At 37.8% G+C, this 72,089-nt stretch overlaps 3 non-coding genes across 3 annotated transcripts; all 3 read left to right on the forward strand.

The window, feature by feature from the left end:
• The first annotated feature begins 42,127 nt into the window (after positions 1-42,127).
• On the forward strand, positions 42,128-42,200 carry TRNAV-CAC (transfer RNA valine (anticodon CAC)). The gene has a single exon. It is a non-coding gene; the product is annotated as a tRNA-Val (tRNA).
• Positions 42,201-42,265: 65 nt separating this feature from the next.
• Positions 42,266-42,338, forward strand: TRNAV-CAC (transfer RNA valine (anticodon CAC)). The gene has a single exon. It is a non-coding gene; the product is annotated as a tRNA-Val (tRNA).
• A 65-nt stretch (positions 42,339-42,403) lies between these two features.
• Positions 42,404-42,476, forward strand: TRNAV-CAC (transfer RNA valine (anticodon CAC)). Its single transcript has one exon. It is a non-coding gene; the product is annotated as a tRNA-Val (tRNA).
• Positions 42,477-72,089: the final 29,613 nt, after the last annotated feature.

The following is a 72,089-nucleotide window of genomic DNA, read 5'->3' on the forward strand; positions in this document are numbered from 1 at the left end:
CACACTAATTCCTTTAAGTGTAGAAATTGGAAATATCTTGGTGGTGTGCCTGCATAGAAATTCCGAATTAAAACAATTCAAAGGTTAAACTTTTATTAAATACATAACGTATACGTACATTTTTAATTCTTTACAAGTCCAGAGAATGAATTCCAGTTTCCATGCCATGTCTTTTTATACCCCCGTTTGTTTACTTTACACCCAAAGGGGTCATTAAGATTTTTCGCATACGTCTGCAATTTTACAGAGCCACATCGCAATATCAGAAAACCATTGTTCCACCCTTTACTGTATTAGTTCCATTTCAATAGATAAACAATCTATATCTATATAAATCAAAGTCCTGACTGACTGACAGACTGACTGATAATCAACGCCCAGCCCAAACCGCTTGCCCTAGAAGGCTGAAAATTTGCAGGAACGTTACTCATAAGTAGTAGGCGCGTACTAAGAAAGATTTTTCCAATCGGCCGCCATCTTAAAAAATGGCGCCCAGAAATGTAAAAAATATTCTCTATGCAATTAAGTACGCGCGTTTCAACCGATTTCACAAATATTTAGTACACTGGTTTGCTTTAGCCTTAAGACGGGCTGAATGGTCTTTCGGGTTCGATTTTTCGCCATCTTTTAAAATGGTGCCCAGAAATGTAAGAAAATATTCTCTATGCAATAAAGTCCGCGCGTTTCAACCGATTTTAGAAATATTTAGTACAATGGTTTCCTTTAACCTATAGACGGGCTGAATGGTATTTTGGGATCGATTTGTTGCCATCTTTTTAAATGGCGGCCAAAAACTTAAAAACCCTTCTATATGGAATAATGTCCGCGTGAAAAGTAATAAAAAATATCCCGACGGGCTGACGGGCGACGCCGAGTGCCTTCGCTCCTAGGGTGCTACAAAAATATTAGTCATCAGTAAAATCTACCCATTCTTCATGTCATTTTGATGGAAGTTCTTATTACACGCGAGCGACGCCGCGGGTAACGGCTAGTATCTATATTAATAAAAACTGTCATTGTAGACAAAGACGGGAAAGTGTAAAAGATAAGTTTAGAAAATTATTTGCCTGAAGAAACAGATATTCAAATTTTCACTTTTGAAGACATGATTATAAAACATCAATTATTTTTAAAAATTCTTATCTTACTTTTTTTCACCAAAATTGCTTCAGAACAATATTTTAACAAGAAACATGCTCATCATTTTAAAAATAGTACGTGTTACATTTTACTTTCTATTAATAATTTACGATTAGGTAGAAAATTCGGCCCTATAAAGAGTATAAAATGGACAGAAAATCGTTGAGAGCTGATAAAATAAAACCGTATGAAAACTTAACAAAACGTATTCTTCAATTGTAATGTTTTCAAAGTATTAAATATTAACGTGCTGTATAGCTCTCAAAGATCACGATCAATCTATAGATCTTTTCGACACAAATAACTAAATCACAATGAAAAGGCCTATGTTACTTTCCGCTTCGCAATATTTCCAATTTTAAAATAAAAAAATTTAAACTCTTCAAGAGAAATCATTTCAGATATCCAAGTATTTGAATATCCTATTAGCAAATGTTAGTCGAAGGTAAAACCTAGTATCAAGGTATTGAGCACAAAATACATGGGTAAATAATGTTTAGAAATATTTTGGGAAAATGAAATTTTGGTGTAAAAAAGTAAGATAAGAATTCTTTAAAATAATTGATGTTTTATAATCATGTCTTCAAAAGTGAAAATTTGAATATCTGTTTCTTCAGGCAAATAATTTTCTAAACTTATCTTTTACACTTTCCCGTCTTTGTCTACAATGACAGTTTTTATTAATATCTGTTACTTCAGTCTTCATATTAACTAAAATTGTTTAGAAAACACAGGATAGAAAAAGCTTTATAACCAGCCGTCGTTAATCCGGCTTAATTACCTGCCGTCGGTAATCTAACTTAATTACCTGCCGTCGGTAATCTAGCTTAATTACCTGCCGTCGGTAATCTAGCTTAATTACCAGTCGTCGGTAATCTAGCTTAATTACCAGTCGTCGGTAATCCGGCTTAATTACCAGCCGTCTTTAATCTAGCTTAATTACCAGTCCTCGGTAATCTAGCTTAAATACCAGTCGGCGGTATTCTAGCTTAATTACCAGTCGTCGGTAATCTAGCTTAGTTACCAGTCGTCGGTAATCTAGCTTAGATACCAGTCGGCGGTAATCTAGCTTAGTTACCAGTCGTCGGTAATCTAGCTTAGTTACCAGTCGTCGGTAATCTAGCTTAGTTACCAGTCGTCGGTAATCTAGCTTAATTACCTGCCGTCGGTAATCTAGCTTAATTACCAGTCGTCGGCAATCTAGCTTAATTACCTGCCGTCAGTAATCTAGCTTAATTACCTGCCGTCGGTAATCTACTTAATTACCAGTCGTCGGTAATCCGGCTTAATTACCAGTCGTCGGTAATCCGGCTTAATTACCAGCCGTCTTTAATCTAGCTTAATTACCAGTCCTCGGTAATCTAGCTTAAATACCAGTCGGCGGTAATCTAGCTTAATTACCAGTCGTCGGTAATCTAGCTTAGTTACCAGTCGGCGGTAATCTAGCTTAATTACCAGTCATCGGTAATCCGGCTTAATTACCAGTCGTCGGTAATCCGGCTTAATTACCAGTCGTCGGTAATCCGGCTTAATTACCAGTCGTCGGTAATCTAGCTTAGTTACCAGTCGTCGGTAATCTAGCTTAATTTCCTGCCGTCGGTAATCTAGCTTAATTACCAGTCGTCGGTAATCTAGCTTAATTACCAGTCATCGGTAATCCGGCATAATTACCAGCCGTCTTTAATCTAGCTTAATTACCAGTCGGCGGTAATCTAGCTTACTTACCAGTCGTCGGCAATCTAGCCTAGTTACCAGTCGTCGGTAATCTAGCTTAGTTACCAGTCGGCGGTAATCTAGCTTAGTTACCAGTCGTCGGTAATCTAGCTTAGTTACCAGTCGTCGGTAATCTAGCTTAGTTACCAGTCGTCGGTAATCTAGCTTAGTTACCAGTCGTCGGTAATCTAGCTTAGTTACCAGTCGTCGGTAATCTAGCTTAGTTACCAGTCGTCGGTAATCTAGCTTAATTACATGCCGTCGGTAATCTAGCTTAATTACATGCCGTCGGTAATCTAGCTTAATTACCAGTCGTCGGTAATCTAGCTTAATTACCAGTCATCGGTAATCCGGCTTAATTACCAGCCGTCTTTAATCTAGCTTAATTACCAGTCGTCGGTAATCTAGCTTAATTACCAGTCGGCGGTAATCTAGCTTAATTACCAGTCGTCGGTAATCTAGCTTAGTTACCAGTCGTCGGTAATCTAGCTTAGTTACCAGTCGGTGGTAATCTAGCTTAGTTACCAGTCGTCGTTAATCTAGCTTAGTTACCAGTCGTCGGTAATCTAGCTTAGTTACCAGTCGTCGGTAATCTAGCTTAGTTACCAGTCGTCGGTAATCTAGCTTAGTTACCAGTCGTCGGTAATCTAGCTTAGTTACCAGTCGTCGGTAATCTAGCTTAGTTACCAGTCGTCGGTAATCTAGCTTAATTACCAGTCGTCGGTAATCTAGCTTAATTACCAGTCGCCGGTAATCTAGCTTAATTACCAGTCGTCGGTAATCTAGCTTAATTACCAGTCGTCGGTAATCTAGCTTAATTACCAGTCGTCGGTAATCTAGCTTGCTTACCAGTCGTCGGTAATCTAGCTTAATTTCCAGTCGTAAGTAATCTAGCTTAATTTCCAGTCGTAAGTAATCTAGCTTAATTTCCAGTCGTAAGTAATCTAGCTTAATTTCCAGTCGTAAGTAATCTAGCTTAATTTCCAGTCGTAGGTAATCTAGCTTAATTTCCAGTCGTAGGTAATCTTGTTAACTTAATATATATGTGTGGGGTCTTTTTCCAACTTAACTTGTTAGCTAACACAAGCTTAGGTTCTCTTGTTTTTTAACCACTACGAAAATTGGACCAAATAGCCTTAACCGTGCTATTATCATAAACTGACTCTTATCCATGCTAAAATATCGCAGATTGGAATGGTTTTAAAAATTTTAAATTAAACACACTTAGACTTAATTATAATTAATGAAAATCGCTTAGCGCCAAGTAAAATGTTGTACCTTTCATTTAAAACCGTTTTCAAGTCTAACAAATGTATAGTTATGTCTATAAGTGCCTGGACAAAATGGCTGTTTTCGAAAAAAATCCCATGTTATTTCTATGGGAAATTTCCAGTTTTTCGTCAAAAGGGCTGATTAATTTTATGGAAATGAAAACCACCCTTAGCAACTTTATTTTTTATAAAATAAACTAATTAATGGATCTCTTTGAAATTTTAACCACTTATTCAGGGCCAGAATTGTAGTTCTGTGGATTTTTTTCAAAACAGTTAATACAATACAAAAAAAGTTACATCCAAACAAAAAACCCTCCTTATACATTAAGAGCAGTATGAAGTCTTATCTAAGAGAGCTACCGCTCTCATAGAATAAATCAAAGTCCTGACTGACTGACTGACAGACTGACTGATAATCAACGCCCAGCCCAAACCGCTTGCCCTAGAAGGCTGAAACTTTGCAGGAACGTTACTCATAAGTAGTAGGCGCGTACTAAGAAAGATTTTTCCAATCCGCCGCCATCTTAAAAAATGGCGCCCAGAAATGTAAAAAATATTCTCTTTGCAATAAAGTACGCGCGTTTCAGGCGATTTCGCAAATATTTAATACACTGGTTTACTTTAACCTTAAGACGGGCTAAATAGTCTTTCGGGTTCGATTTGTCGCCATCTTTTAAAATGGCGCCCAGAAATGTAAGAAAATATTCTCCTTGCAATAAAGTCCGCGCGTTTCAACCGATTTCACAAATATTTATTACAATGGTTTCCTTTAACCTATAGACGGGCTGAATGGTCTTTCGGGTTCGATTTGTTGCCATCTGTTTAAATGGTGGCCTAAAATTTAAAAACCCTTCTATATGGAATAATGTCCGCATGAAAAGTAATGAAAACTGTCCCGACGGGCTGACGGGCAACGTCGAGTTCTTATTACACGCGAGCGACGCCGCGGGTTAAAAGCTAGTCGATTTATAAATAATCTCGAGAAATAAACTTTTCACGCTACCGCTTGTGGATACACCAAATTTCCGGGAAACGTTTCGCTCTCTTGGGTTCCTCGTTCGAATTGGGGGTGATTTTATGTCGTTGGCTGATAAAATGCTATCGGTATTTGTGAAGAATTATCACGGCGTTGAAATTTTTGATTTTCCACATATAAAAGCACGGTTTGGGGTTCGACAGTATCGCCGTAAAAAGTCCACTGACACGCCGGTAGTCATTCTGGGCTCTCGGTAAACGGAGCTCAGAACCCCGTTATTTTGAACTCTCAATTTCATATTACTCACGTTGTTCTCGAACTACCTATCAGTAAGCCTCTAGCATTACGAAGTATAGGCAGTGTCATACTTATGGAACATATCTTATAAACTTATGCCAATATTAATATTATGTGCAGAGAAACCAACTTTCAAGGACACGCCTCCATGCTGTGCAATATTCCTCACGCCACGTGACACCACTAGAGGGAGCCCAAGCTCACTGCATGTGAGAAGCTAGCCAACTCTAGCGGTGTCTCTCTAGGCGTGAGGGTAATTATCCAGTATGGAGGCTCACCCCTGGTAGTTTGTTTTCCTGCATGTAATATGCGCATTCAGTACTATAATAAATAGCTTCTTTTAAAAAAATAGCAACATTTTAAATCTATTCTATGAGAGCGGTAGCTCTCTAAGATAAGAATTCATACTGCTCTTAATGTATAAGGAGGGTTTTTTGTTTGGATGTAGTTTTTTTCTATTGTATTAACTGTTTTGAAAAATTTCCACAGAACTACAATTTGGGCCCTCAATATGTGGTTAAAATTTCAAAGAGATCCATTAATTAGTTTATTTTATAAAAAATAAAGTTGCTAAGGGTGGTTTTTATTTCCATAAAATTAATCAGCCCTTTTGACGAAAAACTGGAAATTTCCCATAGAAATAACATGGGATTTTTTTTCGCAAACAGCCATTTTGTCCAGGCACTTAAAGGCATAAGTATACAATTGTTAGACTTGAAAATGGTTTTAAATGAAAGGTACAACATTTTACTTGGCGCTAAGCTATTTTCATTAAGTATGATTAAGTCTAAGTGTGTTTAATTTAAAATTTTTAAAACCATTCCAATCTGCAATATTTTAGAAGGGATAAAGAGTCAGTTTATGATGTTAGCACGTTTAAAGCTATTTGGTTCAATTTTCGCGGTGCTTGAAAAACAAGGGGACATTGCCTTGTGTGAGCTAACAAGTTGAGTTGCAAACTGCCTTTGGCACAGTAGCAAAAAAGGTGATTTGACAAGATTACCGACCGCTGGTAATTAAGCTAGATTACCGACCGCTGGCAATTAAGCCAGATTACCGACCTCTAAGGGCTCGTTTTCATAGGCGCGAGTTGCGTGAAAATTTCGAGCGAAAGCGGAAACGTTCGAAAAAAATACATTACCGCTCGTATTCAAGCTCGTGAAGCGTGAGCGTTTTTGAATTTTCTAGCTTCTATGAAAACGAGCCTTAACAATTAAGCTAGATTACCGACCTCTAACAAATAAGCTAGATTACCGGCCGCTGGTAATTAAACTAGATTACCTACCAACCGCTTGAAATAAGGCTAGATTACCAACTGCTGATAGTTAAGCTAGGTAACAATCTGCTGGTAATAAAGCTAGGTAACAATCTGCTGGTAATAAAGCTAGGTTACAGAATTCTGGTAATTATGCCAGGTGACCGACTGCTGGTAAATTAGCGAGGTTACCGACCGCTTAACAATGGTGAATTAAGTTACCAGCCGCTTACCAATGGTGAATTAAGTTACCAGCCGCCTACCAATGGTGAATTAAGTTACCAGCCGCGTACCAATGGTGAATTAAGTTACCAGCCGCCTACCAATGGTGAATTAAGTTACCAGCCGCCTACCAATGGTGAATTAAGTTACCAGCCGCCTACTATTCATGAATTAAGATACCAGCCAACTACTATTCATGAATTAAGATACCAGCCAACTACCAATGGTGAATTAAGTTACCAGCCGCCTACCAATGGTGAATTAAGTTACCAGCCGCCGACCAATGGTGAATTAAGTTACCAGCCGCCTACCAATGGTGAATTAAGTTACCAGCCGCCTACCAATGGTGAATTAAGTTACCAGCCGCCTACCAATGGTGAATTAAGTTACCAGCCGCCAACCAATGGTGAATTAAGTTACCAGCCGCCAACCAATGGTGAATTAAGTTACCAGCCGCCTACCAATGGTGAATTTAGCTACCAGCCGCCTTCCAATTATAAATTAAGCGGAGCAGGACAATTTGGTCTCGCCATTTTGGTCTCGCCGATTTGGTCGCGGGACTAATTGGTCTCACCGATTTGGTCTCGGTACTATTTGGTCTCGGGACTATTTGGTATCGTGATTATTTGGTCTCGGGACTATTTGGTATCGTGATTATTTGGTCTCGGGACTATTTGGTATCGTGATTATTTGGTCTCGGGACTATTTGGTATCGTGATTATTTGGCCTCGGGACTATTTGGTATCGTGATTATTTGGTCTCGGGACTATTTGGTATCGTGATTATTTGGTCTCGGGACTAATTGGTATCGTGATTATTTGGTCTCGGGACGGTTTGGTCTCGTGATTATTTGTTACCTAATTAGTTGCCTCCTTTTCCAAAGCAATGGTCCAAATAATTCGTCGCCACCTTTTCCAAAATATTCTCCTATTAATTAGTTGCCGCCTTTTCCTAAATATTCTCCTATAAATTAGCTGCCACCTTTTCCAAAACATTCTCCTACTAATTAGCTACCACCTTTTCTAAAACATTCTCCTATTAATTAGCTACCACCTTTTCCAAAACATTCTCCTACTAATTAGCTACCAACTTTTCTAAAACATTCTCCTACTAATTAGTTGCCACCTTTTCCAAAATATTCTCCTAATAGTTAGCTGCCACCTTTTCCAAAATATTCTCCTAATAGTTAGCTGCCACCTTTTCCAAAATATTCTCCAATTAATTAGCTGCCACATTTTCCTAAATATTCTCCTATTAATTAGCTGCCACCTTTTCCAAAATATTCTGCTATAAACTAGCTGCCACCTTTTCCAAAACATTCTCCTACTAATTAGCTACCACCTTTTCCAAAACATTCTCCTACTAATTAGCTGCCACCTTTTCTAAAATATTCTCCTAATAGTTAGCTGCCACCTTTTCCAAAATATTTTCCAATTAATTAGCTGCCACCTTTTCCAAAACATTCTCCAACTAATTAGCTACCACCTTTTCCAAAACATTCTCCTACTAATTAGCTGCCACCTTTTCCAAAATATTCTCCTAATAGTTAGCTACCACCTTTTCCAAAATATTCTCCAATTAATTAGCTGCCACCTTTTCCTAAATATTATCCTATTAATTAGCTGCCACCTTTTCCAAAATATTCTCCAATTAATTAGCTGCCACCTTTTCCAAAATATTCTATTAATTATCTGCCACCTTTTCCGAAACCTTCTGCTACTAATTAGCTGCCACCTTTTCCAAAATATGCTCCTAATAGTTAGCTGCCACCTTTTCCAAAATATTCTCCAATTAATTAGCCGCCACCTTTTCCTAAATATTCTCCTATTAATTAGCTGCCACCTTTTCCAAAATATTCTGCTATTAATTAGCTGCCACCTTTTCCAAAACATTCTCCTACTAATTAGCTACCACCTTTTCTAAAACATTCTCCTATTAATTAGCTACCACCTTTTCCAAAACATTCTCCTACTAATTAGCTACCAACTTTTCTAAAACATTCTCCTACTAATTAGTTGCCACCTTTTCCAAAATATTCTCCTAATAGTTAGCTGCCACCTTTTCCAAAATATTCTCCTAATAGTTAGCTGCCACCTTTTCCAAAATATTCTCCAATTAATTAGCTGCCACATTTTCCTAAATATTCTCCTATTAATTAGCTGCCACCTTTTCCAAAATATTCTGCTATAAATTAGCTGCCACCTTTTCCAAAACATTCTCCTACTAATTAGCTACCACCTTTTCCAAAACATTCTCCTACTAATTAGCTACCACCTTTTCCAAAACATTCTCCTACTAATTAGCTGCCACCTTTTCTAAAATATTCTCCTAATAGTTAGCTGCCACCTTTTCCAAAATATTTTCCAACTAATTAGCTACCACCTTTTCCAAAACATTCTCCTACTAATTAGCTGCCACCTTTTCCAAAATATTCTCCTAATAGTTAGCTACCACCTTTTCCAAAATATTCTCCAATTAATTAGCTGCCACCTTTTCCTAAATATTATCCTATTAATTAGCTGCCACCTTTTCCAAAATATTCTCCAATTAATTAGCTGCCACCTTTTCCAAAATATTCTATTAATTATCTGCCACCTTTTCCGAAACCTTCTGCTACTAATTAGCTGCCACCTTTTCCAAAATATGCTCCTAATAGTTAGCTGCCACCTTTTCCAAAATATTCTCCAATTAATTAGCCGCCACCTTTTCCTAAATATTCTCCTATTAATTAGCTGCCACCTTTTCCAAAATATTCTGCTATTAACTAGCTGCCAACTTTTGCAAAATATTCTCCTATTAAAAAGCTGCCACCTTTTCCAAAACCTTCTCCTACTAATTAGCTACCACCGTTTCCGAAATATTCTTCTAATAGTTAGCTGCCACATTTTCCAAAATATTCTCCAATTAATTAGCTGCCACCTTTCCAAAATATTCTATCAATTATCTGACACATTTTCCAAAATATTTCTATTATTGCTAATAAATTGTTCGTGGTAAGAGGCGGGCTTTGTCCCGAGACCCAATTGTCCCGAGACCCAATTGACCCGAGACCCAATTGTCCCGAGACCCATTTGTCCCGAGACCCATTTGTCCCGAGACCCATTTGTCCCGAGACCCAATTGTCCCGAGACCAATTTGTCCCGAGACCAATTTGTCCCGAGACCCATTTGTCCCGAGACCCATTTGTCCCGAGACCAAAACGGCGAGACCAAATTGTCGCGTACCGTAAATTAAGTTACCACCCGCCTACTAATGGTAAATTAAGTTACCACCCGCCTACCAATGGTAAATTAAGTTACCAGCCGCCTACCAATGGTAAATTAGGTTACCAGCCGCCTACCAATGGTGAATTAAGTTACCAGCCGCCTACCAATGGTGAATTAAGTTACCAGCCGCCTACCAATGGTGAATTAAGTTACCAGCCGCCTACCAATGGTGAATTAAGTTACCAGCCGCCTACCAATGGTGAACTAAGTTACCAGCCGCCTACCAATGGAAAGCAATTTGAGTTTGACTGGGCGTTCATTGTTAAGTCAAGCAGTCAGGACTGACAGTTTTATATTTGATTTTATTGGTTAGTTCAAAACGCGTTAACTAATAATGTCGTAAGACTTACTCTCCTAAAGTTTCTGAACAATTTTAATTAATATTAAGACTGAAGTTGCAGATATTAATAAAAACTGTCTTAGTAGACAAAGACTCGAAAAAGCAACAGATAAGTGTTGAAAATTAATGGCCTGAAGTAACAGATATTCAAATTTTCACTTTTGAAGACACGATCGTAAAAAATCGATTATTTGAAAAAATTCTTATCTTAGTTTTTTCCACCAAATTTAAATTTGCTCTAAATAATTTTCTACATTAATTATACAAGTATTTTGCTCTAAATAGTAGTTTTAGTAAAACTATCATCTTAAAGTATTTTGAAATAGTTACCTTGATAATAGGTTTTACTTTTCACTAACATTTGCTTTTAAAAGGTTGAAATACTCGAACTTTTATATACTGTGAAGCAGAAAATTACAAGGCCGTCGGACTGTGATGTAGTTTTTTGCGTCGAAAAGATCTTTTGATTGATAGTGATCTTTTGGGAGCTATTTATCACGTTAATTTTGATACTTATTAAACTTTAAAATTTACGAACACGATTTGTTAAGTTTTAAAACTGTTAGCTATCAACGATTTTCGGTCCATTTTATTCTTCTTAAAGGGCCGAATACTCAAACCTAATTGTAAATTTCTGATAGAAAATAAAATGTAAACGCGTACCATTTTTAAAATGACGCGCATGTTTCATGATAGAATATTTTTACTTAAGTAATTTTGGTAAAAAAAAACTAAGATAAGAATTTTTCAAATAATCGATGTTTTACGATCGTGTCTTCAAAAATGAAAATTTGAATATCTTTTACTTCAGGCCATTAATTTTCAAAACTTATCTTTTACTTTTTCGAGTCTTTGTCTACAAAGACAGTTTTTATTAATTTAAATTAGGAAGGGAACCAGGATTTTTTCCAATACCCTACGATATTCCAGTTAAAAAATACGAAAATACAGGTTAACGTTTACGAATTTTAATTAAATTCTAGTCCTTAAGAGGCTTGGCTTGGCTTGGAAAAATTGGGACAAGCCTTTTAAAAGGATATAGCTACCATCTTGGGGTAAATTTTTAATTTGTACGAATTCATTTAAGATGAGCCATGGACTTGGTATAGACCTCATACTAAAGCACCTGATAGAAATGGAAATACATGGTGTCCTTAAGAATTTAATTTCTTTCACAATAAACAAATATATTTCATACAGATATTGGACATTTTTGATTTGTACTTGCTGTAAAAGTGTAAATGGTGCTCGTGTGCTGGGTATGGCGGATACAGAAATTGTCTTGGGAAATGGGAAAGTTCCCGGAGAAATTCGAGTAGTGCTGTTCGGGTGTTGTCAAGCGTCTGAGGAGTCGTCGTTCAGCGTCTGAGCAGTCGTCGTGCCAGAAGGACTTAATTCATATTCATTTATGCCTATGTTTTTTCAAAGTCTTATCTTATAATAAGCAGACGCCGCTTAATTTTCTGAAAAATTCTGAGAGTTATGTCGGGTTAGCAAAATTCGGTAGCAAAAAAAAATTAGGTAAACTAGTTTACCTAATTTTTTTTAAATAATAATTTATAGTCAATATCTTGAGTTAATAATATGTTAGCTCCCTAACTCAATTATTAACTCATGTCAATATTTAATGGTTTCCAAGCGTTTTTACTCGTTTGCTCGCTTAATTATGAGCTGGAAAAAAGATTTTATTTTTGCTTTTAATCTTGGCTTTAATTTGATCAAACTATAGCTTATCGAAATGACCAAATTCATTTAAACATACTTTGCCATTTTCCAAATTTCAATTTCACATTTTTTATCTTTCAGCTTTTTGAATTAAATTAAGGCGCCAAAATCCTCTTTGCATTATATTTAGTAGCTTTTCATTCGTACGATGTGAAAGGTCATGCTCCCTAAAACATTTTTACCGCTTTTATCGGCTGAAGCTGTTTATTCAAGAAACGCGTAATAACGGAAGTTAGTAGACCTATTTCTAACCTATCTCGGCTGACTGTGGGCCACTATTGCCAATTTACTGAGATAAGTTGGCGTAAGTAGGCTAATATAATTTACAAATCTCCAACCGCTTCAATTATTAAACTTCATTTTTATGTAGATTTTTTTTCGCGTCATTGTAGACGTCTTCCTTTTTTAGACACTTTTGCGCTCTCGATTGGCCTACTTCGCACGCGCCCTCATACCTTCCCCGATATCACATATACGTTATCAAATTAGATAACGCAAACCCGCGAAACGTTTCTCTCAACCGTGAACTCTCGTCGGATTTGGACACTGTTTAATCCGTGTTTGACTTGAACTTGGCCCGTTTTTGGTTAACCAGATTTCCGATTTAAGTACGCGTCAGGTGAGTGCCCGTGGTCAACACTGGATTTTCTGGGGACTGGAGCTGATCGAGTCATCTGAATCCTTCTGAAACTGGTATTGCGTGAGTAGGGTTTATTATCTAAGCGTTAATTTCATCCCCAAATACGCGAGTCATATCCAAATGTAAAGCCACTAGAATTGCCACGGTCGTATATTTTACTGCTAGATTTATTAGGTTATCATTGTTTTAATGGATACCGGTTGAGTTTATTCTTGGCTATTAGTTGAGTCTAGCTAGCGACATGTCCGTGTTAATCCAATAGTTACCCTAATTGGAATTGTCCTCGGTTCTTTATATTAACTTTAGCGCGTATCAGGGTAAAATGTCGGGCGTTAGACTTGATGCAATTTTTACTCTTCTTCTTAGCCTAAACCTCTCCATCCCGTTTGGTTCTCATTTAGCTTTGTCATTCTTAGTTTTTTCCGTAATACCATACATTGATCATCTAAAATTAAAGTTTATGTCTGCCTATAATCGCACCCTAGTACTAAATTATACGAACCAATACCCCAGTGAAAGCCTTCCCTTTATCATACTCTAAGTATGACACGAAAGACTCGTTTAAAAACCTATCTCTATCAATAATTTATACACGTGTGCCTAAAAACCATGGTGGAGGTACTTGTTCGACTTTTGCCCCGCTTTGTTTCGAAACGTAAACAAGTCACGAAAATTCTTTCGAATTAGCTAGGTGTGGTTAGAGTGGCATATTTTTATCGTATTATTACCTATTATTTGCTAACGTAGTATTAGAGACTTCATAAATCAATAAGGTGATATATGAGAAGAACCACCGATATACCTTAAGTTCTTAGTAGTACGTTATTACAATCAGATGTCCATACCCCCCTCTCAGTATTTTCAATGAAGATTTAAAAACTAACAAATTTTGGACGTCGCTAATGAAACTAATTAACTACGGGAAAACAAACGCACCGCGGTTTATCGTTTCCGACAATAAGAGGGCAGAGAAAGACGCGGGCGCTCCTCGAAGGCACTCTTTTCACACCATTATATCATGCCTCTAAGTAGAGAAATGCCTGCTTCTCCTATGGCAATAGTGTTTGTCTGGCTCCCTTTAATGAAACCCTATACTCTCTTCGTATCATTTATCACCTCAATTTTAATACAATATTGTACTGCCTAGCCTTTCGTTTCTTTTAACCCTTTCAGAATGTTTCGGGACTGAAACCAGGGATTCTAGATGCTTTAAGAGGGATGTGTAGCTCTAGCCTTTTCACGTACATCCTTACTCGCCTGCGGCAGAGGGTTATTTTAACGGGAGTCTAAAACGCGCGCCGTCTTGTTTTTCGCCTTTCAAGGACAAATTGAATTAGTAGTCTGCTTATTTAGAAATGGCGCTCGGCTTCAAGGCAAGTTAGAATTTTATCCGTTGGTATGCCATTCCCTGGTTCAATAATATAAAATTAAGAAGTCATATTACTTTGTTATTGATAATTCAACCAAAAATCGGTAAAAATAAGCGTTGTATGTATTCATTATGCACAAATAGTGCCGAAAGTTATGATAGAGATAGGGGCGAGATTTTCTTCGTTTCGTTTCCAAGGCCTAGAAAAGACTTGCAAAAGTGCAAAAAATGGATAGCAGCTTGCGGACGTTACGATTCGGATTTATTGCTAAAAAAAATAGAAAGATGTACTTTGTGCATTTGTTCTTCACATTTTTTTGGAAGAAAGGGACCAACAGATATTCAACCAGACCCAATACCATTTAAAGAAACATCTGACTCGCTGAAGCTGATGGTTAGTAATATTTGGAATTTTGGATTTTAGGCGGCAACTTGACGGCCAGTTTATTGCTAATAAACTCTGATTTTAATCTAATAAATATTAACAGGGTTAAAATAGTTTTGACTCTATTTCAAACAGTGGAGAACAGTCGCTATGCCTGGTAAAGTAAAGTTAAATTGTTTATATATTATTTATAATGCTTTTGCCTCATATGCAGGAAAGCAGTTTTATGGAAACAGTCAATAATAACAGTTCTCACGCATCGAATTTTTGCGATTTATCGTCAATTGTAAGTGATATTCATGCAGAACAGCTACAAAATATTTATTTTCCTTCGTGTATAATAGGAAAATACTTTTTTCGAGACGACGAAGGAAGAATCAGCTGATTTTGAACCAACTAAGACTGATGCAGAGTCTAAATTTTCTCAAACTCTAAATCAAGTCTTTGATTTGGAAGACTTAAAATTAGCTTTTATTACCGCACAAATAACTCTGCCTAACAAGTGGAAGTTTTTAATAGAAAAGAATAATGTTACAGTTTTTACATGTGATTTGCAAACGTCTTCAATAATAATCTCCTTAACGGTTTCCCAAGATAGTTTAAAACCAGTGGTGAAGGTATATGGACAATCTCTTCCCGATAACCATCAAATTGTAAAGAGTTACCAGACTTTACTTGTGTCAACGCCATTCATGAAGCAGTTAAAACTTTTAATCATTGGTCCCTATGCCGTGGAATTGAAACTGTCCAACACAAAACCCTTTTTGAAGCCAAAGAGTTTAATAAAAAAATGGAAATATATCATTTTTCACACATAACGTTCACTCAACAAGATGTGATTTTATCAAGAAAAAGCTAAAACGAGGGAAACAAATATGTGGAAAATGTTACAGATTTAAAGTAGCACTTCAAAAACAAATATACCGAAGAACCAAATCCAAGATCAAGGAAAAAAGAAACCACTATTTGTCACGTGCCGAACTTCAAATGAAAATAAAATTGAGAAAATCTAAGTATCAAGACTTGACTAAGAAATTGAAACGGATGCGACTAAAGTTTTCAGCTGATTTGGTGAAAATGGGCCAAAATATGAGTGATGTAGATGGCGCATATCTGATGGACATTTTAAAGAAAAACAAGGATTGTCTGCCCAAAGAATCTTTCGCTAGTTTGTTTGTCGAGCAGCAGTTAGCGGCGCTTAAAGTGAAGAACAAATGCAATCGTAGATGGCATCCAAAAATAATTCAGTGGTGCCTGCATTTAAAACAGAAATCGACTGCAGCTTATGATATTTTACAAACATCAGGCGCATTTCATTTGCCGTCAAAGCGTACGTTGTACAACTACGCTTCACATATTGGCAGTACACCAGGATTCAGCCCCGAAGTTTTCAAGGATTTACGAGGAAAATTAGAAACTGCATGCAAACAGAATCATCAGAAATATTTTAGCCTAATGTTTGATGAGATGAAAATTAAGGAGGACATAGTATACAAAGCCAATACGGGGGAACTGGTAGGTTACATTAACTTAAACAACATAGGAAATGAAATAGAAGAAATGAGGATTCGTCAAAGTGAGGCTCGTGTGGCTACTCACGTACTGCAAGTAATGATAAGGAGTATAACAGGTGAAATGAAATACACCGTAGCATATTTTCCATGCCTTAACATGTCCAGTGATTCCCTACATAGTATAATTTCCGAATCAGTAAGCAAACTAGAAATGAATGGTATCAAAATATTATCTGTTGTATTCGATGGCGCCAGTACTAATAGAAAAGTTATGAAAAACTTTACTGGAGAAAATGGCTTTAAATGGAAAAACATTTACGCTATGGATGAAGAACGTTATGTGTATTTTGTGTGTGATCCACCACATCTAATCAAGACAGCGAGAAATTGCTTCTCAAATAGTAACATTCACTCAAAGACGCGGTACTTGTGGAAGAATGGTCACCATATTCTCTGGACTCAGCTAGTAACACTTTTTGAACGGGATTTCAACAGAGTGATAAAATTGATGCCAAAAATTCCCAGCGACCATATCAATCTCAATTCATTTTCACGAATGCGGGTTCGTCTGGCTTCCCAGATTTTTAGTTCCACTGTTGCTAATGCTCTTGAGGAAGAGTTTGGAAACGATTACCCAGAAACTGTGAAATTCATCAGGTTGATGAACAAATTCTTTGATTTGATGATCACACGAAATCTAAATGAGGGCATTTACAAACGCAACCCAAATCTGAATCCTTACAAATCTGTTGACGATCCAAGATTACAGGTAAAACTATTTTAAGATCTCTCCAACCTTAATATCACAATAAATTGTATTTAATAGTGGCTTGAGAAAGATTTTGTTAATTACTTTTTGGATTGGGAAGAAGAAGTAGCCAAGAAACCTGGAAATTTCACGACAGCCCAAAGAAATATGATGACGTTAAGCCGTGAAAAGGTAGAAGGCCTTTTAACGACCGCCAAATCTATACCTGATATACAGAGATTTTGGTAAAGGAGCTAAATTTGTTTTAACCAATCGTCTAAACCAAGACTGCCTTGAACAAGAATTTGGAAAGCAAAGACGGGCTTTTGGTAGCAATGAAGCTCCTAATTCTTTCCAATTTGGGTTAGGGGTGGACAAAATTAAAAGAATTGATTTCTTGATAAAAGCACCAAAAAATGGAAGTACCCTAGTAGATCAAACTGATCGACAATAAATATGCAAATTAAAAATAAATAAACAAATTGAAAATATCACATGGCTTTATTTCTTGGTAACAGAACAACGAAGTGGTTTGTGTTGAGATCTAATTTTCTTTTTTCAGATTTTTTTTTAATCCTTTCCTTAATCCAGGCTTAGATTTGTGCATTTTGTTCCCAAAATATTTTCTGACTAGATATAGTTTTAAGCCCTTCCCTCGTAACTTTAGGAAACTTTCTACCAATTTGTGAAAAATCTTTTTTCTAAACGCTCCATCTTTAGTAATATGACTGTTTTCATTCAAAATATCATTCCATAAATTCCATATTTCCTTATTATCGTCAATTTTTGTCTTAGTTAATATTTTACGCTGCGTATTTTCGTTGTGCGTTTGAAATGGCTTATCCTTTTTGTAAAAAACTTCTACTTCTTTGTCAATCATTTTGAATAAATCAAAGGCTCTAGTTTTTACAAACGTTAAACCTCCTCTATTCTGTTTAAGTATACAACTGACTACATTAGGAATTGTAGCACCTATATGGGTCTCTATATCTAAGGAACTTTTACCCGTTATTGCTAGAGCGCTAAGTATTGCACTTTCCTGAAAACTATTTTTTTTCCTTTTTCCACAGAGTGAATTGTTGAACCTACAACGTAGTAAAATATTGCTTCTGCTTTTTGATCAGTTACACTAGTTTTCGGGATTGGTATTGCAAGAGGAAGCACATCCTCAGTGTCAATTACAGTACGCTCAGTTTCTTTATAAAAATAGTTCAAAATTCCCCTAAGGAATTCAGTTACGCAACATTTCTTTTGAAAATAATTAAGGCTCAAAAAAATCTGAAAGTAAAAAATGTACCGTTTTAGCGATGTTTTTCTTTATTGACATTTAAAATTTTCCCAAGACTATTATCAACTCACAGGCGGGGCAAATTCAGAAAGATAATACATGGTATCCTTTATCAAATCATCATCATTTTGTACTTGTTGGGCATGAAACCAATAATTATTATTTATTGATGAGTTTTCTAAGAGTTTGAAATGCATTAATCCGTTCTGCCAAACTGGTGCCTCTGATGCATCTCCAATGTTTCCAAACTCCTCGAATATTGGGGATAAATCTTCTGGAACAAATTGAGCCAATTCGCGGAAGCTTTTTAAGCCATAATCAACAGCTGTTTTGAAGCTAATACTACAAATTTCTGAAAGCAAAACGTAAACAAAATATTAAGTGAAGCTAAAAATTATCAGATTATATTACCAAACATACCTTTCAATTTAACTTTAAGCTTAAGTGGTTTTTTATTCGCATCATCTTCGGTAATTTTTACTTTATTATCTTCAGGCGGAATTATTATGCCAGTTTCTTGCGAATTTTGGGTCCAGTTGATGTCGTTTTCAAATAATTCATTTATATGTAGGTCAATTCCTTCCTGAATTTCTATTAATTGCGGTATTAGATGGGGGTCTTTTCTGATTGGGCAATTTGGGCTAAATCAAAGAGTTTAAACCAAGGCTTAGTTCACTTTCAATGTTTACAATATATACATAATTAATAAAGCTTAGCAAACTTACTTGAAATATTTATGGTCAACATGTACCGTATTTTTTTGGAGTCTGACTTTTTTAACTTTTTCCGAATTTAAAACTCGAGCCATCTTAATCGAAATTCTCTCTCTGAAACATACTTTCAATCCTTTGGTTCGTGACTTAAGCACGTAAGCAGACGACTTAATATTTGGCCTTGAATGGAACTAAAAACTAAGAAATCCGGTAGACCGTATTGCGCATGACACGCCGATAACGCATCCACAATTTCCCTCTCCCTTCGAAAGTTCGAATCCCTCTAAAGCATCTAGAATCCCTGGTTCTCTCTAGTCTCTACGTTACGCAGCGATAAGTTCAGTGTTTCTACTTTTTACTTTTTAGCGCCATCTATCGATGGGATAAAAATTTATGCATTTATATGGAACATTTACTACCCCCACTTTTACCCCAATTCACCTCTTTTTTAGCGCTTTTCCCCCCTTATTCCCCCATTATAACCAATATCACGGCTGGCTGGGCGTCTTTACCCCGCCCTATCCCCGCCCATTTTCGCTTTAATTTATTGAAATTTATGAATATTTCACAAATAATGCTCTGACACGCGAACAGATGGAGCTAAATTTAGTTTAATTTTATTTGGTTAATTTTTAAATCTCATGTAATGAAAGAAATCGTTGAAACGAAAGTTTTGCACGCCACACTGAACATGATGAAAATAATAGTAATAATAGTAATGTTAGAATGGAAAAGAGTGCATGTGAAAATAAGTGAATGAAATATCTACAATGAGTACAATCTATAAATGACAAAGAATAATACAGTAATTGGAAAAAGGAAAAAATAGTTCATGCCAACGTGAACATATAAATAATAAAATAAATTAGGGAGACGTGGTTTTGAAGATCTAACACGGCATTAAGTAAATAAATATGTACAAGTGGATTATGCATGTCATAAAAAACAATCCTTATTTTTCACTGGCTGAGATTTTTCTCCCAACCTTCGCAAAGCTTCGGCCATGTTATTATCTTGAATTCTCTCAGTTTCTAGCCCGAACCTCTCATTTTCTAGCCTTAGCCGTTCATTATCATTTTTGGCCCTTTTATTTTCATTCCTGACCCTTTTATTTAAAAACCCGTTTTAGATTCTGGGCTTTTGCTGTTTAATTTTTTCGAGTTAGGGAGAGCTGGTTTTAAACTCCTAATTTACCGACTGAAAAATAAATATGGAGCTTGGTGTCGTAACATATTTTAGTAAAGAAAACATCGATTCAAATGACTAAGTTTTATTGGTTTATTTGATTGATTTATAGTTTAAAGTTTTCAATTTTATTTTTTGAGCGACGTCTGAACCCGAGGTCGAAAACGCTTCTGAATTTCTCTCTAGCATAAATCGTTTTCAAAAAAGGGGGGAGAAGGAAGGAATCACCCCCCGAAAAAGAGGGAACGGAAGTAAAGGAGATTGACGCCAGTGCTAGCATCCATACCTTTCACCCGAAATGGTAAAGAAACCCAGGGCGTCATGGAAAATTATTTTTTGAATAGCTTGGGTTTAACTGCCGTCCCAACTCCCTTTGAAAGGAAATTCACCTCTCCTCCTTTCTTTACACATTTTTACACATTTTAAATGACGTTTTATATTTTCGTACACACATTTTAGTTTTGTCTTAATTTTAATTTTAGGGATTTGTAACTTTTAACTTTAATGACAATTTTATTTTGAGTTATGCCAAATAAAAAGGTGGGATTGGGGTTTCATTAAAAAGATTCAACATCATTTTCATTTCTGACCTTTTCAATTTGGGTCATTTCCGTCGAAGCAGACGCGAACATGGGTAGGGCCTCTTGAGTTCTCTGGTCCGACTCCAAAAACGCGTCCGCCGAATCCAAAAGCCTATTGGCTGTTGGCAGGGGTCTTTTCCTGCTACGCAGTGACTCGGCTATATGAAAGTTTACCCGATTTATAAATCCAACAAAAACGGAAGGCCATGCATGCATAAACAATAGCAAGAAGTGATGAAATGAAGAACAACGAAATGGACAATTAAAGAAAGACATGAAGAAGATTGAAACAAAAAGGAAGCTCTAATTGGCACCAGACTTTGCAACAACCCTCCATATCAAAGTTTTTCTGAAATGTCAAGTGTCAAAAAGCGTACTACTATAGAGGTATCTCAGAAGCTTTTTGTGACGTCACCCATGCTATTTGCCCATAGAAAAATAGTTACCAAACATGGCCGACCACTGCCAAAGCTAAGCCCGTGACGTTTTACCAAGACACTGACTTCACAAATGAGATAGCTCTATACCTTAATTCGAATAAAGGGGTTGTGAATATTTACATATAACTTTTATAAACTGTTGTTATAACCATGTTTATGTCATACTAACAAGATGAAGGCGGATGACACGCTTCTTCATCCAAAACGGAAGGCGGAACTGTTTCTAAATGATCTTAAGTGAAATCTGTAGGAACGGTGTTTGAGCAGATTCCTGGTTCTGTAGAAATAATGTCAAGGACATGGTAAATACATAACTAATCATTAGTGAAATTTCATCTTACCATAATTTGCAAAAAAATCAGATATTTCTGATGACTGAGATTTTTCCCTATCTTCGCTAGAAACGGGAGGAGCGCTGTACGAGCAGCTTGCTCCTGGATCTAGTTCTGAAAGTTCAGAAAGAAATAATGATAATGACATGGTAAATACATTACGAAACCTTAGCAAAATTTAAACTTACCAAAATTTGCAAAACGCAAACCTATATCAGTTGCTGTTAAAGGGTCCTCACATTCTTGCATATCAGGTGGGGGATTATAGCCTTCAGAAGGTAGGCTGAAATTGTTTTAAATATAATTGCTCACGATACAGTTTAAAATAACACAAGGAGATAATCAACATCAAGGAGTTATCTCACCAGCTAAAGAATGAGGGTATGTTTGTCAGGTTCTCGCTGACGAACGTCTTATCTCGAGTGTTCATAAAAGTTATCATCCCAAGGCTAAGCCGAACGTATTTACTGTAGAGTAAAAGGCAGTTGAACACCCAAAGTTTTCTCTTCTTACATATTATCTCGGCCCAAACTAAAGTCTGCCACGGAAAGCTGGGTCTCCTTAAAAAGAAATTCACCCCCCCCCCCCTTAAAGAGACGAAAATTGAATTTTATTGGTGTGTTCCGAATTTCTTAAAGGGAGGGTGAAGTGGAAATTCCAGTGATTTTTTATCAGGAGCAGATGACAAAGGAGTCTCGGACGCTAGCTTCCATAATGTAGAGGGCAATGGGATCCGCGAACGTCACGGTTATTAACCAAAATCATTACGCCAGTGCCCCCTCTCGTAGGAAATTTGAGCTTTATTTTCCAACCAATAGCGTGGCTGCAAAGTCTCGAAAGGAGATCTGGGAAATCGCGTCTGGAGCCTCTCTTTAAAAATACGTATCGTCTGCTTATAATTAGCCTAGGCTTAACGAGTATTAGAGTTAAAAATGGATTTCAACGGCTTTTTAATCTTTTTTTTAGACTAAAATTGATAATGAAAAGCCCAGCGAGTAACGTATGTACACTATTAAAAAACTAAAATGTGTTTCAGTGCCAATTTTTTCTTAATTTCGTCTTGAATTAAATGATAGCTACAAGAGGTTGGGAAAAGAAATCACTCACGATCTTTTAAAACCCAAAAAGTAAGAGACAGTGATTTCGTTTCCAACCTCTTGTAGCAGTCAATTAATTCAAAAACATACGGAATATTTTGGCCCTAAAACACATATATAACATTGTGTTTCGGCATCTTTTAAAACCTTGCTTTATAATTTGAAAACCCGAGCACAATCATTCCAGTGGGCACAAATTGTTAATTAAGCCTTGGCTTACCTGGGTTTCTCTGCTAGTTTGGACTTAATTTACTATTTAGTAGGTTTAAAGTCACAAAATGTAGGCCTAGTCTTATCTTTTATCTTAATACCAACGGTTACAGCTGTTTGAATAAAGTATAATTATATTGTGTATATTTATGTCGCGATCGGATAAGACGAACCTCAGTAGCCACCGTTAGTCCGTTATTACAAAACAAATTCCCAGCAGACTTTGGTGCCAGATATAATCCACCAAAAGCATCGTCTGCTATAATGTCTGATAGCGCGTCTATGGCAAACGATACCGCTACAGCTGTGACGTACGCGGGTGCCATTGCCCTCTATATTGTGGAAGCTAGCGTCCGAGACTCCTTTGTCATCTGCTCCTGTTTTTATCGATTCTTCTAATTATAAGACCTGTCTCCATAGTGAAAAATTCAGGAAACACTTGTGAATGATTTTAAAATTCAGATTAGGTTTAGATTTTTAGGATAATTTGAAATTAGGACCTCCGACTAATCGCTTAACGCCATGCCTTTTTGTTGACAAAATTCTCGTGGCATGCTATTTAAGGAGCTCCACTTTCTTTTAATTTCTTCTGGAGTGCGGTTTTGACGGTGGACTTCATTAACCTGATTGGTTATTTCCAGCCACCTACTTCTCCTCTCTTCAGCGGCCGTATTCTGCAGAAACGTTAAGCTCCTCCTTCTGCCCTTGGCTCGCTGGTTGGACCGTCAACCATTGCCCTTGGCCTTTTAATTGGCTACATCTACCGATGACGTTACATGCCTTGGCTCAGTGATTGGTGCAAATTCCGCGCAGACTCAGATGTAAACTATCAAATTATACAACAAATTCAAAATGTTTTTTCATAAACTGGCAAATGAGTTACCGGTTAAACACCGGTTTTAATGGTTGCTTCGGTAACGCTATGTGCTGAACGCACTTACAGCAGACGACATTTCAACACTTTTTATCACTCTCCAGACGTTGATCAACGTGTCGAGTAAAGTGGTGAGTGTAATTTATGAAGTATTCAACTAAACTCTTTAATTTTCCCCTTTAAAAATCCGATTTAAATAAGAACACACCATTTAATTTATTTCTTTTATGATTTATTACTCGTTCAGATTGTGTGGCAACTGTCGATCGCAGTATAGAAATTAGAAATCACTGCAGTAAAAAAGTGAGAGGGCTGATCGCCCGTGGTAACTGAATGGTTAAAGCCTTGTTTGAGCACTAAGCATGACCAAAATCGCAAGAACAATTCCATGATTCGTTCATGCTCTTGTGGAACTAACAATTTCGCACTTATAATATTCTCATGGAATGGTGTGTTGATGAGCGAGATACACCCTTACCCTTTATGCAATAATAATTTATCCTTTCCTCTCTCAGACGAGGTATATCTTCCAACTGCTGACGAACAAGCTTATCCAGAGACTGAGTGTCAAGCCATTTGCGCCTCGCAACTAACACTGGAAGTCGCGGATCACCCGCTTAGCGCTTTACAACTGCAAATCGACATAACTTATAAATTATAACCAGTAACCATATTTACACCTTCCCAATGAACAGTTACTTGAAAAGTAAGCATTTCAGTATGCAACAATTGGTATAATCACCTCTTTGTTTCTCTTAATATGGATATGGTAAATCTGAAATAGGTCTAATGAATGACAATATAATAGTTAAGTTATATTTAAAATAGGTATGTGGTCATGAAGACTTCGGAGGATGTAAATTGCAATCATGCAACAGAAAAGAGCAATGAACTCTTGACAGTTAGAAATATGTAAAGTTTAATACATGTGGAAAATAAATTGCTGAATTTTTGGGTTTGAGAGCGTATCGGGATTGATTGGGTGCTAGCATACTGGTTATGTCATCTTGAGTAAAGGCTAGAAATCATCAACATAATTCTAATGTGAACAGATTAAAAACGTGCCATTAGCGGTTTTGAAGCATTAAAGGCGGTAACAGACTTTTTCTTCTTTTTTAAACCCCTCCCCGGCCCCTCTTAGCTCTATGAGGATGACAAGGACTATCCAAACAGGCTCACAACCCCTTTTAATAACAGTCAATGATAACAAAAATCCAAATAATTTAAAAAATGTTATAAAGTCTATCTAATAAATTATTCAATGCATGCATATGACCCATGCAATAAATTTAATTGTCTTATTAAATGAAGCGTCTACTAAATTACAATAGAAGTTAACAGTAACCTAACACGTATGTGAGAAATAAATCATAAAGTACACGCAAATATCGCGTGTAATAAATTAAATGGATGAAACGCGGAAAAATAACTATTTATAATGAGAGAATGAAAAAAAGTACGTGTCAAATTGGATATTAAAGAAACTTTGGTGAAAATGAATTAATAGAATATCTACTATGAGTACTATAAAATCACAAAGGAGAATACAATAATCAGAGAGAGTTCATGCCGTCATGAAGAAAGTGCATGCCAAATTGAGCATTGAAAATAATCGAAATACAGGGAGACGTTATTCAAACAACCTATCATGGCATTTAGAAAATTATCTACAGTAAAGTAGAACATGCTTCGCTTGAGCATGTCTTCAAAAAAACAAAACTAGTCATTATTTTCAGGCTGCAATTTTTCACTTCGGTCATGTTGGCTTGAATACTCTCAGTTTCCAGTCTAAACCTTTTATTTTCAAACCTTAGCTTTTCGAATTCATTCCTAGCCCTTTCATTTTCAGTCATTATTTGCCAAACAGACGCAAACATGAGTAGGGCATACAAACATGCATTAGCGGAAGCTATGAGCGTTTCTTGCTATTCTTACTAGGCAGTGACTAAGCTATAAGAAAGTTTAGCCCATTTAAAGGAGGAGCTTAACTTTTCTGCAGAATACGGCCGCCGGGCTGTAATAGTAGTAATAGTAGTAGTATTGGTGGCCGGAGTTTCGCTTCGTTCGTAATCGTGATACCAATATACAAAGGCTCCACATGGAGTGGAACTTAACATCTAGTCCTTGTTTTTCGCGAGATTGCAGCGCTAATTTCATGAAGTGGTAGTTTTCGAAATAAATCGAACTAAGCTTCTTTGAACCACGCCTCTCCTCAGTCACGTGCCTCTGACGTATTTCAAATAATTTTTACCCACCCGCCGATGCCTTCTTTACAGTCCCTTTAAGATCTTAATATTAATGTACCCCAACTGTTGGGCCATCTCGAATATTACCTTAGCGAAAGAGAAAACATGAATAATGTACTACATTAGCTCATACGAAACTCACACTCCCTCCCCTCCCTCAAGCACATGGAAAATGTTTACGTGACTTGTCTTCATAACAGTTCCAATTTCACCCTCGCTTGGAAAAATATTTCTACGTTATCTCTATGGGAAAATGTAGTCTTTCTCACCAAAAAGTAGAATTCATTTTATGAATTTTAAATCCACCCTTAGCAAACTTAATTTTCGATGCAACTTGTATCACATTGAAATTTGTTCAAGGTTCATAGTGGGGAACTCCCCCTTGGTTTGCTCTTGGTGTTGTAAAAGACGCATTCCTAATTGAGCTTATATTTTAAGGTACATACACGTGAAAGAGAAAAACAAAGATTCCTTTAAGGTTTGTCACTATAAAATAACATTTAAGCTCTAAGTTTGAAAAAGGTTTCCCTCCCTCGGTTTTATCGTGTACTATTCAAGTTGACAAGCAGATCTAATAAGAGAGGAAAATATGAAAATTGGCACAACTCCCGCTGCGCGGTCTGTCTTTAACTTCTGGAAAATCTCACTACGATAATACGTAAACCATAGCGCGCTATTGATGTCGAGATTGCAACGAGCATTACCTTCCCTCTTGCGCTAATGCCTTGACTAAAACACTTAGCCCTCAAATATTGCACTTCTGCGTGAATTAAAAAATGATATTCTCACTTCGCTGATCAATTAAGCTTTAAAAAGAGCTTGAAGGGTTGAAGAGAGGAACTGGGTAAACTTAAAAGCGATGTCCACCAACTGCACTAGAGCGCTCTAAGTGCACTCTGGACGAGTTTTCGTCCGCCACTGCGAACACGAGTGCGGAGTGAAACACTCGCCTAGAGTCCACTGACCCCAAAAACTGCCAGAGAATTGCTCTTTCTTGCTCTGAAAAAATTCAAGGAAGCGATGGTGATCGAGTGTGACGTAGTAGCATGTTAGATCGTGTTCCACTGCCGAAAGGCTCTCCGCCATAACTCGTCGAGGGCGGTAAAATCTTCTCAACCCGAGAGCACTCTCGGCGCATCCAGTGGAAATCGCTATAAGCTCCTCTTTTTCTTGATAAGGGCTATTTCAAATGGCTGGTTGAGCTTTGCTTGGAAATTCAGAATAAAAATGTTCGAGAATACATTGCAGGCAACATGAAAGTCGTTTAAAAAGCGACGCATTATCTTTCATTAACCTTTTCGAATTTCACTGTACAATTTCAAAGCGAAAGAGTTCAACTTGTTTAAACCCTTCATACTCCCATTAAGGACCAGCTACAAACTGTTTTTCACATACGCATTTCCAGAAATCAGACCTGATAGCAATTCCACTGAATTACGAAAACGCCATAAGAGTTTATAGTTTAACAACATCGACAGAGCCATTCATGTACGCCCATGAAAGATTGCTGTCTGCCAAAAATCTCACGTTCATCGCTGCTCCAGTCGGAGCCTTCGACGATTTAAAATCTATTTCCATTTGTATAAGTAGAGATGTACTGTCCGTAAATTACCGGTAATTTGCCAATTAGCGCGTAAATTATCGTAATTTTACAATGGCAATTTACCTGTAAATTTCAGCCTGTTATAATATAAAATATTATATATTATAATATAACCAAAAATCTGATAAGTCTTCATAAAAGTCTTATTAGACATTTGGTGTAACATGATTACACCGCGATATTCAAATCGTTCCCTACATGTAAGCTACGACCAAAAGTAACGGAACAATTAGAGTTACGAAATGTCAAACTATTCCAACCAATCAGATTTACTCGTTGAGGAACGAGTTACAATTCCTCCAGTTCCAAATTATCCTCTTGTTAGTGTAAAATCTAACTTTCAAAATAGTGATGTAGACCGGAGTGTACATAAAATATTAGAGCTTGGCATTATCTATCCATTATCCACGTTATTTTATCTTTATCCATACTCGACAATTATCCACACAACTTACGTGTTAAATCGTATTATAATCCACACCTTTTTTATAAATAATCGGTTACCCACCAATTTGTGGATAATGGATAGATAATGCCGAGCTCTATAAAATATTAAGAAATATGTCTTCGTGTAAATCTCCAGAATATCTCCCTTCATGCACATTAAATATGTCCAGCGTATCCAAGAACTCTGTTGATAGTGCTGGTGATGTTAAGGTTAAGCCCTTTGCTTGAGAGCCATCTTGTAATTACGTCTATTTATTAGCAAAGTAATTCCTAATCGTTGCTTCTCTGAAAACACTTTTCAGGTTTGGAGCGGGTTGCTTTGCGTGATGGGAGTCTTAACGATGATTGATATCATTCACAAGCGAGTGAAGAGAATTCCAGGATCAATGATGTACTTCGCTGCTCAGAAACTCTTTCTTTATTTCGGGGCCATTTTGGGAAAAGGTAGAGTTAGTCATTTCGCGGAAGCTAGGAGTGGGCATGATTTTTAGCTAGGTGTGATTGGGTAAATACACTTAGTATGTGCGTGTGTTTTTGAGTTAACACCGGGTACACGAAAAACAAGCGTGGATAGAAAAAGATTAAGGAAACATCCACTACCACCTTGAACCTTCTAATATGAAATAATTGCGAAAGGAAGTACATTAGCGCTATAGTATGTGAAAACATCAGTTTTCCGACTTCGGATGGACGTAAAACAAGTTTGTTCGGGTGCTTGTTAAGAAAACGTCCTCTTCGGGCTCTTCCAAGTATTGGGAAAGAAACAAGATTGGCATTGTCAAAGAATTCACCCAGTTTGATTACGGCAACCATCAAGTTTGTTTTTAATTTGATTGACGGCTGCATCGGAGCCGACGCCCAGCGTTTCAAATTAAAATATTTAATAATAGCTAGAATGAGATACTGTTTCAGCCGGTAAGGGCACTAAGTAAAAATTCTGGGTTGCTGTTTTTTATTTATAGTTGTCGTTGAAAACATCTCCAGACCCTTCAATGTGCGTTTTAATCTACGTTATATATACAGGGTGTTTCTGAAAAGTCCATCACAAATTAAGGGGCGTGTTTATGGGACCAAACTGAGCGGAAAGTACCAAAGAACATGGGGTGTACAACATTTTGTTACGGAGATATGGCCTTCCAAACATTCGCCCCTAAAACAAGGAAATATCCAAAAATGAGGAGTAACATTTAAGACCGACTAACCAGCTTGTTTAAAATTACTAGACAATTTCAATAGCCTTTAATCGAACAATTGATTTCTACCTTTACTAATCAGAAGCGTATAAATGAGTAGAAGTATGCCTACGGTGGTAATGTAAAATTAATCCCAAGTGACATGATGTTTCAAGATCTTCCCAGCACCAAGTAAAATGGTTCTGATTGAAGGGACTTTTATTAGCACAGCGTAAACAACGTTATTTTCAGGAATTAGTCCAAATGTCCACGGGCGGCATTACAAAAACGAGGCAGTCTTTCGAATGATACTTGGACATGTTGGAAGATCCCTGGCTTGTTCCTGTTATCTCAAACCGTAAAAAGCTACGCAAATCTTCATCATCACGGACAACACTCTTGTACGTTAGGTATGACCTTGAGAAAACCTAAAAGGACATCTCGAATGTATTTGAAAAACCCATCTCCAATTAAGGGGCGTGTTGTTTGTTTCCAACAGAGTAAACTCGCCCAGAGAACAATTACAATGCAGAGCCACGTTTCGGCGTTAATGGCCCACAAAGGTGGTCCCAAAAACAAGAACAAACTTTAATTTGTTTTGTTCAGTAAGTGTTTCATGTGTCATAGATAAAACGCCATGATTAATGCACGAAGAAAATGAATTTATTGACAAGTTTTAACATTTAATTGCAACTAGTTACAAAAATTGTTCAAAGTGTTCACCACCCGCGTTAAGGCACACATTAGCACGTCTTACAAATGATTCCCTTACACGTTGAAAAATGCCTGGAGTTTCGCGAATTGTTTGACAGCCGTGAATTATTCGTCGACGTAGCTCTTCAACATCGGTTACTTCAGTCTGATAAACTAAGTCTTTCAGGTGGCCCCAAAGAAAGAAATCACAAGGGTTCAGATCGGGTGATCGAGCAGGCCACTCCACAGGTCCACCTCGACCTAACCACCGCAAAGGGAAGGTCGCGTTAAGATAATTTCGGACCGCGATGCTGAAATGTGGTGGTGCACCATCGTGCATGAACCACATTCTGTTTACCAAACCTAAGGGTACGTCTTCGAGTAGTTCCGGTAAATCGTCCCGTAAGAACTGCAAGTAAGCCACACCGTTTAACCTGGGCTCTAGGAAATATGGCCCAATTAAATTGTCACCCACAATACCACACCACACGTTTAAACTGAATTGTACTTGGTGACTTCTAACGCAAGTTGCGTGGGGGTTTAGCTGGGACCATTGATGTTTATTATGTAAGTTAATAATACCATCCCGTGAAAAGTTAGCTTCGTCAGTAACCAACAAATCCCGTGGGAAATCGATATCGTTTACTTTAGCCAGAAACCACTGACAAAACGCCGTGCGTCGTGGGTAGTCCGCTGGATTCAAGCCTTGAACTTTTTGAACATGGAAAGGATGAAACCGGTGGCTTCTGAGGATTTTCCACATGAGCGTGTGGTTTACGCCTAATCGGCGACCAACTTGGCGGGTACTTGATTCAGGCTCGTCCTCGAAAATGGTGAGAACTTCGTCTTCTACGGCCTCTGGGATGGCTCTCGCTCTAGGTTGAGGTCCAGCCGGTTGGATTCGTCCATCTTGCCTCAAACGTCTGTCCACAGCCTCGAACGTCAGTCGATTTGGTAGTCGCCTCTGCGGAAATCTTTCCTGATACAAGCGTACAGCTGCAGCGGCATTCCCCTCGGCTAGTCCATACATTAGGTGCATATCCGCATATTCGGCATTTGTGAAGAAAGGCATTGTAACAGACTTCGTTGAATTATGAGTTTAATAAAACAAACACATGTACGTGAAACCTCTTTTATTCCTTTCTTAAAAAACATAGTGCTCTGTTTTAGTGCTCTGTTTTTTAAGAATAGGCGAAGTTCTTACTATTTTCGAGGACGATCCAAAAACAAGCAGCCGCCAATTGGTTTGCTGATTAAGAAAAAACCACACGCAACTTGCGTTAGAATTCACAAAGTACAATTCAGCTTAAACGTGTGGTGTAGTATTGTGGGTGACAATTTAATTGGGCCATATTTCCTAGAGCCCAGGTTAAACGGTGTGGCTTACTTGTAGTTCTTACGGGACGATTTACCAGAACTATTCGAAGACGTACCCTTAGGTTTAATAAACAGAATGTGGTTCATGCACGATGGTGCACCACCACATTTCAGCATCGCGGTCCGAAAACTTGTCAATAACATTTTCTTTGTGCATTAATCATGGCGTTTTATCTATGACACATGAAACACTTACTGAACGAAACAAATTAAAGTTTGTTCTTTTGTTTGGGACCACCTTTGTGGGCCATTAACGCCGAAACGTGGCTCTGCATTGTAATTGTTCTCTGGGCGAGTTTACTCTGTTGGAAACAAACAACACGCCCCTTAATTGGAGATGGGTTTTTCAAATACATTCGAGATGTCCTTTTAGGTTTTCTCAAGGTCATACCTAACGTACAAGAGTGTTGTCCGTGATGATGAAGATTTGCGTAGCTTTTTACGGTTTGAGATAACAGGAACAAGCCAGGGATCTTCCAACATGTCCAAGTATCATTCGAAAGACTGCCTCGTTTTTGTAATGCCGCCCGTGGACATTTGGACTAATTCCTGAAAATAACGTTGTTTACGCTGTGCTAATAAAAGTCCCTTCAATCAGAACCATTTTACTTGGTGCTGGGAAGATCTTGAAACATCATGTCACTTGGGATTAATTTTACATTACCACCGTAGGCATACTTGTACTCATTTATACGCTTCTGATTAGTAAAGGTAGAAATCAATTGTTCGATTAAAGGCTATTGAAATTGTCTAGTAATTTTAAACAAGCTGGTTAGTCGGTCTTAAGTGTTACTCCTCATTTTTGGATATTTCCTTGTTTTAGGGGCGAATGTTTGGAAGGCCATATCTCCGTAACAAAATGTTGTACACTTCATGTTCTTTGGTACTTTCCGCTCAGTTTGGTCCCATAAACACGCCCCTTAATTTGTGATGGACTTTTCAGAAACACCCTGTATGTGTGTGTGTGTCAGGCTGTTGTTATTGACTTACACCCCAGGGGACCGCGTTCGCAGTTTCCGAATCGAAGCAAATATGTTCGCTATTTCCGGACCGCATTCACAGTTATCGGAAAATTCAAATCTTGAGGCTATCCACAATTCAACTGGCCACTACTATTTTATCTGACTAGACAATTGTCCATTCCACATGAACACCAATCTGTATTCATTGGCTTCTAACACCACCATCTTCTGGGCGTTGTTTTTGTCTATCCCACATAGACACCAGTCTGTACTTACTGGCTTCTAACACCACCATCTTCAAGTCATTGTCCATCCCACATGGACACCAGTCTGTACACACTGGCTTCTAACTCCACCATCTTCTGGTCTTTGTTTTTGTCCATCCCATATGGACACCAGTCTGTACACCTGGCTTCTACACCACCATCTTCTGGTCTTTGTTTTTCTCCATCCCACATGGACACCAGTCTGCACAACTGGCTTCTACTCCAACATCATCCTTAAGGTTAAGACATACGCGGCGATCGGCCAGGGTTACGAGAAACGTCCGGCCTCCCAATGGCGGGGCTTCCACCAAAGGTTCACGCAATTGCGCTGTTCTTATCCATAGCTGCGATTCGAAACCCTTATATACTACCTATTTGAGTAAGGCGAGGCAACCGGCGTATGCTTCATTTCAAACGCCAATATTAGTCAAGTCTCTCACGAATGTTTAATTGTTCTTTATCAACACGATGTAACGCTCAATAAGGCGAACAACTAACGAAGAAAATATTTAATATTAATTATATTTATTTTCATATTTAAGATAACCTTGTTTCTCAACTCAAAATAAAACGGAAAGAGTTAAAAAGCAGCCTATGTTTTAGTCTGTGTGTGTCCGTCCGGTGTTACACTAGTGCACCGCGTTAGCAGTTTGCCTTGTGTTTTGCGGAAAGAAATCCTACAAAACCTTAATATTTGGTTTTCTCATAATGTAAAATTAATATATGGAAATATTTTTCGTAATTTCGATGCCTTTAGTAGTTTTGTAGCTATAAAGCTCAGTTTTATTTTGATATCCCAAGAATATTTTTTATTATTATTATTTGAAATGGATGTTTATATATTACTTAAGGTATACTACATCTGCTTATAGCTTAATCCTTTCTATAAAGGTTACAAGAAGAACGCTACGGTGTTGGTCAAATGAACTTTTATTTGTCAATAGGCTAGTGAACCAAAAAGTAAACGCTTGGTTTTCGTTTCTGTAATGCAAAGACATTAACGGTTCAGAGTGGGCTGAAAGTTAAATACACTTTTATATAATCAGGCTTAGATTTTATAATAGAAGAAAGCATCATGGTGGAAATCTGGGCCGCGTTCAGCAGAGCTCAGCGCTGTTAGCAGTGTCCTACAGAACGGGGTTTTGGTTTTGAATTTTGACGTCACGGTGCTTGGCGCTGAAAGAAAATAGTCGGGTTTTTGGATAACGCGTCGATAAAGGCGTAGTTCTCAGCTTGGCGAGAAAAACATGGAGGAACTAATACGATATAATTTAATTGGCGCAAAGAGAGTAAAGGGGGGAGTGGAAACTCCCCCGCTCCACAAACGCAAATAATGATGTTGCTCCTAAATTGGTACATGAGAGCTTCCGGCCCGTTTGATTTTGCTTAGCAGAAGTCGCCCTGTACCGGGAAAAAGGAGCAAGAAGTTGAGGCATTCCTTCCACCCCTCCCCTATACTCTCTTTGATTGGCGTGAAACCAGTTGATCACGCGAAAACTTTAAGAGACATGTTAGTTTCTAATTTTAATTATAAAAGTTGTTCTTATCTATCTCTACAAATATATTATCATACAATTTTTGTTAAGCCTTCGTACCTTGCACGCTTTATAGAGCTAGCGTCATTTTTAAAACACCGATGACCGGAAAAAAGCTATTACGACAGAGCTCACCGGTAAACGTTTTCCAAAATCCGCTGTCTTTATTGGTGAGCTCTGCTGAACGCAGCCCAGATCAGTGAAAGGTCTGATCGTAATCGGATTATAGCTTCGTGTTTTCATGCTTTTAATGTTGCGCATTTACTTTCAGTGTGTGTAGCCACAAATAAGCTTTGGTGTTTTGTAACGTTAACAGCCATGTTGACAAACTAAGAAAATCGTTGAGGTGAAACGAGAGGATAGTGTTTACATGGCAACCCTGTTGTGAATATGTCTTTGAACATAGAAGGTATACAGTTGAAGAGTAGCAAATTGGGCCTTTACAAACACGTAAAGGTAATATCCCTCCAAAGTTTTATCTCTTCATTTCCCGTTTTTCCCCATCGGATGATTTTAATGTGTACAAGTATATCCTTATTGGATGTTAAATGTCGTCTGATTGACAGTTTATTCGCTATGCTTTGTATACTGCTTTAATATTTCATAAATTTTAACTTCAATATTTGTTCATAAAAAAAGAAACATTTCCATATCTGGGTAAATTAGTTTTAAAGTAGTTCTCCTCTTGTCTCGGAGAGGTAAAATTTTGGTTTTCCCAACTTGTTCCAATTGACTTTGTTATTTCAATAGCTTTTGGGTGGGAGCTCGAAAACTTGCCGACTCTGTTATAGGTCTCCATTAAGGTTGGCTGTGTGGTTTTAGGCTTTTTTTTATTTTCATTTAGTACTTTGAACAGTTTCTCATGCTTGTAGGATTCCCACTTTTATATTTTAATTTTGTATGACATGTCTTGCAAATTGACTCCTCCCCAGATTCAAGAAAATAGTTCCAAATTTTACTTGTTTTGAGTCTTTTAATAGTGTTATACAGATTTTTCTGGGTAGAGCTAGCCTCAGATTCTGATTCACTAGAAGCATGTTCTTCACCATTTGAAGATGAGAGATCTTCGTTCTGAACTACTTTTCTTTTACTCATTATTTTATGTTCTCCGTTGGTTAATTTAGAACACTATTATTACAATCCTCAAACGCTACTGCCTAAGCTCTTTTCAATTTCTTTCACTAACTTTAACTTCCAGTTTCGTTTTCTCCTTAGTCTTATTTCAACGCATAGTACTCGTAATGGGATGATATAGGTGAAGAAGAGTGTCGCGATGCGTGCTGATTCTAGTCTGTCTCAGAGAGAAACTTCTACAGAACGCGTACCTCTTGTCAACTAAACTTCACAATGGACACGGCTAGCTTAGGCTTCCACCTAAGCGAGGATCTAAGTTGGCCGTGCCATGAAAAAGCGTTTCACCACATTTCGTCATTCTAAAAAATTCCGAGTCTTTCCAAACTGAACAGTGGGTGGCCCCCTTACACCTCTGGTTCCTATTTTTTCTACCCGCTATTAACCCGAAAACCGGTTTCAGCTTGACACGGGTAATGGGGGGGGTTTGAGTATTTTTTACTACCCGAGTAGTTTCGAATAGTTGAAAAAGTCATTTTCGGGTATCGGGTACCCGCACACCACCTAAATTTTATACTTCTCAAATGATGCGTTCAATATAAAAACTCTTATGATTTACAAAAACTTAACATCCACTAGTGTTAAATGTTTGAAATTAGTAAGCTGTATTTTCCCAACGTTCGAAACTTTGGTCAATTTAATACCACTAAAATTAAGATAACATATTTCTCCAAATTAATATATATCACTAAGTTTAAATCTAGAGTTTTCAAAAATTCAATATCACTAAAATTAGGTCAAGAGTTTTCAAAAATTCAATATCACTAAAATTAGGTCAAGAGTTTTCAAAAATTAAATATAACTAAATTTAAATCTAGAAATTTAAAAAATTAAATATCACTAAATTTAAATCAAGAAATTTCAAAAATTAAATATCACTAAATTTAAATCAAGAAATTTCAAAAATTAAATATCACTAAATTTAAGCTCTTTGACCAATTAAATATGCTCCTGGCCCATTCGACCGAAACCCCTTCGACCGAAATGTAGCCGAATTTGGGGTAATATCCTATTGGATTGAATCCCGTTGGATCGAATTCAAATTTCTAAAATTGTAGCCAAATTTAAAACAATTTATAGCCCAAAGAGCGATTTTCTACTGAATGGGAATATTTAAATGGAAGAGCTTTCGACTGAATGGGATGGGTTTACACATATAAAATCATAGCGTTTTCCTTGAGTTGCCGGGCTCCAGTAGCGCAATGGATAAAGTGATTTGGATGATCGAAGAAGTTAAGCAGCATCGAGCGCCGTCAGTACTTGGGAGGGAGATCTCTTAATGGTAAGGTTAGATTACGTTAGGGTTAGACAATTTCCAAAAATGGAAGTTATTTTCTGAAATTTATTGAAGAATGTTATTGGTGAACACATATTATTTGCTGCAGTATCAAGAAGTTTAATAAGAAAATCAATTTTATTTTTAGGTTAGGTTAGGTTAGGTTTGGTCAGGTTAGGTTAGGTTAGGTTAGTTTAGGGTTAGGTTTGGTTAGGTTTGGTTAGGTTAGGTTAGGTTTGGTTTGGTTAGGTTTGGTTAGGTTAGGTTAGGTTAGGTCAGGTTAGGTTTGGTCAGGTTAGGTTAGGTTAGGGTTAGGTTTGGTTAGGTTTGGTTAGGTTTGGTTAGGTTTAGTTAGGTTAGGTCAGGTCAGGTTAGGTTTGGTCAGGTCAGGTTAGGTTTGGTCAGGTCAGGTTAGGTTTGGTCAGGTTAGGTTAGGTTAGGTTAGTTTAGGTTAGGTTAGGTTAGGTTAGGTTTGGTTAGGTTTGGTTAGGTTAGGTTAGGTTAGGTTAGTAATATTTTATAAATCATTTAACAATGTTACGCCTTTTCCAAAATATTGAAATTTAGCTTCATTGACTTCTCAAATAATATGCCTTTTCCAAAACATTACTGTTATGTTAGGTTAGGTTTGGTTTGGTTTGGTTGGGTTAGGTTAGGTTAGTAATATTTTATAATTCATTTAACAATGTTACGCCTTTTCCAAAATATTGATGTTTAGCTTCATTGACTTCTCAAATAATATGCCTTTTCCAAAACATTACTTCTATGTTAGGTTAGGTTTGGTTAAATTAGGTTAGTAATAATTTATAAATCATTTAACAATGTTACGCCTTTTCCAAAATATTGAAATTTAGCTTCATTGACTTCTCCAAAAATATGCCTTTTCCAAAACATTACTGTTATATTAGGTTACGTTTGGTTTAGTATTTTCTGCAATAACAAGAAGTTTCATAGGAAAATCAATAGAAAAATAGGATTGAAAGGAAAATTCATGATTGGAAAACCGCCCAAATTGCGGTATTCGGTCTAATGGGATTCGGTCGAACGAGACATTCTATCCAATGGGATTCGACCCAATGGTATACAATCGAATTTGGCGGTAAATTATTGCAGTAATTTGGTCTAAAAAGCCTCTTCTTAAAAAAATGTTTTAGCCAATTAATGTTTTTATATTTTGTACGTAAATATATGAAAAATTGAAGGTCATATTGCACTTATAACTTTTTGGGTACTAATTAAAGTAATAATGTTTATTTTCCAATATATAAATTGGAGGCCAACAAGAAAAGGTGTAACTCCCAGTACAAAGCTTGTTGACCCAGACAAATACAAAAAAGAAAAAAATACATAAATTAAATTAAAACAAAGAAAATTATAAAAACCAATAGTCATATTAAACCATAGTTATATAGATAAAATCGATGAGGCATTAAAAATAATTATAATATGCAATCGTCATTTAAAAATTTTTGATACAATTTGAATTTAAAACAGGCTAGCGTATCACTACACCTTATGTCAATTGGGAGAGAATTCCAATCCCTAACGACACGAAAAAAATGAATGAAAAAGTGCATCACATCTATCTTTACCAATGGCAAATGTCAAAACTTCGTGCCTTTCATTAATAATGACATAATCTAGTAAAGGAAAGGTATAATGACCGTAGATTACCCGGTATAAAAAGACGAGACTAGAAAACTGTCTGAGTGCATACATAGGTAAAAAATTCAGAGTTTTTAAACGATCACCATATTGTATTCTATTGCAATTTTGCACATTATTGAACCATGACTGGTTCAATTGATAAAAAGTAAAATGTCTCAAGACCCGTTCAACACTGTCAAAATCCTTTCGAAAATGAGGAGACCATACCACAGACCCATATTCCAAAACAGGAATTACCAGAGACTTAAACGCTATAACAGCTGCTTTTGAACGATCAAAAGTTCTATTAATTAAACCAGTCAAGCGCCTGGCTTTAGAGTTAATGTATAAGACATGATCAGCCCATTTTAAATCACTTGAAATAAAAATCCCAAGTAACTTACATTTAAAGACCCGAGGCAAGATTTGATTAGAGACACAATAATCAACATTAAATACATTGCGACGTCTAGTTAAAATGATATATGAACATTTCGATACATTTAGAGACAAAAGATTTCTAATTCCCCAGTCAACGATTATATTTATATCTCTCTGAAGTAACACAGTGTCCGACATAGAGCGCACAGCTCGAGAGAGAAAGGAATCATCAGCGTATTGCCAAAGATTAGTATCAGGGGAAATACCAAGGTGAAGATCATGGGCGTACAGAATGAACAGTAAGGGACCCAATATTTATCCCTGAGGTACGCCAGTGGTAACAGGTTGATAACCCGAAAATTCACCTTGAAAGACAACTCTCTGTTCACGATTCCTTAAGAAATCAGCAACCCAAGCTAGAATAGGACCGCGAATACCAACACCATAAAGCTTAAAAATGAGGCGATCATGAGGAACAGAGTCAAAGGCTTTTTTCCAGTCAAAAATTATGACATGTACATTGGATGGTACACGTAAGTCTAACAAAGAAGCCCAGGAATGGAAAGCCTGGACTAACTGCGTTACGCAACTGAAGTCCTTTCTAAAACCAAACTGCTTTTCAGGGAGCACGCCGGGCTTAATACATTTAGAATTAATGAAATCAGATACAATTGATTCCATAATTTTACAGAACACAAAGGATAAGGATATGGGACGGTAGGACGCCATATCAGATCTGTCTAAGGAAGAACCCTTATATAGAGGAACAACATTAACCTTTTTCCAAGCAGCCGGAAGTCTGCCTACCTTCAACAAGTAATTTAAAATGTCCGACAGAGGATACGACACATTATCACGAGAAAGCTGTAACATTTCTCGGGTTACACCATCTGGACCAGGGGAAGAGTTACATTTCAGGTTATTGATAGCGGTGATAACCAAAGATGGAGTAAACAATAAGTTTAGCTCATCATCGACTGGTAGCGGAAGATTATACAAAATGTCAGCTGGGTTAGGAATTGGGCCAGATTTACAGAAACAAGAACAAAAGTACTCATTGAATTTAGTAGCAATGATAGCACAATCACTAATGGTATCCCCATTGTTCTTCATAAAGTTTGGAATTGGGAGTTTCGATTTGAGGGCGACAAATTTCCAAAACTTTTTAGGCTCAGAGCGTAAATTATTTGAGAGTTGCCTAACATGATTCGCATAAGAAGTACGAGATAAGTCCTTGATCTTATTTGTCAGACGACTGAATCTAGCTCTATTAAACTCGGTGAAATTGGATTTGAGATTTTTAAATAGTGTTTTTTTGACATTGGCTAAATGAATTATCGGACCCGTTATACAAGGATTAGATTTTCGCATAGGGCGAGAAGTAATCTTAGGAATACTATCATCAAGACAAGCAGGAAACATTGATAACCAATTGTCCCAGGCCTCGTCAACGTCATTTTCTAAGTTTAAAACCATGTCCCAAGGAGCGTGACTTATAAGTCCATTTAGCGAGACAATATCAGCATTGCGAAAATCAAAACTTAAGCGCTACACCACCTTATTCTGAGATACTTTACAAATTAATTCACCAGTCACAGCATTATGATCACAACCAGGTAAATTATCCACAGAGACTACATTCTTAATAAATCTTTTCTCATTAATATACACAAGGTCAAGAGTATTATTATTCCTCATTTTGTCAGAGAAAACTTGATGCAAACCAAGATTTGAGACACATTCGAACATGTCAAGTGATGAGAGGCAATCGGGGGTTGGTTTCGGAAGACCAAGATTAGCCATATTAAAGTCTCCGATTAAGATGAAAATATCATGGTTGTTAATCTCATCAATGATACTATTAAGTAAGGCACAAACCCCTATTACATAATCATGGATACACGGCGGAGGGACATAAAGACAACCAATCAAGATTGACCTTTCATCCGCCTTAGCAGAAGCAAACACAGCTTCAATTTCAATGCCACCAGGAGAGACACGAACTGCAGGGTGAATATCCAGCAAAACCGGAGATAAACTTAGGTTTATGGCTAGCAAGACTCCACCACCCCTAGTAGCACGATCACGTCGAAACACTATGTAATTACTTTCGAAGAGTTCAGTATAGCAAATATCAGGACCAAGCCAGGTTTCAGTTAACAAAAAAATATCCGGATTCATAATGCGAGCTACCACGTCGAGATCACGCAATTTTTGTCTAATACTACGAACGTTAGACAAATAGAAGGATATGGTTTCCAGTTTTTTTCGTCGCTTAATTTTAGTTTTTTTGACACCCTGCATTTTAGGAATGTTTATCCCATTAAGAGAATTTTCATCGAGAAACATACTTGAATTAACAAAAAACGAATCATCGATTTTCGGCACCCCGCAGTCAAAACAAATAAATTTTGAATCGCACGATAATTTGAAATTTTTTTAAATTGTTAAAATAGACACAGGCTGAGTGAAAATCGATTTCACACTCATGACAACGAATACTTTTTTTGCTGCGACGGGCGACTTTTAAGCAAATCTTACACGGAATTTTTCTGGCTGGACCGGGATTTAAATTTATATCACCGGCAAGAAGAATTACGGTGCAAACACACCAAAGGCTAAAATTACGCGACTTAGGCAATCTAGCGTTAGGTTTATGCTTAATAAAAGCAAACTGTTTAGACGGTGAAAACACATGAACGAGTAAGACAAGTATTGTCTCGCAAATTCGATATACGAATAATCAGATACATTTGAAGCACATAAATCGACATAGCACCCGAACGCAAATAGTCTCGAAGTAAATGTCAGAAATAATAAAGAGTAAACTATACCTACGAGACCAGGCAGATACGAAACCTTCATTACCTCTCCGAGTGACGTATGTCACGGAGAGGTATTACACCGGCCGTGTTTGTCTGTCTGTCTGTGTGTGTGTCTGTCTGTCAGACCCCACGTGACCGCGCTCGCAGTTTACAAATAGGAGCAAACAAATACCCAATTTCCGGAACGCGTTCGCGGTTCACGGAAATTTGGCCATTCATCTACCAACACCAGTCTTTACTAACTGGCTTCTAAGGACCACAATCTGCTAGTCTTTGTCCATCCCACATGGACACTAGTCTGTACTTGCTAGCTTCCAAGCACAACCATCTTCTGTTCTTCGTCAATTTCACCTTGACACCAGCTTCTATGCACCACCATCTTCTGTTCTTCGTCAATTCCACATTGACACCAGCTTCTATGCACCACCATCTTCTGTTCTTCGTCAATTCCACATTGACACCAGCTTCTATGCACCACCATCTTCAGGTCTTTGTCCATTCCACATGGACGCCAGTCAGTCCATTGTGGCTTCTTTTCCTTCGTCATCGTTTGGTTTCAAGATATACGCGGCGAGCGGCTAGGGTTACGAGAAACGTCTAGCCTCCCAATGGCAGGGCTTCCACCATCGGTTCACGCGAATGCGTTTTTATTCTACAGGGCCGGTAGGCCCTTGTAGATATGACTTGATACCGTTTTGTAACGTTAAAGTAATATTCACCCGCTTTTGCTAATTTCCTATGGAGATTAACATGGGTTTTTCGTGATTTTTCCCCACCGATAACTTAAAAACTACAGCGAAGATACTTTTCGGAATTATCTTAAATTAACAATTAAGTATTCAGGGTGTGCTATCGGCCAGCTTGATCAAAACAATTAAGTCTAAAAATGTTAATTTTACTTAATTACAGAAGTACGGCTTTGACCATCGTGATTGGACATAATAATTAGCTAGATATCTCTTGGAAAACTCAGTGTCAATACGTATCTGTAGTGTGGTGGTTATCACGTCCGCTTCACACGCGGAAGGTCCCAGGTTCGAGCCCTGGTAGATACATGTATTGACGATCGTGATTGGACATAAGAATTAGCTAGATCTCTTGGAAAACTCAGTGCTACCACGTATCTATGGTGCAGTGGTTATCACGTCCGCTTCACACGCGGAAGGTCCCAGGTTCAAGCCCTGGTAGATACATGTTTTGACCATCGTGATTGGGCAAAAGAATTAGCTAGATCTCTTTGAAAACTCAGTATTACCACGTTTCTATGGTGTAGTGGTTATCACGTCCGCTTCACACGCGGAAAGTCCCAGGTTCGAGCCCAGGTAGGGACATGTTTTAACCATCTTGATTGGACGTAATAATTAGTTAGATCTCTTGGAAAACTTGGACTTACCACGTGTCTGTGGTGTAGTGGTTATAATAAATATTTAACAATTATTTCACTTCACTTGGTTTAATAATGTGACATAGGTAGCGTACTTTTTCCCTACTTTTAAAACCATTAAACTAAGTAATATTAGAAGTTCAATAGATTGTCTAAAAAAGATGGTAAAAGCCACTGTAAATGGTGCATAAATGCTTAATATTTCCTTAATACTTGCAAATAATATTAGTAAATGGCGCGAATTGATCATAGAAATGGGGTTAAAGTACACCCTAAATGATGTCTTTTATGGCACTGGAAAAAACAGCATATATGGTGTTTGAATGCACCATTATATTTTAGAGTGCAAATGTATGACGGTAAAGCAAACTTAATTATTCAAAATTTAATTACATGAAGACTGAAGTGACAGATATTATATAAAAACGTCTTGGTTTGGACCAAGGCCGAAAAAACAAACGATATGTGTGAGGTTTATCAATTGACTGAAGTTTCAGATATTGAAATTTTTTTCTAGTTTTTTTTATCCACTCAATCCTTAATCAATATTTAATTCAGTCAACTGATTTTACTGTAAATAGATCTAGTCCCTCTAAATTAATTGAAAAAATTACATATCTACCCTTTTTCAAGAACAATTAATTTCATGATAAAATGTTTTCGAAAATGTAATTGTTCTTGAAAAAGCGTAGATATGTAATTTTTTCAATTAATTTAGAGGGACTAGATCGATTAACAGTAAAATCAGTTGATTGAATTAAATATTGATTAAGGATTGAGTGGATAAAAAGAACTAGAAAAAAATTTCAATATCTGAACTTCAGTCAATTGATAAACCTCACACATATCGTTTGTTTTTTCGGCCTTGGTCCAAACCAAGACGTTTTTATATAATCTATTATTGGTTTCAAGATATACGCGGCGATCGGCTAGGGTTACGAGAAACGTGTAGCCTCCCAACGGCAGGGCTTCCACCATCGGTTCACGCGAATGCGTTTTTATCTATTATTATAATGGAAACGAATCGTATATATACCCCAAAATTTGAAAAAAGCGGGAAAGAGGGGTACCCTTCACTTTAAACGTCAATATTAGCAAAGTTTCGAAAGATAATAGGAACAACTTTATTTTAAACGATTTAACTATTTTTAAAGTTATTTACTGGCGATTAAAATAATTAATATCATTTATATTTAATTAATTATTTCAGATAAACTTATTTCTATGTGATGACACAAGTGAGCGTTTATATAGAACGAGTAATGAAGATTGCATCCGAATCGAAACACTACACGCATATCAAAGTTAATATAAAGCGAGTAGGATGATACGATCTCTTACAAAGCGATAACATTTCCTTTTTGCAGAATATTAAATGGAAATATTTTTAATATTTTTCGGCATTACGATTCTTTAAGTAGTTTTGTAGCTATAAAGCTCTGTTTCATCTTAATATTCCAAGAACAGGAGTAGCAAATTTCCAATTTAAATTTATGGTAGCAGACGACGTTCTTACAAATGACAGGCAGGGATTGTAGAATCTTCATTCTATAATAGGTTTTCACAAGCCCAAGGCTGAGGGAACATTAAATGCTTTTCTTCCATGGTACTACTATTCCGAAGATTTTCATCCCCCACTTAACCTGGGAAAAAATCTCAAACTATGGCTTTCATACAACCGGGCTGCCAGACGTTCAGTGCGAATAAACTTACAAAACCAATCCATGTGGTTTGCGCACTGAACGCATTTCGACTTGTAGCCCAGGCTCTTATTATTTGAAAGCATGCAGGGCCGGAAATAAGCACAGGACACTGGACATTGTCCGAAAATTTTAAAATGTCGCATAATTGTTTTAAAAACGAAGGGGGTCACTGGACAATGTGTCCAATAAATATTTCCGGAATTTTCATAGCTTGAGCATGAAGATGCGATAGTATTTTGGCAATAAAATAAATAGAAAAGACGTTTTAGTAAAATATTTAGTCTCCTGTATTATTGCTCCATGGTGGCAGATTTCTAGAAGCCGATGGGGTAATGGAAACGGGGATAAGGGAGTTGAGATGGATTGGAAATGATGATGGGCGACCTGCGGCACCGTATCTCTCCCAATGTACCTCGCGCAAGCCCCTATCCTTCGGTAGGCGATTGCTAAGTGCTGCCGCGTAGCGAAATTTTATTTGTATGAGAACTAGCTTCTATTTTTAAGATACGTCCCCCCCCTAGTTTGAAAGAGATCTTTTTTACAAGCTGGTGTTAAAAAAATTCAACGGCGAAAAAAGTATTTAACAATCTGAGAATATTTTTTAAATATAAAAAAATGCTGTTTAGTTTATACGCCCCCTATTTGTGAAAGACCTTTTTAACGCACTTTTATCATTCTTTATTTGAATTTCAAAGGTAGTACTTCATAATTCAATCTTCTGTAATAAATTTCTTCGGAAAATAATATTTCAAACGTTACAGAGTCTTGCAAGGGGATTGCTTTTGCGGATCTTTGTGAGTATTTAACTGAATAATAAAATGGAGGAAGATAATAATTTGAGTAAAGAGGAAATCAGAAAACGAAAGGCAAGGGAAAGAATGAGGGTAAAAAGGTCAGATCCCGAATTTAGGAAACGCGAAAATGAAAGGAGAAGAGCGTTAGCCGCGGAAAAAAAGTCTCTTTTGGGAACAGGTTCTAGCACACAAAATGTTGGTCCTCCCGTGAGGCCAGTTGGCCATGATCGTACGAAAGATAATGCATTAAATAAATGTTCTATTGAAAGTACTGTAGGCGTAGGCATATCTATTAATAAGGAACCCAATAATGTACAAAATGTTAATGCTAATATTAGTGAAATCATCGAAAGCGATGAACAAGTGACTTGTAGGTCCCATGTTAATGCTAATATTAGTGAAATCATCGAAAGCGATGAACAAGTACCTTGTACGTCCCATGGTAATGTCTATCCGTTAGAGAGATTAAGAATCCTGAGACAAAATGAAGAATTCAGTAAGAGGGAGTCGCTAACTAAAGGGGAAAAGCGAGAGAATTAGTCAAATTGTGAAATTGAAAATCAGGGTGGAATATTTACCAAGAAATTAAAAAGGGTTGATGAATGGTATAGATCAAGCGAACGTGTAAGAAATCAGTTAGGTAAGGCTACTGAACGCCAAGATCCAAAGTATAGGGAAAGTGAACGTGATAGAAACCAAGCGGCTAAGGCGGCTAAACGCCAAGATCCCGAGTATAGAGACACTGAACGTGATAGAAACCAGGCGGCTAAGGCGGCTAAACGCCAAGATCCCGAGTATAGAGACACTGAACGTGATAGAAACCAAGCGGGTATGGCGGCTAAACGCCAAGATCCCGAGTATAGAGACACTGAACGGGATAGAAACCAAGCGGGTATGGCGGCTAAACGCTAAGATCCCGAGTATAGAGACACTGAACGTGATAGAAACCTGGCGGCTAAGGCGGCTAAACGCCAAGATCCCGAGTATAGAGACACTGAACGTGATAGAAACCAGGCGGCTAAGGCTGCCAGGCGTGAAGATATAGGTTTTAGAACGTCTGAACGTTCTAGAAATAGATCTTCAGCCGCAGATAGCCGAGCAAACCCTTCGCTTATAGAGCAGACCTATTTTGATAGCATAAAAGATGGCCCAACGTGGCCGTGTGAAGGATGTTCAAATCTTTTTTTTAACTCATCTGGCACCATTGTAAAGTCCATAGATTTTTTGTCAGTCCCTGGTATTGAACACAGAGAGTTGAATGATGAAATATTTTTGTGTAGTACTTGTAATAAAACCGTTAAGAGAAAGCAAATTCCAAAATTTTCAAGGGAAAATGGATTTGTGATTCCTGAAATACCTGCGCAATTAAGTAACTTAAGTAATTTAGAAGAAAGAATGATATCACCACGAATACCATTCATGCAAATAAGAAGGTTAGGGTGTGACCAACAACGTGGTATTAAAGGAAATGTGGTTAACGTCCCTATAAATGTAGAGTCCACCGTCTCGGTTTTACCCAGGTTACCTCAAAACACAGATACTATTCAAATTGAGTTTATGAGAAGAATGCAGTATAACACACCCTATTTGTACGAAACTGTGAGACCCAAAGTCATTTTAGAGGCCCTTAACGTTCTGGCAAAAACGCCTTTGTATGTTAAACATGGAATTACCGTTAAGAGTGACATATTAGACCCCATTCCTGAAGAACTTGAATTTATTGTTGACGAAAATGACCGTCAGGTAAATCAAGTTGATGTATCAGGAGATAATCCAGTAGCGCCAATAAACGCAGAGAATGATAGCGATGATATGTGGAATGAACCCAACGAAAGTAGTTCGTTAACAGTTGGGAATCAAGACACATTATTAGTTTCTTTAAGTAATTTTTTGCCAAGTAATACCATGCATGTGAAGTTTGCTCCTGGTGAAGGTCAAACCCCAATGTCTTTACTCTTTGACGAGGATGCGGAAGAATTGTCATTCCCGAGCATTTACGTGGGTCAAAAAATGAACCTTAAGGTTAAGGGAAGTTTTGGTGATATTTTTAAATGGGAGCTTCGTAATATTGATAGGCGCTGTGCTAAAAATCCTTCGAAATTGTTTTACTCTTTTGTCAAATTGGAAACCTTGAAAGTTATAGTTAGGCGGCATAGCAATAAAATCATGCGTTTTGTGATTAAAGTATTAAACTTTCAGGGTAGCTTATACACATGGCGAGGGTTGATTTTTTTAAAGGAGGCGTTTTAAATTGTTGTTAAGACGGCGGCCATCTTGACAAAATGGCGATGAATGTGGGTATAGTTTAAATTGGCTATATCTCTGAAAGTTATCGTTAGATATTCTTCATTTTTACAGCAAACGAAAGTATTTAATGTTGTCTAACTTAATATACCCATATCAACTTAATCAAATTTATATATTTAACTTTTTTAAATTTTACACCGATATTTAAATTACTACAATGACCGTTTAAGATATAAAACGTATTTATGAGGCATTAGAAAGCTCGGTTTCTTCGGTTTCAAATGATAATTTAAATTATTAAAATCAAAATTTAATATAGTGTATTATTTTCCCTTATTCTATTCTCAGGCCCACTTCGAAAAATAGAACCAAATCGTTGAGAGACAAAATTATGATAATGAAATTGGATCAAAAATTGTATCAGTTAATTAAGCTTTAATTCGATAGTAATTAATTAATGGAAAGTGTGTTTTACAAAATGAACTTTAATTTCCATCACGTAATCGCCATCCCCAATCTTCCGGACGTGGCAGATCCATTATTGGGTTGAGCGTCTGTCCCCAGCAAATAGCACCCTGGTAAATTGCTCTCTTGACGTGCTGTTCCAAAGCCGCTTTCGTTTGGGATATTTTCTAGTGAATTGCAGTGCCTTGAAAATATTATCCTTCTGGCTTCGTTAATGTTGGTGTATGTACTCGTTCTGTCATACATTAGGATAACAAACCTTTCTATTATTGACATTTGCAAATCTGTGATATTGGTATTCGTTGGTGATATGTTTATTAGCGCTTCCGTTAATTCTGGAAATGAATGCCAGATTTTCTACGCTGTTTTCTTTTCATGATTTGCAAATGATGGTACTGTGTCGCATCCAGTCAACGACTTTTGCGGTCCTATAGATATCGATATTTCGTGGACAGGAAGATATCGAAATCCCTTTCTAGTTCTAAATGTAATCCATAGCCCATCTAATATTGAGCATGTGCTTAATGGACGACCTGCTCCAGAAGTATAGTAGTCCTCCATGCATAATGAAAGATCCGACTTTGTTCCATGCCGCAAGCTCCAGTTTTCCGACATTGACGGTGGATATGATTGGTTTTCATGGGCGATGAACTCTTCAACATCTCCTTGTCGAGATTGGCAAGCAACGTATATTCGCGAGAATAGTCCTAAATCAATTTTGATCGATGCTAGTTTTGACTTGACTTTTCCCTGACCTTTAGCAATAGGGGTCGAAAACAAAGTGAGCTTGTTTCGAGGCAAAACATGGTCAGTAGGTTTGACTCTATCAACAAGTAGATCTTTAATAAAAGATTTAAATTGTTCTTGTCCTATTCGCATGCGGTTAATTCAATTTTTTGTGCGTCTCTTTTTCAAAAAGAGAAACAGATAGCTTTTAGTTACAGTTTACGAAAAATCCAACACCAGTCGAAATAATCTTTTATCAAGTGAAACCAAAACTTTTTCGTGCCTATGTTTAAATAAGGGAATATCCATTGTTACCAAGCGTATTTGACTTATCATGTAGTATAAAACTTGAAAAAGAAAATGTACATTGTAATTTCCTTTAGAGAAAATTAATAACTTGCCATTTTTTGGGCAAAACTATAATTATTTGACTATTAATCATTTAAAGATTAATTAATGTACATTGTAATTTCCTTTAGAGAAAATTAATAACTTGCCATTTTTTGGGCAAAACTATAATTATTTGACTATTAATCATTTAAAGATTAATTAATATTATAATGGAAAAACCAACATTTCAATAATGCCTATATTTTAAGCAATCGTTTTCTGCAAGAATGAAAATGATCTAACGGTAACTTGCAGAGATGTAGCCATTTAAAATTATTATCCAGTCTACCGCCATTTTTTCAAGATGGCGGCCTTCACAACAACAATTTAAAAAGCCTCCTTTAAAAAAATTTATCCTCCTCATGTGTGCAAGCTCCTCTAAAAGTGTGACACTCTAATCACAAAACGCACAATTAATTAAATTTTTTGGGCTATGCCGCCTAACTATTAGTCAATCTATACAGGTTTGCATGAGGAAAACTAAAAGAACAGATGGGTCGAATTATACTGCTGGACATTTAGCTTCTGCAGGTTCTCTAGATGCTTTAATTAAGCAGGATGATGGTTTTAGGGTTTTAGAAAGACTACAGAGCTCGCCTTCTTATTGGCAACACAGACAAAAGGAATTGATGGGTATGATTAGACAGCTTGGTACGGCTACCTTTTTCATAACGTTTTCAGCTGCCGAAAGTAAATGGCCGGAGCTACTTAATATTTTGAGACTAACCTCTGGGCAGGAGAGTTTACCTAACGATGATATTAGCAATTTAAGTTTTTCTGAAAGGGCAAAACTGATTCAGGATGATCCTGTTACTTGCGCTAGATATTTTGACCACCGTTTTCGGGCTTTGCTTAAGGCTCTACAGAAATTAGGTCCTCTTGGCGTTATAGAAGACTATTATTTTAGAGTAGAAATACAGCAAAGAGGTTCGCCCCACCAACATGGTTTGATTTGGATAAAAGATGCTCCAAAACTTAAAACTGATCTCTCAAATGTTAAGGAAGTAGAGGAATTTATTGATAATGTTATTTCTTGTGCTGCTGAGCACAATGACGAACATTTAGATTTGTTAACACGATTACAAATTCACAAACACACAACGACTTGTAGAAAGAAGGTCAATAATAATTCCGTTTGTCGTTTTGGAATCCCGTTTCCACCTATGCCCAGAACCATAATTTACGACCCTAGTTTAAGAGAGCCTGGTAGCGTACAGGAAGAACTCAGATGTAAGGCAAGGTCAAAGAGATTGTATGAGATGTTGCAATCGAAAGAAAAAGAGTTTTGGGTAGATAGTTTTGAGGAGTTGCTAGCTAAGTTGGGTTGGTCAGAAGTGGAATATATTTCTGCCGTTACTTATGACCTCAAAAGGAAAACAGTTTTGTTGAAAAGACACCCTAAAGATACTAGAGTTAATCCTTACAATCCGTGCGCTTTGCGTCTTTGGCAGGCGAATATGGACATTCAATTCGTTCTTGATGCTTACGCACTGGTTATGTATATTGTATCATATATAGGAAAGTCTCAAAGAGGGATGTCTTTGCTTCTGCGCAAACCTTCTAAACAGGCAAAAAATGATAAATGTTCAGTAAAACAGAAGTTGAAACTAATTGCTAATCAGTTCTTGAATGCCCACGAGGTAAGCGCTCAGGAAGCGGCTTACTGTGGTTTACAAATTCCTGTGTCCAGGTGCAGTCGCGCCTGTGTTTTTATAAACACCAATGCCCCTGAAAATCGTGTACACATTCTTAAGAGTCAATCTGAACTTGAAGAACTACCAGCAGACAGTAATGATGTTTTTGCCTCTGGGATGCTAGAACATTATGTTCAAAGGCCAGAGGAACTAGAGGCAATAACGTTAGCTCAATTTGGAGCCTGGTACGAATATTCCAAAGCCCGTAGAGTGACTAAAGCCGCCCACGATCATGTTGATGAGGGAGAGAGCAATGAAGTTGAAGCTTGTGGTAAATGGCTGAAACTTAAAGATGAATCAGGGTTTATTAGGAAACGTGGCCATGCTAAAATTATTAGGTACAGAAGATTCAATTTAGAAAAAGATCCCGATAACTTTTATCGTGAACAATTAATGTTGTTTAAGCCTTGGCGCAATGAAAGTAATGATATTTTGACAAAGGATATGAAATCAGAATATGAGCTTTGTCGCGAAACTTGTAATGAATTCTGGAAAGAATTTCACAATGAAATTGACGAAGAAGCCGTGAATCAGGCTGTAGCAGATTTTGAAAATGGAGAAATTCAAGTGGATGTTACTAATATCCAGCCTGAATTAGAACATAGAAATGAAGTTGATAGATCTTTAGCTATGGATGATTCCGAGTTTTTAATTAATACGGTTCAAGAACCTTAAGGAAATATTAATAGAGAAATTATTGATTGCAATGCCGAAAATACTGTTGCTCCGTAAATTATCTTAATTAATGACTCGGAGTACAACTCCCTTCTTAGAAAATTGAATTCAAAACAAAGAGAGATATATTACCATGTTTTGTATCATGTAAAAAGCAAAGAAACTCCGTTGCGCCTCTTTGTTACAGGGGCGCTGGTGTGGGGAAAGTCTTTTGATTAGTGCTATATTTGAATCTGTGTCAAGGTTTTACAACAAACAACCTGGGAGTAATCCATCGGAAGCGAAAGTAATCCGTTGCGCTCCTACTGGCAAGGCTGCCTTTAACATAGGTGGGGCAACTTTGCACAGTACTTCTAGTTTACCCGTTAGCCAATTTGGTGGAAATATATCGAGATTGGAAAGTGAAACACCTCATAAATGCAGGTTACTCTATGGTTAAGTAAAACTAGTAATAATTGACGAAATTTCAATGGTTGGAGCGAAAGTGTTTAATCGGGTAAACGCTAGGTTACAAGAGATTATGGGTTGTCCTGATTATTTTGGTGGTGTGTCTGTCGGTAGGAATTTACTTTACTTAACTAACTCAACCAACAATTGATTCTGACTAATTAGGCCACGAGGAGTTCGAAAAAAATAGTGAAAAAATTCTAAACCCGCCGCAAGTTGGTCAAAAAATTTTTGGAAAATTTGAAAATTGCATGTACTTACCGCCATTAAGACCGCTACGCGACTAAACGCATTCTGCCCTCGATCTTGAAAAACTACTCGGGGGGGGGGTAAATGTAATAACAAGGACTCGCGACGGAAATCAGAGAGCACACACTGCGGAAATAGAGCTATGAAATTTTAAACACCCACTGAAACATATAGAATTCTCATACCAGAATAGAAAAATATTTGAAGCAAGCTCCAATTTTAAAATAAACAACGATATTTTGCTAAATTGCGTAGATTATTTCGGAAGTAAAGAAGATAAACCACAATATTTTGGAAAAGGCGTAACATTATTTGGGAAATAAATGAAGATAAACAACAATATTTTGGAAAAGGCGTAACATTATTTGGGAAGTAAATGAATTAGATAAACCACAATATTTTGGAAAAGGCGTAACATTATTTGGGAAATAAATGAAGATAAACCACAATATTTTGGAAAAGGCGTGACATTATTTGGGAGATAAATGAAGAAAAACCACAATATTTTGGAAAAGGCGTAACATTATTTGGGAAATAAATGAAGATAAACAACAATATTTTGGAAAAGGCGTAACATTATTTGGGAAGTAAATGAATTAGATAAACCACAATATTTTGGAAAAGGCGTAACATTATTTGGGAAATAAATGAAGATAAACCACAATATTTTGGAAAAGGCGTGACATTATTTGGGAGATAAATGAAGAAAAACCACAATATTTTGGAAAAGGCGTAACATTATTTGGGAAGTAAATGAATTAGATAAACCACAATATTTTGGAAAAGGCGTAACATTATTTGGGAAATAAATGAAGATAAACCACAATATTTTGGAAAAGGCGTAACATTATTTGGGAAATAAATGAAGATAAACCACAATATTTTGGAAAAGGCGTAACATTATTTGGGAAATAAATGAAGATAAACCACAATATTTTGGAAAAGGCGTAACATTGTTTGGGAAATAAATGAAGATAAACCACAATATTTTGGAAAAGGCGTGACATTATTTGGGAGATAAATGAAGATAAACCACAATATTTTGGAAAAGGCGTGATATTATTTGGGAAATAAATGAAGATAAACCACAATATTTTGGAAAAGGCGTAACATTATTTGGGAGATAAATGAAGATAAACCACAATATTTTGGAAAAGGCGTAACATTATTTGGGAAATAAATGAAGATAAACAACAATATTTTGGAAAAGGCGTAACATTATTTGGGAAGCAAATGAATTAGATAAACCACAATATTTTGGAAAAGGCGTAACATTATTTGGGAAATAAATGAAGATAAACCACAATATTTTGGAAAAGGCGTGACATTATTTGGGAAGTAAATGAAGATAACCCACAATATTTTGGAAAAGGCGTAACATTATCTGGGATGATAAACAATATATTTTGGAAAGGCGGTCACTTATTTGGAAAATTATATAAAATTTGCTTAAAATGTGGCTCTTAGGCAGGTCCCCTTGCCTACTGCCCAAAAAATCCAGAGGGGGAGTTTTGCTGGCTGGTCCCCTTGCCTACTGCCCAAAAAATCCAGAGGGGGAGTTTTCCTGGCAGGTCCCCTTGCCTACTGCCCAAAAACTCCAGAGGGGGAGTTTTGCTGGCAGGTCCCCTTGCCTACTGCACAAAAAATCCAGAGGGGGAGTTTTGCTGGCAGGTCCCCTTGCCTACTGCCCAAAAAATCCAGAGGGGGAGTTTTGCTGGCAGGTCCCCTAGCCTACTGCCCAAAAAATCCAGAGGGGGAGTTTTGCTGGCAGGTCCCTTTGCCTACTGCCCAAAAACTAAAAAAACACCAACTCATTCACCGTTGAAATCAACGGTATTGTCTTCGTTTTGCCCACCAATAAGGAATGCCGGCTGTGTTTCAGGATTTAGAGTGTCCAGTTCTTCCTCCGACACACCAACTTCAATAAGCTCAAGGCCTTTTTTCCCTGGACCAGGATAGCAAGCTTTGACGTCCTCCAAGAAGCGACTAAAGTTGGTTCCAGGAGGAAGCCAATCACCATCCTGGTCTTTGAAAAAAAGACACCTGTACCAGTAAGAGGCCATATAACCATTTAACGCCCTGTCGGTTCTGTAAGATTTAAAAGCATCCTTTACGTGCCTATTCCGGTTTTCTACGTTATTGGTATGAGCTCGTGAATCTTCAGAGTTCACGAACTCATACTTATGGAGCACCGTTAAGTGTTCTTGAAACCCCATCAATGTACAGTTCATATACATTGGCGCTCCGTCAGACACAATTAGAGATCCGGGGGCTCTATATCTAGCCATCTGGCTCCACAAAACGGCACGGGACTTATTTCTAACTCTCAAAAAGAGACCATCTTTTGTGTCTCTGCAATAAATCCCAAAAATGCATATTGTTTCCCCGGCCAACTCCGCCCCTCGATGGTATTTGCGGGTGTGAAGGTATGTTTCGTCCACCTCCACAAACAGTCCTGGTCCTCCAATCTGGACTTTGTCGGCCCTGTTCGATATAATAATTTCAGTCACTTCGCGGCACATGGAATAGTAATCAACGACTGTTCGCGAGGAACATTCACTATGGGTTATAGCGTCGGTGACGCTCATTTTACACACCCAAAGGAAAACGAGAAAAAGATTGTCGGTAACCGACAAGTTTTGATTATAAAACCAGGTGTTTTTGGAGGGGACGAAAGCCTTGACACACTCGGAAGCTAAAGACTCGGGAACCTTTTTCTTCGCAGCACTTAAAGCCTTTCGCTTGTTTGCTCGAGATTGCCCAGCAGAACATCGTATTATGTATCCAAACCGCATTTGGGCGTTGAACACCCCCACAAGAAATCCATTGATATTGCCATCGTTGGGCTTATTCCCGCAGGAACAAGCTATCTTTCTTTCATTGAAAGAATTAAGGCTTGGAACCAAGTCCAGAGAAACAACCAAAGTTTTAGCATCCCTTTCAGATTTAGCCTTCAGCTCTTCGTTCATGGATGGAAAAAAACCACCCCAATTTTTTAATGAAATACTGTGGAAAAACTGTTCCACACTTTCAAAATTAGGGTTTTCGAAAGTTGGATTTTCCATCTTTGAATATTGCTTCCCAGTTCCCACCAAAAATGTTTCTCCTAAAAAAGTTATTCCTCCCACCAAAAATATGTTTCTCCTAAAAACGTTACTCCTCACACCAAAAACGTTTCTCCTAAAAGCGTTATACCTCCCACCAAGAAAATATTTGAAGCAAGCTCCAATTTTAAAAATAAACAACGATATTTTGCTAAATTGCGTAGATTATTTCGGAACTAAATGAAGATAAACCATAATATTTTGGAAAAGGTGTAACATTATTTGGGAAATAAATGAAGATAAACAACAATATTTTGGAAAAGGTGTAACATTATTTGGGAAGTAAATGAAGATAAACCACAATATTTTGGAAAAGGTATAATATTATTTGGGAAGTAAAGAAGATAAACCACAATATTTTGGAAAAGGCGTAACATTATTTGGGAAATAAATGAAGATAAACAACAATATTTTGGAAAAGGCGTAACATTATTTGGGAAGTAAATGAATTAGATAAACCACAATATTTTGGAAAAGGCGTAACATTATTTGGGAAATAAATGAAGATAAACCACAATATTTTGGAAAAGGCGTGACATTATTTGGGAGATAAATGAAGAAAAACCACAATATTTTGGAAAAGGCGTAACATTATTTGGGAAATAAATGAAGTCCAGAGAAACAACCAAAGTTTTAGCATCCCTTTCAGATTTAGCCTTCAGCTCTTCGTTCATGGATTGAAAAAAACCACCCCAATTTTTTAATGAAATACTGTGGAAAAACTGTTCCACACTTTCAAAATTAGGGTTTTCGAAAGTTGGATTTTCCATCTTTGAATATTGCTTCCCAGTTCCCACCAAAAATGTTTCTCCTAAAAAAGTTATTCCTCCCACCAAAAATATGTTTCTCCTAAAAACGTTACTCCTCACACCAAAAACGTTTCTCCTAAAAGCGTTATACCTCCCACCAAGAACGTTTCTCCTAAAATAAGTTATTCCTCCCAGCAAAATATTTGCGCTAAAATGAGATTAAACCTTCGCCTTAACTCGCTCAGACGCGTCTGACAAGGAAAAAAGGCCTCAGTTTGCGCGAAGAAGGATCGCCCCGTTACGGTTGTCATGGTAACGGGGCGATTTTTCTTCGTTACCATAGCAACGGCTCGCGCGAACTGAGACCTTTTTTTTCTTGTCAGACGCGTCTGAGCGAGCTAAGGCGAAGGTTAAATAAAACTTATTTTAGGAAAACACTTTGGTGGGAACATTCATTTTTTTGTGGGAAGAGTTAATTATTGAAATAAAATCGTAATTTATGGCTTTCAAAAGCAATCGCGTTGCTGCTATGAGAAGGTTGCTAAATGGAAAGGATGTAACAGATTTCAGCAGAGTTCCTGAACATATTGTGTATGCTTATTTTGACGAATGTACGTATTTAAAAAGAATGCAAGTTGTAGCATTCTGCATATTGAATGGTATATCAGAGTACAATTTTTGGCGAATCATTCGTTGGAAAGATTGCTCAAGGCAGGACGAACGTAATGTTGCAGATCTTTTCATTTACATGAAAAAACGGGAAAATCTTTGTAGATTTTATTCCTACAATATTCATTAAGGGCTTATTGAATATTTAGATGGGGCCATTAGATATTTTGGCTCTCGAATTGAGTCGCCTTAATTAAGTTAAATTATTTTGTTTTGGATTGGTATCTTTCATTCTTGAGTACTAGCTTTTTTAAGAGATTTGCTGGAATTTCAGTAAATATATACGGCAGTAGGCAAGGGGACCTGCCTAAACAAAACTCCCCATGTGAAACGACGTGTGGCCACCTCCATGTGGTGTTTCTCGGGTAACGCTAAGTGCCACATTTTAAGCAAAATTTATATAATTTTCCAAATAAGTGACCGCTTTTCCAAAATATGTTGTTTATCATCCCAAATAATGTTACGCCTTTTCCAAAATATTGTGGTTTATCTTCATTTATTTCCCAAATAATGTTACGCCTTTTCCAAAATATTGTGGTTTATCTTCATTTATTTCCCAAATAATGTTACGCCTTTTCCAAAATATTGTTGTTTATCTTCATTTATTTCCCAAATAATGTTACGCCTTTCCCAAAATTTTGTGGTTTATCTTCATTTATTTCCCAAATAATGTTACGCCTTTTCCAAAATTTTGTGGTTTATCTTCATTTATTTCCCAAATAATGTTACGCCTTTTCCAAAATATTGTGGTTTATCTTCATTTATTTCCCAAATAATGTTACGCCTTTTCCAAAATTTTGTGGTTTATCTTCATTTATTTCCCTAATAATGTTACGCCTTTTCCAAAATATTGTGGTTTATCTTCATTTATTTCCCTAATAATGTTACGCCTTTTCCAAAATTTTGTGGTTTATCTCCATTTATTTCCCTAATAATGTTACGCCTTTTCCAAAATATTGTGGTTTATCTTCATTTATTTCCCAATTAATGTTACGCCTTTTCCAAAATATTGTGGTTTATCTTCATTTATTTCCCAAATAATGTTACGCCTTTTCCAAAATATTGTGGTTTATCTTCATTTACTTCCCAAATAATGTTACACCTTTCCCAAAATATTATTGTTTATCTTTATTTACTTCCGAAATAATCTACGCAATTTAGCAAAATATCGTTGTTTATTTTTAAAATTGGAGCTCGCTGGTATGAGAATTCTATATGTTTCAGTGGGTGTTTAAAATTTCATAGCTCTATTTCCGCAGTGTGTGCTCCCTGATTTCCGTCGCGAGTCCTTGTTATTATATTAACCCCCCCCCCGGGTAGTTTTTCAAGATCTAGGGCAGAATGCGTTTAGGCGCGTAGCGGTCTTAATGGCGGTAAGTACATGCAATTTTCAAATTTTCAAAAATTTTTTGACCAACTTGCGGCGGTTTTAGAATTTTTTCACTATTTTTTTCGAACTCCTCGTGGCCTAGTTAGTCAGAATCAAGTGTTGGTTGAGTTTGTTAAGTAAAGTAAAATCCTACCGAAAAGATCTTATAATCTTATGATATAATTACTTTTACAGTAATGCTTGCGATAATGGTTTTAAACAAATTGTAATTATCATGGTTGCCCGTTTCTACCACTAGAACCCGTAGCACACCCCAAAAACGGTGAAAAGAACGGTTGAGTTTTTTTAAATGTGTTGAACGACAAGAATATAAGAAAATAAAAGTAGAAAAGTCAACCAGCTGGTTACACCAAAGAGGTTATGAAAAAGGGGAGTAGAAGGCTTGTCTCAGTAATCTTTGAAAGTGTACCCCTAAGCTTCCGATGTGCACGCGAATCCTTCTCTGCCCTTTTAATGGTTGAAATGTCGTAAACCGGATATTAGAAAAAAAATATATGAAGTGAATAAAACAGAAAAGCGCGAACTCCAAAATGACTTGCTTATCTTCCCCTCGTTATATCCTCTTTGGCTACATTTCCTTCTATAGAGCACTGGTCCAATGTACTGTAAACTTTAACTACACTGTCTAGTAAACCCTGGCTTAATTTACACAGTCAGCACGAACAAAACACTCTTCTCTGATTTCCCCCCCCCCCTCTCTCTTGCGCCGAAATGTGCGGCACTCATTTAGAGAGCCACTGCACTGGTACCGATTTTGAAAGGGGGCTGACGGAGAATTTGATTACTCCGACTCTCCTTATTCGTGCTCCTTGATCTACTACTTATGAGTAGTTATAAATTAATTTCAGTTTTTATAAATTGCATGATAATGTTTTTTTAAAACAAATAAACTTTTAGGAAGGTTTCGTCACCACCAGTGGAGTCGTCGGACATTGACAGGGCTGTCGAAAAGGAGTTACCGCAGTTCTTTGAAAAGTACGTAATAATCTCCATATTGAGTTTTTGGCCATTAAATGGATTTCTGATCTTATGGGTAACATTTTGCTTGTTTGCAAAATATCAGACTCAAAATGCATCAGAATTACTGTAAGTCGTAAATATAAGTAACGTTTTTTTACGAGTGGAATAGCTTTATTTGAGATAGCATAAAATATTCAAGCCATTTTTAAACATTTCGTCTGTTTCAAGTATTGAAAAATCGAATTAATGTTTCTCAATCTTTTTACATTGTCATTCAGATACATCTAAACTTCTCGGAAAAGCTTAAATAAGTCAGGATGAAGATGATGGTTTAAAGAAATTTCTTGAGCAGTCCGCTAATGACGAAAACGTAGAAAAAGAGAAAGCAGATAATGGTGAGCTCAACAAAAATAATTCTGTCGAATCAGAAGTGAACGAGGAAGAAATTTTTTAAGCCCTAAATAAAAAAGTAAATTTCGAATTTTGTGGTCATGTTTATTTTTATTTTTACCTTGAAACAAGTTGGAAAAACCAAAATATTACCCCTCCGAGTCAAGAGGACTACTAATACAAACGTATTAACCTAGAAATACAGGGCGTTTTTGAAAGGTCCATCACAAATTAAGGAGCGTGTTTATTGGACCAACTGAGTGAAACGTAACAACGAACATGGGGTCTACAACATTTAGTTTCGGAGATATGCCCCCCCGCCCAAACATTTGCCCCGAAAACGATAAAATATCCCAAAATGTGGAGTAAGGGTTATTGCCATTACCCAACTTGTTTCGAAGTCATAGACAATTTCAATAGCCATGAATTTGAGAAACACTACTGTAACTTTAGATAGCAGAAGGGTATAAATGGGTAGAAGTACGCGTACGGCGGTAATGTAAAGCTAATACCAAGTGTCATAGTGTTTTAAGATTTCTCAGCACCCAGTAAAATGGTTGCGATTGAAGGTTGAGTTTGGTCATTACGTTAGTGTTTGATGTGTCACAGAGAAAACGCCATGATACGATCCCAATGTAAATGTATTTTTTATTAGTTCTTAATTCTTAATCTGTAACAAATAACTATTACAAGAATTGTTCAAAGTGTTCACCACCCGCGTTAAGGCAAACTTGAACATGCCTTACAAACGATTCCCTAACACGTTGAAAAAATTCTAAAACTGACGCAAGTTGGTCAAAAAAATTTTTGAAAATTTCAAAATTGCATGTACTTACCGCTATTTAGACCGCTACGCGCCTAAACGCATTCTGCCCTCGATCTTGAAAAACTACCCGGGGGGTAAATATAATAACAAGGACTCGCGACGGAAATCAAGGAGCACACACTGCGGAAATATAGCTATGAAATTTTAAACACCCGCTGAAATAGAAAAAATAGAAAAATATTTGAAGCAAGCTCCAATTTTAAAAATAAACAACGATATTTTGCTAAATTGCGTAGATTATTTCGGAACTAAATGAAGATAAACCATAATATTTTGGAAAAGGTGTAACATTATTTGGGAAATAAATGAAGATAAACAACAATATTTTGGAAAAGGTGTAACATTATTTGGGAAGTAAATGAAGATAAACCACAATATTTTGGAAAAGGTATAATATTATTTGGGAAGTAAAGAAGATAAACCACAATATTTTGGAAAAGGCGTAACATTATTTGGGAAATAAATGAAGATAAACAACAATATTTTGGAAAAGGTGTAACATTATTTGGGAAGTAAATGAAGATAAACCACAATATTTTGGAAAAGGTTAAATATTATTTGGGAAGTAAATGAAGATAAACCACAATATTTTGGAAAAGGGGTAACATTATTTGGGAAATAAATGAAGATAAACAACAATATTTTGGAAAAGGCGTAACACTATTTGGGATGATAAACAACATATTTTGGAGAGGCGGTCACTTATTTGGAAAATTATATAAAATTTGCTTAAAATTTGGCACTTAGCGTTACCCGAGAAACACCACTAGGAGTTGGCCACACGTCGTTTCTCATGGGGAGTTTTGCTGGCAGGTTCCCTTGCCTACTGCCCAGAAAATCCAGAGGGGGAGTTTTGCAGGCAGGTCCCCTTGCCTACTGCCCAAAAAATCCAGAGGGGGAGTTTTTCTGGCAGGTCCTCTTGCCAACTGCCTAAAAAATCCAGAGGGGGAGTTTTGCTGGCAGGTCCCCTTGCCTACTGCCCAAAAAATCCAGAGGGGGAGTTTTGCTGGCAGGTCCCCTTGCCTACTGCCCAAAAAATCCAGAGGGGGAGTTTTGCAGGCAGGTCCCCTTGCCTACTGCCCAAAAAATCCAGAGGGGGAGTTTTGCAGGCAGGTCCCCTTGCCTACTGCCCAAAAAATCCAGAGGGGGAGTTTTGCAGGCAGGTCCCCTTGCCTACTGCCCAAAAAATCCAGAGGGGGAGTTTTGCAGGCAGGTCCCCCTTGCCTACTGCCCAAAGAATCCAGAGGGGGAGTTTTGCAGGCAGGTCCTCTTGCTTACTGCCCAAAACATAAAGATTGTGTGCACATAAAGATTCTTCAAACTTGTGCACATAAATATACCATAGAGCCATGAACCAAAAATTCCATAGACCTGTGCACAGAAGATTCCATACTCCTATACTCAAAAGGATTCCATGCAGATTTGCAGAAAAACATTCCGCAGACCTGTGTAAAACAATATTCCATAGGCCTGTGCACGAAAAGATTCCATAGACTTGGAAACAAAAACATTCCACTGACCTGTGCACAAAAATATTGCATAGGCCTCTGCACAAAGGGATTTATACCGCTTTGCACAAAAATATTCTGTAGGTCTGCGCTTAAACAGATTCCGTGGACTTGTACACAAACAGATGTTATAGTTTAATAAAAATTTAATTACCTATAATTGGTAATTATCTTTAATTGCTTATTTTGTTTAATTAAATTTAATCTGTACTTCGCAACTAAATTAGTTGGACGCGCAAAAGTTATAATGACAATTAAGCTAGCTAATTGCCCTACCAATTTGATTATCCGCAGTAAAACGACGTAAGTCCTAGAATGACTTTCTTTATTACTTAACCCAAGCAAAAAATCATAAGTTCCACAGTTTAAAGGTAAACCACGTAATTCAGAGCAGGTACTTAAAACTATTAAAAACAATACTTAAACTTTGTTTTTCTTAATGAAACAAAAATTGGCGCCCACTTTAAAAATGGGGCTTTCATTTAAGACCATTTTCAAATCTATCAAACGTATAGTTATTTTTGTAAGGGTAGTTACAAAATGGGTAAGTTTGGAAAATTTCCCATGTTATTTCTATGGAGATTCTCTAGTTTTTCGCCAAAAATCTGTGATTAATTTTATGGAAATGAAAACCACCCTTAGCAACTTTATGCTTTATAAAATTAACTATTGGATGGATCATCTTGAAATTTTTACCACATATTAAGCGAGGTTTCCCAAAACGGCACATTATTAAAAAATGTTGGCCTAAAATGGCACATTTTTTGTAACCAAAAACGGCACATTTTTTTCGTAGGTTTTCTGAAATCTGATTGTTTACTGTAACCCAAAACGTCATATTTTTATAGCCTCATTTGGACAAGTTGTAAGCCGATAGACTAGAAAAATGGACTTCAAATTAATTGCTAGTAATAAGGGTGGCCAGTGCTTAATATTTGACCAATTTAAATTTAAGTTGTTCCGCACACTAAAGAAAAGTAGCGATATTGTATGGCGATGCACATTTAAGAACTGTAACGTAACTATTACAACCGACGTTAACAAATCAATAATAAAAGGTAACAACAACATGGACCATGCTCATGACAAATTAAAGACAAATGACCTACAGCGACAAGAGCTTCGTGTTAACTGCAAAAGGAAAGCTGTTGAAGACTTTTCTGTCCAGCCTTCGAAACTAATACGGAGAGAGGTTCAAATTTATGACAATAATTCGGATTTGGTGGCCAGTGATATGTCGAGCGTAAGAAAGTCGGTGTACAGGGAAAGACGAAAGCTTATACCAAGAATACCTACTTCAATATCTCAAGCATTGATTGCGATCAAAAGCGCGGACTTCAAAACCAAAAAAAGTGAAACGTTTTCCCATGTGAGTGAAAAATTTCAAATAGTAATTGTGACCACTAAATCTAACCTCGAATTTCTTATTAACGTCTGCGAAGAGTACTTGTGTGACGGTACGTTTACATATTGTCCTAAACACTTTTATCAACTTTATACCATCCATGGCAGGGTTGGCAAAAATTGAGTTTTTTTTAAAAAAAACAAAAGTTGTGTTTTTTATTGTTTAAAACACGATTTGTTGTTTTAAACTGTTTTTTAAACAAGTAGAAAAAAATAGTAAAAAACACAAAAAAACCTAGTTTTAAACATGTTTAAAATCACTCTTGCAGAACTAATAGCCTACATTATACATCGTGGCTCTCCATTTAAGCCACTACTCGCGCTAGCGCAAGGAGCTTATTTTCACAGCCTGCTTGATTAAACAAAATGGTCTTGGTTTTGACCAAGACAGAAAAAACAAACAATGAGAGTGACGTTTATTAATTGACTGAAGATCCGATATTGCGATTTTTCTTTATTTATATTAATTTATTCTTTAATCACAATTTAATTTAATCAACTTATTTAATTGTTAATCGATTTATTCCCTCCAAATTAATTGAAAAATAACATATTGGAGCTTTTTCAAGAACAAATTAGATTTTCCGAAATTATTTTATGATATTAATTATTTTGAAGGGAGTGCGTGTTAAGCGATCAATACAGAATATATGAAATATTCTACTGACTGTTTAAAAAGAGCAAGAGCTCCTTAAATTTAGAATTTCAAGGTGTAAGAAATTGACGCGAGAGTGTTATACAAACATGTGGATTTTTTTGTCCGAAATATGCCAAGAATATGGACTTAACTTATGTCCTAAAATTCTAATGTTTGACTACGAACTTGCTGCTCACTTAGCGGCGAAAGATGTTTTCCCTAACTCGACTCTTAAAGGTTGTAGATTTCACCTTGGCCAATCATGGTGGCGAAAAATTCAATCGATACCCTCGCTTCGAAAAGATTCGGAAATTGGCAAATGGCTAAAAATGTTTTTCGGGATGGCCTTTCTAGATCCAAAACATGTGCCAGACACATTTGTAATTCTCATGGCCATTTGTCCGTCACCGGTTTGCGAAGAATTTTCAGATTACGTTTTAGCGCATTACATAGAGACAGAGCATTTTACGCCTTCATTGTGGGCATCAACTCCAGACGGCAACCCAAGAACTACAAATGGGGCCGAAAATTACCATCTCCAGCTAAGCAAAGAATTTTATAAGTCACATCCAAACGTTTTGCTTTTAATTACAGTTTTAATAGAGATTCAGATAACGACAGACTTAAAGAAAAAAGAAAAAATAAGTGGCGCTAAAAAAATTAAAAGAAAAAGAGACCGAGAGAGAGAAGCTTTTCTCGAAGAAAAATATTTATTGCTAAAAAATAGGGAAATCGATGTACAAGAATATATTAAAGTGCTAGGACACAGGTTTAAAGGTTTTAAATTGTAAACCATAATCCAAGACCAAATAAAAATTTTATTTTATTTTTCAAAGTGTGCCGTTTTTGGTTGTCGGAAAGTGTGCCGTTTTAAGCTATCTATTTTTTGAGGGTGGCGAACAAAAATGTGCCTTTTTGGGCGACCTCCATATTAAGGGCCCGGATTTTAGTTCAGTAGAAAAATTTCAGAACAATAAACTTAATACGAAAAAAGTTATATCCAATCCAAAAACCTTCCTTATACATTAGAGCCGTCATCAGGCCTTATCTAAGGGAGCTACCGCTAATTTTTCTCCCACTGTAATTTATTTATTTGTGAATTTATTTACTTGTATAATAAATTCCGTTATTTCAATGTGTTATATTAAAATTTAAATTTTTTCAGAGCGTATGTATTACCGACTTGTTAGTTTTTAGGAATTAAGGGGGCTATGTTTTCAAAGAGATGCATTATACACCAAATGAAGAAATACGTCAATCACTTTAAGAGGTTGACTTAAGGGGGACGGAGAATTTGATGGTACCTGCTAAGGGTCTCGCTCTCCTTCAGAGAATCGTAGCTCCAAACATGGCCCACTCGATCCGCGCTCAAGTACGCAGCGCTCCGCGCGCGTGATCGAGTGGGCTATGCACCACATAAAGTTAGTACACTTTCTCCGTCAGACTGGCGTCGAAAGAACTAAAGCTAGCCCGAAGTTGCGGCCTTTTGCGGGGCAGCTTGTAAATAGTGATCAAAACCAAAGTTGCACAGATTTTCAAAGGCTTCTTGGACCATTCTTGAGCGCGACGTGCAATATATGTATCTGTAACTGTATACCCACTTAATTTTATATAACATTTAAATATTTTGCGTTCAATGTACATTGAAAACTGAAATAGTTGAGAATGTGTCAGAGTCGGGACCACCTCTAATAGAACAAAACCAAAGTTGCATAGATTTTCGAAGTCTTCTTGGACCTTTCTTGAGTGCGACGTGCAATATTGCATACCCTCTTAATTTTATATAACATTCAAATATTTTCCAAAAGTTCAATGTAAATTGAAAACTGTAATAGTCGAGAGTGTGTCTGAGAGAAATGACTGGGGGTATTATTTTATTCAATGGCTGTTTTTTAAAAACAAGCAAACAATCACTGAATAAAATTATTTTCAGTCATTTACTTAACTACTTTCAAAATTATCACCGCACTGTAATTTATTTATTTTTAAAATAAAGTATTTTATTTTAACTATACTTGTGTCAAATACTTAATTGATACGACCCTTTGTATATGTAAATGTAAGATTTTTAGAATATGACGCATGTCTACGTTTTTTTATAATCCTCTGGATAAATGGCCAACCGATATATTATAAATTCAATTAGCCTATTCACACTAAGGGCCATGCATGAGAAGTTGCATTGTTTGTGGGTATGAGTTATAGCGCTTCTATGGAGTTAACGCGTAAACTAAACCACGATGGACATGTGGGAGAACTTTTTGAAATTTAAAAATAAAATAAAATGCCTAGTATTTAAAACCGAGATAGTACAATTAAAACTATGTTAAGAATTAAATTGTTTAAGTTCTTATGGAAACGGCGCTTTGATATTAGTAGGCCGCTATAGCTCGCTAAGCCTCGGCGACGGTATGGGATAATCGCTTCATCGGCGAATAGACGGCGATGTCCGCCGATGCCGTCCGGAAAGCGCTGCGTATAACATGCCCGTAAGCCTGGGTGCCCAATTTAGTCTGTAGAATATTATAAACTACCCCAATTTTACGTCTATCAATTTAATTCCATAAAATTTCACCTCGGAAGTTCAATTAACACTTTTACAACAGGTTTTATAAAAATAAACTCATTTGACTTCAAAGACTTCATAAACTGTATTTCATTTCATATATGATTTCAAGTGACTTCAATATAATTTGTAAAGACTTGAAGTGACCTCAATATAATTTGTAAAAACTTCAAGGGATTTCAATATAATTTATAGACTTCAATATAATTTGTAAAGACTTTCAGTGACTTCAATATAATTTATAGACTTCAAGTGACTACAATAGAATTAACAGAACCCACAGTCGAATTTTGAAAATATTTGTAGGAATATAGGTATTTTTTCATAAAAATATAATATTTTATAGCACAGAATTATAGGATTATATAGGACACAAAAATAATAATTTTATTTTTTTTTAAAGAATCAGTACTGCAATCAGGGGCCGAGTAATTAAGCAAACTGTTAAAAACATACCCTCCATACTAATAACATTACACCAAAAACAAAAACTTAACACACCAAACTTAATTGGTACCTCATTTGTTTGAGATATTTGGGTTATAAGTTTTAAAAAACAAGGAAAAAAAAACAATAGGGTAGAAATCTGAGCCAACTAAGAAAATTCTGTGATAGGCAGCGCTATAAACAATGTTTTTGTTTTCCTATATTATGAGAATGATATTGATAATTTAAATCTGGATTAAAAATGAAAGAGCAAAGAAATTTTGTGGAATGCTTGGAAACATTTTTTATTTATGAAAAGGACATGTAAATATTTTTTACGTAGCCTAGCACCTTGTAAATGAATGGGCTAGCATTTTCTGTCGCTTGTCGTGACAGTAATAATAAATAAATATTACATTATATTGGTATCTTCACAAAGACAAAAGACATAGATGAGTGACACTACACTTTTGATTTCATTATTTTTGCGGTTCGCGGTGGAACTATTTGGTGACGGAAATCTGGAATATTATTGGCTGAATCGTGGTTATCACGCTCCAACCGAATGCATTGGGGTGGTAGTAGCAGCGCCTCTCTCTACTGAGTCTAGTCGACTCTCCTTCATTCTTCAACTTTTGCAGAGTAAAGGTTCTGCTGATTTTCCATCTTTTGCGATTAACTAAAACATGAAGATTTTGTATGGAGGACGAAGCAATTCGAAGGATTTTGTGTACCGTGACCACGCATACGTGAAAAATAGGGGTCGAAAAAGAGGTAAATTTAATTTAAAGTGTTATAAGGCAGAGATGGGGGTTTACAACGTTGTGGCGCGACTGCATCAGTGTCAGTTACAGGGGAGAATTTCCGTTTAATAAAACCTCACAACGATAGACCAGATCTTGTAGCTATAGATAATATTAAACTCCTGTCAAGTCTTAAGAAAAGGATGTTAGAAGAACCGGGAATGGCTACTAGCGATTTATTTGAACATGAAAAAGTCAGGTTTAGTCACTCGAATCTAGTGTACCTGGAAGTTAGAAATAGACTCTATAAATTTAAGAATCATCATAGTACATCTGTAGCACGGGAAGGTGGTCAAGGACGAGAAAGTCACGGAGTTGACAGTGGGAAAGGTGCGGTTAATTTAGGGGAAGCGCAAGTAGGGCAAGGGCTGGCAGAAGGTCGGGGAGATGCGGTTCAACAAGAGGGTCGGGAAGTAGAGGTCGATGGTCAAGTAGAAGGGCCAGCAGAAGTTCCGGAAAGACGGGACGCTGATGGGCAGGGAGAGTTAAAGGGCAGAGTTTCGGTGAAGGGCACGGAGGCGTTGAGGGGCACGGAGGCGTTGAGGGGCAGGGAGGCGTTGATGGGCAGGGAGGCGTTGAAGAGCACGGAGGCGTTGAAGAGCACGGAGGCGTTGAAGGGCAGGGAGGCGTTGAAGGGCAGGGAGGCGTTGAAGGGCAGGGAGGCGTTGAAGGGCAGGGAGGCGTTGAAGGGCAGGGAGGCGTTGAAGGGCAGGGAGGCGTTGAAGGGCAGGGAGGCGTTGAAGGGCAGGGAGGCGTTGAAGGGCAGGGAGGCGTTGATGGGCAGGGAGGCGTTGATGGGCAGGGAGGCGTTGATGGGCAGGGAGGCGTTGATGGGCAGGGAGGCGTTGATGGGCAGGGAGGCGTTGAAGGGCAGGGAGGCGTTGAAGGGCAGGGAGGCGTTGAAGGGCAGGGAGGCGTTGAAGGGCAGGGAGGCGTTGAAGGGCAGGGAGGCGTTGAAGGGCAGGGAGGCGTTGAAGGGCAGGGAGGCGTTGAAGGGCAGGGAGGCGTTGAAGGGCAGGGAGGCGTTGAAGGGCAGGGAGGCGTTGAAGGGCAGGGAGGCGTTGAAGAGGTATTTTCGACATTTCTGATGACGAAGAAATTCAAATCATACCGATTGAATGTCGGGCTGCGGGTGGTATAGTTCAATCGGGGGCCGGGGAAAGATCGTTAGGTGAAGCTCAAGAACAGAAGAGCAGCTCCAACGTGGCAAAATGTACAAATTCAAACAGGGCATGTAAATATGGAATGCAGGATACGTTTTGATTCAATTGTGAACACAATATCAGTTCCCAGTAATCGCACTTCTTGCTGCCGAAATTGCGGCGATAAAATTATTTGGCACCATTTCACATATGACTATGATAGCGATGGTGAAGAAAATGAAAACGTCCCGAAGTGTCCCATTTGCAGAAGTGTAGTGACATAATTTGGATCATTTTTCACAGCGTAAAGCGCTCTCTGTGCGGTTGGGATTAAATGGATAGTAAAGGGGAGTGTTGGGACAAATAATTATTGTTTTCGGAGCCTCCTGGATATCTAGGCCCATGCATGTCGATTTTTACGTGGGGAAATATCCAGTTTCATAGAGAAAATATTTTTACCCTTTGTGTGTACGAGGTGGCGCTTTAATGACCGTTGTGACCGGGGTCTTCCATAAATTATCGATGACATTTTAGGGGCCAGTTATAAACTTTTATGAAAGAGAAAGGTTTCACCTTTAAATTAACGTAATTTTTAGGGGCTATTCACTTTTTATTGAATCTATTGGTTAGATTGTATGGACAAAAAAGTAATTTTGAGATTTTGACATCGTTGTTTTTTTAGTAAAACAAAACTTCTTGAAGTTGCTAATTCACAGTTTTCATATACCACTAGAGGATTTTTTACCCCTTCAAAACCTTTCATTTTTTAACCTTAACATTTTTATCCTTTACTTCTTTGGAATGTTTGTTTAATAAAGGTCTTCGGAAATTTTCTAAAACATTTTTAACTATCCGCGACCTCGGCTTCACCGCTCTACGTCTATACCTTGCCCTAATATTGTAGCAGTCGACGGGGTCATGAGGCTGAACTTGTTTATTTTACGGTGCTGAAAGCGCCACCAAGCGGGAAAACATGGCGAACTACATGCTTCGCTACATGCATGGGCCTAGATATCTCGGAGGCTCCGGTGTTTTTGAAGATCTAGTTAAGCTTTTAGGTATCTGGTGCACACGAAATGGTTCATAACAGCTCTCGAAGTTGGAGTGTTCACTCTTTCCCCCCTTGCTTTGGCTTCCCGCTCGCGTTCTTAAAGATACACGCTAGCTTGGGTCCTCATCAATGCGATGTATCACACCTCCTCGGTGGTGAGAGCTGGTTACCACCAAGTTGTGTGGGCTAAGCGGATACGCGTCCTTCCCAAGCCAAGGTGTTGAGGTATCGTGCCGAGGGCTGCATGGTACTGGGGAAGTAAAACTACGGTATCGCTAACGATCCCCTCGGAGCACCAGGCGACACCCCGTTGTATCTAGCCTTCCACCCGGATGGGGGACTACCGGGTGGTGACCTCCTACTTACCCCCCTACTCGTGGGTTTCTTATGGATTCTAAACACTCACCTAAAACTAAATCTAACAAACCAACGGTGCAGGGGTCTGCTCAGGGCAGAACCCACACTGATACCACTACGCTAGGGCCTGTATCCAGCGATACTCGTGCTGATTTATCGGTGCGTGTGACTGGTAAGGCTTCGAAACGTACCTTGCGACGTCGCCGTAAACGACAGCTTGCTCGGGAAAAGGCCAAATCGGGGTGTGAAACGGTCTCAACCCCCGCTGGGGGAGCGGTGGCACGTGGCACCCAATTGAAGAGGCTCAGAACGGAGGACTCGACTCCCTCGCCCAGTATCTCGCAGGCGGCGGCGAAAAAGGCTAAGTCCTATAGAGACGCCGCCAGCGCAGAAAAGATGGCCATTGTTAAAAAAGGCTATCCGACGGCGGTCATCACGCAGGAAGACGTGGGCCAAATCCAGAAGGCGATTCTAGGGGCGCTGGATGGGATACCTTCGGGTAGCACTCTACCGCGCCTTGCGAATTTTAGCCTGACGGCCGGGCCCTAGCATACTCCTGTGAGGACTCGTTCACTGGTCAATGGTTGAAGGAGAACTTAGCCAACTCGGTGGTGGGGGATGCGGTGCTCGCGGTAATGAGAGCTAGCGAACTCCCTAAGCCGTTAAAGGTAATGTTCCGCACCATGGAACAGATCACCAAACAGCCGGCGGTGCTGTTCCGGCGCCTAAAGGCCCTTAACGATGGCTTTGCAACCGAATATTGGAAATGTATCCGGACATACGTGGACAGGGCCGTGTGGTACTTGGTACTGTCCATTGATGGCTCCTCGCTGGACGCCATTAAGAATGCTGGCTTCGTGGGCTTCACTGGAGTGGACAAGGGTTCCTTCAAACTCCTACAGCACACGGAAACCACCAAAACCACTGCAGCCGAGTCCACGGCAGGGGTGGGACTACCGAGATGGGGGATCTCGCTGTGGAGCTCGCTGGTGTCCCTCTAGGCGCAGAGGGGGAGGGGGGCTCATTCGGAAGTTTGTTCTTCCATGGATGAGTCCACCCTACTGGAAGAATCGGATGGGATCCTTCGGGATCCAGCCGATGTGCGTCCTAGTGGTCATGATGAGGGGGAGGATCTTGGGGCTGGGAGCTTGCCTGTTGGGGTGGGAGGTGCCACTAGCCCTCTAGGGACTGATGATGTGTAGCTAGGTCCCTTCTGAACCCCACCCTTTAGGACCATGGGGACGCTACGTGCGATTCAAATCAATCTGCACCAAAGTAAGGCGGCCTCTGCGGTACTCTGCAAGAGGTTTGCTGTAGATGGTCTTGATCTGGCCCTCATACAAGAACCGTGGATTTTCCATGGCAAAATCCTCGGTCTTGACGCGTCGGGGTCACTATTTTATTACCAAACTGCTGCTAGACCTAGGGCGTGTATTCTGGTTCGGAGGGATCTTTGCTGTATCTCTCTACCGCTCTACACGTCCCAGGACACGGCGGCCGTGAAGCTAATCCTGGCCACTGGGCGTGCCAAGTTGACTCTCACGGCTGCCTCTGCATATTTTGCCCACGACGCGGACTCTCTCCCGACAATTGAGGTGATCAATTTGGTCAATCAATGTGAAAAGAGAGGGGAAAAATTAATCATTGGCTGCGACGCCAATGCTCATATCATCACGTGGGGCAGTTCTGACTGCAACAGGAGAGGTGATGATTTACTTAAATATTTAGTTGGTTGTAACCTCTATATTCTAAATCAAAACAATGAACTTACTTTTGCTACTTCTAATAGAAGGGAGGTAATTGTCGTTTCGCTAGCCAGAGAAAACCTTGTGTCTTCCGTGTCTAGTTGGCATGTGTCTAATGAGCCGGATCATAGGCACATTTGCTTTACTGTCGCGACTACCTCTGTCCCGGTGGGGACGGAGATACGCAATCCAAAACGGAGCAATTTGGCCGGCTATAAAGAAGACCTATTCGTACGCTACGGAGGGGGTCACACTCCTAAACTTACTTCACCTAAGGATATTGATAGGGCTGCTGGTGATTTACAGTGCTCCATCATGGAGTCGTTTCACCGGAACTGCCCACTTAAGACCGCCAACTGCTCGAGGCTTGTCTCTTGGTGGAACGCGGACCTCAGGCGGCTTCGGAAACACACGCGCAGGCTCTTTAACAAAGCTAAGCGCAC

Source organism: Phalangium opilio, unplaced genomic scaffold (genome assembly GCF_054372755.1).
Source record: "Phalangium opilio isolate 3A_F unplaced genomic scaffold, DU_Popi_V2 ptg000093l_1, whole genome shotgun sequence".
NCBI lineage: Eukaryota > Metazoa > Arthropoda > Arachnida > Opiliones > Phalangiidae > Phalangium > Phalangium opilio.